We start from the raw sequence: 72,089 nt of genomic DNA, 5'->3' as shown, positions 1-72,089 counted from the left end.
AAAAAAGAAATAAATGAAAATGTTTCAATTACGAAGGAGATATGATACTAAATTCAAAGGGTTAATTACGCCAAAATTCATGAACTTTGGCCCGATTTCTAAACTTTCCATGAACTTTAATTTTTGCCTTCAATTTCCTGAATTGAAAGCGTTGTTCAATTTTTCCACACTTGTCATAAACCCCCAAATTGCAAGCTGACATGGCAATTTTTAAGTCACCTGATAAATGACATGGCAATGAGGGACGACAAACAAAACAACATCGTTAGTTGTGGGATAAAATGACGTCGTTTTATCCTAAACCCCTCTCTCTCTCAAATACACACTCCGCTCTCACAGACTCCGGCGGCTTCGCCGACTCCGACGACTCGATTTCAGCTGCATATTTTGCAAACACTCAAGAGTGCCCTCAATCAACCTCTCCAATCATCATCTCCACGTCGATATCTCCAAACTCATCAAATTTCTCCTCTCTTCAGAATCTCGAATCACTCCGTGCTAAAAAATGCTAACATCTTCGGCACTGATTCCGAAATTCTCGTGCACAATACTGAAAATGCTATTTCAGGGTCTGTTTTTGATGTTTCAGTCGTCGGTCGTTCAATTTTACATACGATAGGGATCTGAGGGAGATAGGATAGAGGCGTGGGGGATGGGGACATGTAGATTCAATTTTACAATGAACACAATGATGTTGATTTGTGGGAGGCTTTAGAAAGGGGATTTGCGGAATTCTATGGGCCTTCATACTGAGGTTGATAAATATTCTCTGCCTCTATTTTTTTTATTTTTTTTACAATCTGAATTCTTGATCCAAGTAGATTCTGTATTTGTGCGACGGCACCATCATGAAATTAAGCTATTAGATTGAGTTTCAAGATTTCCCCATAAAAGGGCTTTTGATGCTTGTTTATTTAGCTTCATTCTTGAACTTTTATTTTGCTCACTTCTGATGCGTGTCTCAAGGTCTTTGAAGCGAAAATGGCGGCGGAGAGGAGGATCCCCGCGAAGATGGTGGCGGATAGGAGCGACATTGAGAGGGGGGAGGGGGCGGCGGTGGCGGGAGAGGAGCAGGGCAGCGACGAGCGGTAGTAGGTGAGGAGGGGTGACGAGAATGGCAGTTTGGGGAAGATGGATGATTTTTTTTTACTGTTATTATATTTTTTTTTCCAAGTGTTAATTTTTCAGTCCAAGTAGGCGCCATGTCATCTCGATAGTACCATGTAGGCGCTAAGTCAGCTCGGTACTCGTCGGAGCTCAAAATTATGGAAAAATTGAACAACGCTTTAAATTAAAGGAATTTGAAGGCAAAAATTGAAGTTCATGGAAAATTTTGATAACAGGCCAAAATTCATGTGATTTTGCGTAACCCCAAACTCAAAAGTGTATATATAAATTCAAAAATATATAAATACATTAATTAAAAAATACATTACTACATAAATATATATATATATATATATATATATATAGGGAGAGGTTCAAATAAGAACCACTAAATAAAATTAGAACGGAGAACCATTTTAAGCCATTCGATCATCAAGATCTACGGTGGATGCATCATCTTGGTGGATGAATGCAGATCCTGGGTTCGAATCCTGACGGGAGCAAAATTTTTATTATTTTCGGATGCATTAAATTTAATAGCGAATGCATTAATTTATATAGCAGATGCATTGATTTTAATGGTTCTTATGTTTCTCACGATAAGTGTGGTTCTCATTATAACCACACCATGTATATATATTACACAAGTATATACATAACAATATAGGTTATTGGTGCCTAAATACACCAACTTTGGGGGTAGTTTGGTTTTGCACATGAACTTTGAAAGGTGTAAAAAAAATACATGAACTTTAATGTTGTAGCAATTTTATCACAAATTCAAATATTAGATATTCAAACTCTATAAAAATCTTACGATTTACGAGTTTAGAGATGTCTTATACAATATCTTTTAGAAATGTCCTATACGATGTCATTTTTGAAAACGCCCGATGAATACACGTCGATATTTCGACTTGCCACATCATCTTTAATTTGAGAAAAAATTAAATTTGTGACATTGTACAAAACATCACTAAAATATATCGTATAAGACATCTCTAAACTCGTAAATCGTAAGATTTTTATGAAGTTCGAATATATTTGAATTTGTGATAAAATTACTATAACATTAAAGTTCATATATTTTTTACACCTTTTAAAGTTCATGTGCAAAACCAAACTACCCCCAAAGTTGGTGTATTAGGCGCCAATAACCCATATATATATATATATATATATATATATATATATATATATATAGGGTCAGCTTCAATGGAGACCACTTCCCTATATAGAGAAATAGATACCAAATCAGAGCCATTGATCTCACCAAAATCAATGAATCAGATTAATCAGAATTCTTCAAGTTTAGAAAATCCCGTAAATTCCTCATATTAATGTTCGTCGATATATTCATATAAAAATAAATGAACATACAAATAAACATATTTATATTCGTAAGAATTCGGATGAATCTGATTAATTGATTTTGGTGAGATCAATGGCTCTGATATGGTCTCCATTCTCTATATAGAGGAGTGGTCTCCATTGAACTCTTCCCTATATATATATATATATATATATATATATATATATATATATATATATATGTGTGTGTGTGTGTGTGTGTGTGTGTGTGTTAATAGGCAAAAATGTCCACTTCCTTAAGTTTTTTTGTAGAAATGCCCTAAGTTATCATACAAATCATTCTATGCTCTAATTATGTGAAGTACCTATTTTACCCTTTGATGTTGATGGGTATGCTTGATTTTTTGTGAAAGTCTTACATATTTGACCGATTTGACAGCAATCAGTCATAAAAGTCAACGATTTAACAGCTATCAGTCAAGAGTACATATGATCGGTGGGTGGCTTGATCATGTGTCCGCCCGGTGAAATTATCTAGCCACTCATCGTTCATATGTATTCTTGACTGATAGTTGTCAAATCGTTGACTTTTATGATTAATAGCTGTCAAATCGGTCAAATGTGTAAGACTTTCATAGAAAACCACGCAAACCCATCAAATCAAAGGGTATTTAAAGAATAAGGCATAGAATGCTTTGTATAATAAGAGATGACATTTTTACAAAAAAAGATAAGGAAGTGGGCATTTTAAATTTTTACTCTATATATATTATTAGCAGTTATTTTTCCAAATATTAGATACATGTGAAAAAACGTGGATTTCAGAGGCTCAGTTTTTCTTCCAAGATTTCAGCAACAATTCAGTTTTTTATCAAAATTTCAAGCAGATTTCAGAAAACAAGGATAACAGAAACAAGAATTCCAGTAATAATCCAGGAACCACAAAAACAAAATTAATTGAAAATCTTCATCAAAAGGGACTGACGATAATTTCGTAAGAAATTGAACAAATTGTTTTACACAAGAAATTTCTTAATTCAAAATCTTGAATGTGCTTTTTTTCTTTTTCTTCTTAATTAAAGAAAAGACGAAATTTTGAATAGTAAATAACTTCAATCTGCGTAAGCAATTGAACGAATTTACCTTCCATAAAAAACTTTTCTGTAATCATCTTCTTTTTCTCTTACTGAGAGAAAAGAACTTCAATAACTCCGGTGAAAGAAAAAGAGAAGAAGCAGAACCGGTACTACATCTCCGATGCTATTGTATTTTCAACGCATTCACTTCAACGGTTTGGGGCTTTTTTTTTTTATCAGAGAAAAGAGATTTCAATTAATAAAAATCAGAACGGATCACCAGGTACCAGAGGTACCAAGTGTACAGAACAGAGGTGAAAAAACATTGGGTTGGGTAAAAGAAAAAACCCCAACCAATACAACATCACCCCAACCACTACAACATCACAAAGGATCACCAAAAAACGGTCAGTCCAATCTCCAAACCAATCACCAGCCCACATCTGAATCGAAAGCAAAATACCGAAAGAAGGTCACAAACTGGATCAGCAGCTGAAACCCAAACTTTAGCAGTCAAATCCTCTAACAGCAAAAAACCATCTTCGAAACTTATGCTCCTGCGTTGGTTGATTCAAATCCGAGCGCCAAACCCACAATCTCGCCTTAATCTCTGCCATCACTCTTTCTTTGTTCCAACTTCCTTGATTGAAGATACAATTGTTTCGAATCTTCCAGATGCTCCAAATCACACACAACCAAACTCCAAGGAAGAAGTCCACATCCTTCTTGCTCCCCAAATTCACGAAAGCATTGAAATGTGCTTTGGATTTAAAATGGAAGACTGCTTGTTTACCTGTCCAACGTAAGATTTCTTTCCAGATTTCGTCAGTTTTATGGCAAAGGAATAAGAGATGCTCAATGGTTTCTTCTTTCAACTGGCAAAGGGGACATAAATCAGCCGCCGAGTGTGTCACCACTTGTCTCCTCCGATGGTTGTCCATCGTTGCGATTCTGCCTTTAAGAACCTTCCAAGCTGTGGCGATGACCTTGGCTGGAACTTGAGCTTTCCAGATCATAGCCAACTCCTTTTGGACTCCGCAAACATTCGACCATCTCCTGTTTTTGAAGAATGTCTCATAGGCTGTCTTGACGGAGAAAACACCGCTACCTGCTGCCTTCCATCTCCAAGCGTCCATTGTACCTGCATTCAGCCGAATCTTGCAAACACAAGACCTTAAAGCACGAAGTTGCTCTAGATCTCTTTCCCTCAAAGTCCTTTCCCATTCGAATTTCCACTCCCAAGATCCTTCAATCCATTCCCCCATGCTACTAACAACACCCTATTTATTGGAGTTGAGATGATATAATCTCGGGAACAAATCTGCCAGAGATTTCTCCCCCGCCCAGATGTGCGTCCAAAACCTCACTGAGTTCTCATCTCCAATCACTCGCTTCAAGATTATCTCTAACCCCTTTTCCCACCTCACCCCTACTCAGTCCCACCACTTTCCTCCACCAAGCCGACTTAATCAATTTATTTCCCTCAGCCCTAAAACCCTCTCCATCCCTCTCCAAGTCCCCATTGCAAGATTTAAACACCTTCACCCACAACAAATTTTTCTCTGTCAAAAAATGCCAGATCCATTTGGCCATAAGAGCCGAGTTAAAACCACCCACATCTTTAAAATTGAGCCCCCCAAAATCCAGACCAACACAAAGCTCCTCCCATTTAACCCAATGGATCTTCCTCTCTCCTAGACCCCCCCTCCCCCACAAAAATTTACTCAAACAAGACCGCATCTCTGCTAATACACCTTTTGGAACAAGAGAAAATGAAAGATGATATACCGGAATGGAAAAAAGAACAGATCGAATCAGGGTGATTCTTCCAGCAAACGAGAACTTCCGTTTTTCCCAGCCCTTGATTTTGCTCTTGATATTTTCCACCACGTATTGCCATTCCGTTTTCCGAGAGAGCCTTGTCCCAATCTTGATTCCCAAATATTTAGTGGGTAACCCACCCACTTTACATTTGAGAATGCCCGCCAAAACATCACTTCTGGGGGTTGGGATCCCCACTCCAATGAGGCAACTCTTGTCGAAATTCACTGTTAAACCCGAAAGTAGTTCAAAGAGCTTGAGAACATACTTTAAAGCTCTGACATTATCCACCTTATTTGTTAAGACGAACATTGTATCATCGGCATACTGTAGATGTGAAATTCGAATATCATCTTTCCCAATCTTAAAAGCTTCCATCAAATTCTTTTGAACTGCTCTTTCCACCAGAAGGTTCAAGCCTTCAGCCGCGATAAAGAAAAGGAAAGGTGATAACGGATCACCCTGTCTAAGCCCTCTACCAAGTTGAAATTCACCTGAGGGACTTCCGTTGACGAAGACATTTGAAGATGCCGAGGTGAGACATCCTTTAATCCATGACCTCCACCTATCACTGAAATTCATCTTCTGAAGCATATCATCAAGAAAGCCCCAATCAACAGTGTCATAAGCCTTTGCGAAATCTGCTTTGAATAAGACCAGGCCTTTTTTCTTCCTCTTGCTTTCATCAATAATTTCATTAAGGATAACAACGCCGTCCAAAATGTACCGCCCCTCGATAAAAGCACTCTGACAATCTGAAATAACACAATTCAGTACCTGTTTCATTCTGGCTGCCAAAACCTTCGCAATCACCTTGTAAAGGCAGTTGATAAGGGAGATCGGTCTGTAATCCTTGAGCTCTGTCGCCCCATCTTTCTTTGGAATAAGAACCACAAAAGAAGTATTGCATCCTCTTGCTAATTTCCCAGATTTGTAAAACTCTTTCATTAGTTTACACAGGTCATCTTTGATAATTCCCCAACACCTTTTCAAGAACAGGAAATTAAATCTGTCAGACTTTTATCGCCATCACATTGCCACACCGCCGATTTGATCTCCTCGTCTGAAAAAGGAGCATCAAGGCTATCTCTGATCTCAGTCCGGGAGCTTCTTTTGGCCAAATTCTTCTGAAATTGTCGGACTTCTTCTGTAAGTTTCCTGGAACTGAATTTGGAAATGATTTTTAATGGCTTGTTTCACCACCCTCGGATCGTCTGACCAGCTACCTTCCACCAAAAGCCTTGAGAAACCGTTGATGATTCTTCTAGATTTGATTGCTTTATGAAAGAATTTACTGTTGATATCTCCCACATTCGCCCATCTACTCTTCGCCTTTTGGGCCAACAAACTATCTCTATCTTTAAGATGAGTCATCATAGAAGCTTCAGCCTCACTTCTTTCAATGATTTCTTCCTCCTCAAGACCCAAAGCGTCATCAATGAAGTCCCATTGTTGGATTGTATCCCTCAGCGAAGAAATTTTCTCCTCAATTCTACCAAACGAGGTTTTATTCCAAATCTTCAAGTCCTCTTTCAACCTTTTCAGTTTTTCTTTAAACACAAAACAGCCCCAACCTGAAATACCTCCCTTATGCCATGAATTCTTGACTACCTTCTCGAAGTCGGGATGATTTAACCACGCGTTGACAAATTCGAAACGGTTTTGGACCCCAATCAACTGCCTTTCTCTCCAAGATAATCGGGCAATGATATGAAACTATTCTCGGCATCCCTCTCGCCATGGACTGACCCCAGTTTGACAACCACTTTTCATTGACTAAAAACCGATCCAATTTTGATTTACAGCTCCCTTGTGGTTGATACCACGTGAAGGATCTCCCCTGTAGCCGAATCTCTTCCGAACAATTATCATAAATGAATTTGTCGAACACCTGTAAATCTCTAGCTGAAAAATGAGTCCCTCTGCCACACCTTTCTGAGCTAATTCTAATAGAATTAAAATCACCCGCCACACAGATACAAACATCTCTATTCTGATCAATCACCAGACTCACTTGATCCCACAGAATTTCTCTATCATTAAGGCTCTGCGGTGCATAAATATTTATAAAACAACATCTCAAATTACCTGGAGTCCAGAACCCATTAACGATCAGAGCTCCCGGGAGATCCCATTAGCTTAAAGATGTGAAATTCCTTTTGTTCCAGCTCGTAAGAATTCCCCCTAGATCTCCCAACTGCTTGGCATTGTGCAAAATCAAAATCGTCTCCACCCCACATCGATTTCAAATCCAGCTCCCTAATACTCTCCATTTTTGTCTCCTAAATAAGGCAAAAATCAACCTCAAAATTTCGAATCAACTCCCTCACTTCTCGTTTCTAAACTGAACTCCCTAGACCACGGACGTTGAAGGAGAGCACTTTCATTGTAAACAATTTTCCTGAATCTCCTCATTTCCTGTCTTCCGAGATTTCCCGATGATCTGTTCCACCATTTCCACATCATTGAGATCGCTCGAAAGACCAAGTTCCTTCCCAAAGTTCCAGATTTTGATTCCCTCTTCGAATTCGTTGACATCTTCAGCTCTCTGCTCTTTCTCAGGCTAGGTCATCTGCCTTTGTAACATCTCCTTCCTCGAGGGTTTTACTAATCACAACAGTGCCCCCCGAAAATTCTGAATTCTTTCGGCTCTGTGACCCAGCGCCTCTTTTTGAATTAAAAGAAAGGAATCTGTTCTGCCCAAATTTTATTGAGAGTTCACCCCCAAATCTCTTTTTGTGATGTAAGTATTTTTCGTTCCTTTTCCTCTGTGCGATCAAAACAGATGAATCTTCTGAATTTTCTTTCTCCCGAGAAGAGGTGGGGTGGACAATTAAAACTTCCTTATTGGGTCTCTCTAGACGTGGGCCAATGACTAGATTCGCAAGAATTGAGTCAAGCCCAACTTGATGGAGCACAAACCACTTCCTGAGTTCTCAGAACTGGGCTTCGATAATGGGCCCCTAATATCTGGGCTAAGTTGTTGGGGCCAGTGAAGGTTGGACGAACACGCCCTAATTGGTTCTTCACTAATACTCTGGCTGAGACAAGGACGCGGGCCCTCTCTTGATGAATTCTCGGTTTTGTCACCTTCTTTAACAATTTCAAATGATTGAGAATGGCACACATGCCCAGTATCATCCTCGGGCGTCAGGAATTCGGCTACCCCATGAACAGAAACCGAAGAGTTTGCATGCGCCGACTCTTCACATAATTCCCCTTCCTCGAGACTCTGGATCTGCCCACCATCGACAATCAACGCCTTCGTCGGAGACACAGAAATTTCTGGTAAACCTTCCTCTTCTGAATCTGGAAACTCCTCGTCGGAATCCATCTCATCTCCGATTAGGTTTGAGTCGTCCGGGCACCAAGGTTCCTGTATTTCTTCGATTTTGATCTTGAAAAAGGCCCCGTCAATTCTGCAATCTATGAACTTGTTTAAGGAACCCAAACCAGTAGAAATTTGGATCATGGCAGAATCCTAACCGAGTTTTGTCCTTCGTGGCCTCATGGATTTTCAAAATCATTCCCAACCGAGCACTTGCTGTATGAAAAAAATGAGAATTCCATGCCTGCAGCGGGTGTTGGATTTGTATACTGAAAGCAAGAACATTTTATGCTTGTATACAATGATTCCTGTTTTCACTATTTAATCTCCTATCTGATTGGGTTCATGATTGCATATGTATGTTCTTTATCTCTATATAAGTAGATTATATGGTGTGTTGTAGATCACAGAAGACCATATAATTGGATTAACCTTAAGAGATATAATATGATCACAACCGAAATAACTCTAGGACAAGTTATTGGTTTAGGTTGCGGTATAGATGGAAGTAGTTTGTCTTGACTACTTATCTATACTGGTACGTAATACGTATTGATAGGACCACAGTGAGATATATTCTTCTATCTGACTTAAGTGAAGAATTAGAGATCTCGGTGACTTATAAGATCTTAATACTAATAAGATGTCAGATATATATATTGATTCGTCTATCACTTTGACTTACTATGAGAAAGAGTTATATAGTAACTTGAGTACTCTGTATCTTGGGTGATAGCGGTTAATATATGACATCTGATTATCTGTATTGGTACTCGTATCCGTATAGGATAATGACATCCCCTTAAGGAGCTCAATAATGTTTATTGCGCTAAACCCTGCAGGTTGATTTAGTTCAGGCGCAATAATAAGGTTTGAGTGGTACTGCTTAAGGATTACAAAGAGATTAATTAATTTAGGCTGTCAGAGCTCTAATTAATTAATGGATGTCGGATATTTTAAATACGAGGATTTAATAAGTCTAAATACAAGCCCCGACTCATCACCGGCAATAAAGGGGAAAGTCAATATTGGTTCTCTAGTGGAATGAACTAATAGTTATAAATTAATTATGGTCTGGGCTGACCATAGATAATTAATTTATTTGAGGCCCATCTTTATTCATTGTATCTGGTCCCTGGACTGGCCCAAAGTCTCCCAGCCCAGATAGAGCCAGAAAACGCCCCACACCCTAAAAGTGGCGCCTCCCCCCTTCTGTATTATTTAATACAGCTGTCAGCTCTCAGGAAATACACACTGATAATTATTAGGGTTTGAGAACTGAGAGGAAGCGCAGGAAACACGTGGGAGCTTTCTGTCTTGGGATTTCTCACAGTTCGTTGTCCATCCAACGGTGAGACTTGAGTGGGATACAGTTCAGAAGATCAGAACTGGAGCTATTCGATACGATCATCAATCATCTGTGCATCCGATTCACAAGTAAGTAAATCCTAACACATGTGTGCAGCTGTTAATTCATAGGAGTATGTTAGGATTAATCGTTGTATGATGAATTAATAATAATCCAAGAAACGATCATCGGGCAAACGGAACGTTAATTCAATTTAATATTCCTTCAGCGGGATACCACTCCATTTCGTCCAGACAAATCTCTGTGTGAAAACATCAACATAGGACCACGGCCTAGTCCATTCAAACCAGAAATTCGACCACTCATTTAATTCTTTCAAAAGCTCTTGAACCGGTCTATGATCAATGCTTTGTATGAGCACGAGGTTCCCTCCCAACGGCGCCACCTTCAGCAATGAGGAACATTCGCTGTTGATTTCTTCACCATACTCCTCCAACAAAAATTCTGATTTAACAAATCATGTATAAGATTTTTTCAGCCATTCTGTTTCGTCCTTTGTTGATTGAAACGCAATGATCTCATTTGCCGGGAAATCTCCGGTATTCTTCTTTCCGTCTAACGCTTCTGCGAAAGAGACTCCCGCCTTCCTCCAGCTTGTCAAAGCACTCTTCGTTTGTTTATTCTCCTTGAACTCTGTCTTCTTCGTCGTCTCTCCCTCCGAGTGTCTCACTGTAATTTCCTGTTCCTTCAAACTTGTTCTCTCGAACTTTGGAACTTGAGCCCTAAGTTTGAAACTTCCCAGCCAAATGTTATTAAGATCCTCCAGAATCTTATCAGAATCTGAGTCATTCGCAAATCTAACGAAGCCAAACGGCTTGCTATCGACACATTCAACTTTACATAATTCTGAAAATTGCAGTTTTACCACTATTGTTTATGAGAATTAAGAACAAGATGATGAAATTATTTTGCCAAAGAAGAAAGAAGAAGAAGATTACGCTGCAAAAAGAAGATGAAGAAAAAGAAAAGGACGACGTTGTCGAAAAAAGAAAGAAGAAAGCGCAAGGAAGAAGAAGACTCCGGATGCACGCTGCATCGAAAATGATGGAATAGATGGAGTAGGGTTACCTTATTTTTTTTCATTGTATTTGTATTTGTATTTGTTTTTTAATTAATTTTGGAATATTTGAAGATGGGCTTTTAATACTTCATTAGTTGATTCTTTGAGCCCAATAGTTAAATCGAATCTTTAAATTCCCAAAATTATTATATTAGGTGTGTGTTATTAATTTTGTTTAATTTACTTAATGATCTAAAACTATTAGTTATATTAAGTGTGGGATATTGATTAAAATTATAAAAATTTAAATATGGTTTATAATTATTATTTTTATATGTATTTGTGTATGAAAATAGTTATTTATTTTTTATATAATGCATAATATTGTATAATTATAATGTGTGGTGTTAATTATAATTAGTAATAATTTAGATATTCATATAATTTTAATATAACTTTTATATTTTAAATCATATTCCCAAACCAATTATTTTATTTTTAGATTATTAACTTAATTTTTTTTTATATTGATGAGTTAGTATTATTTGTTCAAAAATGATATTGATTTAAATTATTTACTTTACAATCTATAAATTTAATTATTACTTTACAATCTATAAATTTAATTATTACTATACGATACTCATTAAATTTAATATTATATTCATTCACTTGATAATAGTTTATTATACACTACTCCAAATTAAATAATATCTATATTAACGAAAATTATATTGTTGTTACTAAATAATCTAACTTGTAAATAAAGATATTTTGATATTTTCATTTAATTGATTTTTTAAAAAGATTGTAAGTATATTGTGGGCGGATGAGTTTTACAGATCATATCCTAGGTTGACTATGCAAAGTTAGCCTAAAAGATTTAATTTTACAATAAAATTTTTGTTTCCAAAACAAGAAAAGTAGTAAAAGAAAAGGACAAACAACGAGTCAATGGTTTCTCATTCAGTCCCCACGGTATGGGCCCCGCTTTGGTTTAGTTGATATATGGGGAGATTAATCATACTCTCTATCACTAAATTAAAATAACAAGATTTGTGGTTACAAAGTCATTGTGTTGCTTAGCCGCTACATCAACAATTTATAAGTGAGAAGGAATTTGTCTAAGCTTTGTTTTACCAATTTATAAGTGTTCTTCAAAAAATCAAAATGAATATCTACTACTGTGTAATCCGTCGAATTTCGACGGGTATCATTTAGTGCTATAATTTATATATAAAAAATGTAAAAATTATTTCTTAATATATTTATAAATTATGGAGATTATTCACTAAAAAAAACTTGCTAATATAATATAGGTCTATATTACACATCAAACTAAAATGAAAAAATAAATTAAACAGAGCTTTCATCCTTAACATGACTTAGCAAAACATATATTCGAAAAAATTATTTGTCACCCACTACTATTTGCCACCCATACCGTCAGATACCATCACCCGTTTGGTATCCGCCACCCGCTAGCCGTTAGATACCGGCACTCATTACCCGTCGGATGCCCACTGTGACTTGCGAGGTAGGGGAGTTGCTGTTTCTCGACGTCGACATCCTGCAATCAACCACCCAACAAATGCAATAAATCACCCAACAAATAAATCATCACGAAATTGCAGCAAATTACAGAGAAAATTTCAACTTCTTGTACAATACTATATGCCACCCATACCCGCGACCCACGGATACTCGTTGCTCGTTGGGTATCCACCAATCCGCTACCCAATGATATCTACCACCCACTACTCGTCGGATACCCACCAAGACTTGAGAGGTAGGGGCGTTAACAAATGTAATAAACCACCAAACAAATAAATTACCACAAAACTGCAGCAAATTTTAAATAAAATTTCAAATTCTTGTACACCAGTGGGAATCTTCACTGATTGAACAAATAACGATTTCATTGTTAAAAGAATGCTTAAATAATGTACTCAAAATAGCATCCATTAATTTGATAAACATAGTAGTTTTCGGGATTTATTCATTTAGCAAATACGTCACCCGTTTTACATGTATTTCAATTGTATAAACCGCAGCTTCACATGCGATACATACCAAAATCGGAGAGGACATATAGCAGTAAAATAAGAGGAAAACCATATATTAATTTAAAATCAATCGATATTTTTCTGATGGATTTATATACACAAAAATCAACCGACAGTTCAAATTTGGCAAGTAATTACATCATAGGTCACGAACAATCAGGTCATTCACTTTACTTGAGCTTCAAGCTCTCTCAGAGGAAAGCAGAGAGCAAATCTGATCTCAATCAGCTAATAGCAACAATACAGAAAATCAAAATTATAGTAGTCTAATCCAAATGACACAACTAACAGAAATTTCAAGCGACAAAACACCACAAGAAGCTGAGATCTCCACAAAACCAAAGCAAATGAGGAGCAGAAGATCACCTTCACCTTCAGATCATGCATTTTCTATAACAGCTCATAAACTTAATTACCTAACTAAAAATAACAAAACACAACTTCTAGCAGTAGCAACAACAACTCAAATTTCCACAGATCATTAAAGTAAAATATACAAAGTCCTTTGAAATCTTTAAACCTATAATAATAATAATAATAATAATAATAATAATAATAATAATAATAATACTCTTATGTCGCATCATTGCATAAATAAATAATAACATGAATAAAAAAATTATGTTTTGCAATCATCTATTATATAATACGATTATTATTTGCAACCAGTGTATATATAACTTTTATTAGTTTATAAAATCCTTCTGCTCAAAACTGTGCCCACCATCAGCACATATTCGTGACTTTTCCATATCCACTATCCAAAGCATGACTTTAATTCTTCCTAAGTGGATTCATTCTATCTCTAAGATAATAAAACTTGGCCCTCCTCACTCTTTTCTTGTCCAACACTGTTATCTCCTTTATGTTTGGAGAATACCTGTCATTTTCCAACTCAATTAGTAACAAACATTTTTTCATGTGGCAAGAAGGAATATATAAGGTAGCAATCACATATGCTTGAGTTAGAAAGTCTGTTATATGCATTTGAGATGTTTCTGAGCATTGATGCATCGAATTTTCTAACATTAAATGAATTTCAAATAAAACTGTAAAGTCATATAAGGAAAAGAAGGAGCAGGCAACAATGTGAAGGTGGTGCAAACAGAGATCAGAGGTAGTTAGCTTATTTGAAATTCATAGGCATTTAATTTACCTCTAATGCAGTGTAAAATGGCTCCACAACGCAAGCTGCAAAACAACCAAGATTAAAGATCAAATGATAATACGACAGAAAAGGGGCAACCAAAGATCCAAAACTGCAGTAGTTCATATGCAGTCAAATGTTAAAATGGAGAACATATAGTATAAAGGTCAAGAATTTCATTTAGGGACTCAAAACTTTATAAACATAGACCTCTATTGCAAAATACTATATCACAATATAACAATCTAACAACATCAAGAGCAACAAAATCTCTTTGAACTCCGTGATATCCTATATTAATAACTACTTGCATAAGAAACTATAGCAGTTTACAAATCTGATTTTGAACTTATACAACCACAAGATTTCTATCAACATGTATATATCTCATAATTACTTTAAACCATTACTACATATAAATTTTTTTTATCACGAACCATTTTCTTCCAACCTAACACATTATAGATCATTGTTTTTCTCCTCCCAACAGATCAAAATGCATCAGATATGAATTAAATGACACTGAAGCAATTATCTACAAACTAAAAATTCCATTCAACGCAACAGCAAACGGAAAACAGAGCAATCAAAACCGAAATTCGTAAAGAATGTAGTAAAGCAATCGCTTACTCCCTCATAGAGTTAGTTGGAGTGAGAATAAGAGTGGGCGACTGCAACACAGCGGCTGGCGAGCGGCGATTCTGGACCAGGCACCTAGAACCAAAAATCTGGAAAAAAGAAGAAAAATAAGAAGATATTGCCGCGTTAATGCAAAAGAAAAGAAAGACAATAAAAGAAGAAGAAGGTTACCTTGCGTCTGCTGCATCGTTAATAATTCAAACTAATGAATTTATAGATGAAAATTTAGGGTTTAAGCTTCCTTTGATAAAATTCTTTCCAAAAAAAATTCTTTCTAACAGCAACTGAAAATTAATTAACATAAAAATCTAGGGTTTAAGTTTCCATTATTAAAAATCTTTCCACAATTTGTTCTTTCTAAAATAATAATCATTCTATATTTAAAATAGTCAAACATTTAATACTTACCATATGGAGGAAGGGAGGTGGCAGATCGATTTCTAGGTTTTCTGGTGGTGGGAGGGGCAGATCGACGGCCATGGCTGCCGTGTGATCACTATTTTTATAGCAACAAATAACTGCAACTAAACAGTGTAATTGTAGTACGAAAACAGCAAGCAGAGTATCGTATCCACAGAGACTGTAAAACGAAATTACTATATATATCTCCTACACAGACTCTCACAGTATGCAAGTGAAACGAAATTGAAGGTGAATTACGAACTAAATTTAAGCAAATCAAAACTAAAGAGCATATAAATAACGATTACTTAACTCAAATGTAAGGAAAACTCTGACCCTAGGGATGTACATTCACTAATCAACTACATGCATTTAACCTATTAATTCAATTACCAATTTTAATCCAACCCTGATGAAAGATCACTATATTATTCACAAGCGTCTCTAACGACCACCTATGAACGTAGATTAATAAATCCCTTTTCGCATTCAAGACTCCAAGGAATAAATTAACTCCAAATAGCACATAAAGAATAGCTTCCTATAGCTTCACCTATCGCATTCAAGACTTAAGGCTAACACTATATCATGCATTCCTGAATCGGCTGAACAATTATCGCATTCAAGACTCAAACTGAACAGCTAGACATGTAAATCATTGATCAGATAATTCACAAGAGAACAGGCACCAGGAATCATGAATCACAAGTTGGAGGGCAAATTGATATCAATAAATCAAAAACACATAATCAATCAGCTATATACAAACCCTAAGTTCAGATTAAAAAAACTAGCCAGACATAATAAAATCAAACATAAACATAATTAAATTGAACGCAATTGTAAAAAAAAATTGTATAAAAACCGAATTAAAACAATTGTAGCGGCTTGAATCTTCAATCTTAATCCAAGCCTTGAAAACTGGAAAGCTAAAAAGTTCTAAAGCTATAAAACTGAAATATGAATGTTGGGAACTGAAAAACTAAAGCTGGGAACCCTAGATAGGTCAAAAGAAGACCTATTTATAGTACCAGGGTAAAATACAGAGTTTGAGCTCGAAAATAACTTGGAAAAACGTAAAAACGCGGAAGATATAAAAACACGCGTCAAAAACGGCGAACCCGTTCGGCGTTCGCCGAACAGGTCGCCGAATTTGGCCTGAAAACAGCTGAAATTCGGCGATCGCCGAATTTTCTCCTCAAAGCCAATTTCAATCCAGGGATTTCGGCGACCTACTCGGCGATCGCCGAGTTGGTCGCCGATTTTGCTCATAAAATCGCCCAAATTCGGCGGTCGCCGTTTAGGTCGCCGAATGTTGACTGATGCAGCGCGACGTTTTTGTTTCGGTCATAACTTTCTCGTCCGAACTCCGATTTATGATCCATTTACGCTCACGAACTCGTATCGAGATGATCTACAACTTATATTTCAGGACATTGTTCCAAATTCGAACTCAATAAATCTGCAAATTCCTTCAAAGTTCGAGTAAGAATCATGTTTCACAAGATAAAGTAAATTAAGCACAAAACAATCATCCAACACTCAATTTCCTATAAAATTAACATCATAATAACATTAAAAACCATGGAAACATGAGTGTTATCAACTCCCCCAAACTTAATCCATTGTTCGTCCTCGAATAATGAGAAGAACACAAACAATAACACGAATGGGTAAGAACTCCAGCTCATAGATGCCTCCGAAAAATAAAGAATAATGGAATTCTCAAATCTTCAATAATCAAGCACAAAATTCACCAATAAACACAACCTATAGCAAAATCAACCTTGACATTCCAAACAATTGAATCTCACAAGGTATGTGTATCACTCAACTCTCAATTTGATGGAATATATAGGACGTGTATGCTCTCATCGAATTCAATGCAATGCAGATCTCTTACCATAGGCTTGCCAGTCGTCTACAATCTTCATCGCTAAAAGTGTGCCAGGACTAAGATCAAAAAGGTCTTTTTCTTCGGGTTATAATGTAGGGACATTGGTTAAGGTAGGGAAATATAGGCTAAGTGACTCAAATAAATCAAGAACACCAACCTTATGACTTCACTAATCAAGCATGGAATAAATTCCATCTTCCACCCAACTATATCACCATAAACAACACAACTCAAGGGATTTAATCATCACAATACAGAACTAAACACTCTTTTATGCTCTCAATTTATTTCCAACACACAAAGTCGATTTTCTAACAAATATCTCAATATACACTCGACTTTATACTTTTTTCTCTTTCTTTTTTTTTCTTTTTTTTTTTCTTTCCATAACTTTTCTAGAGCTCATAAGAGTAAATAGTAACACAAAATCATCTCTTCTTCTTCACAACCCACTATGAATATTCACCACATAAAGATTCCCATATACTTCATCACCCCCTATCATCCAGCTAAAGAATAAAAGCTAAATAGGCTCAAAGTGGATAACAAAGGATAATTTTTTCAAGGACAGTGTTTGGGATAATAATGTGGCTAGCAAAAGATGGCCTAAAATCATCTCCTAATCCTGGGCACAACAGCAACCTCGACACAGAAACCATGGCAAGTTCTAGAAGATCACCACATGCAATGACAAAACTCACAACAAAGAATAAATTGTGTATGATAAACAGATATAGCTCAAAATCTCACAGGTTTATTCAATGTCTAAAAGTCAAGGTCAAAATCACTCTAGAATTATGCAAATTAGTTTCAATATGCTCAAATCATCAAAGAAAATCAAATTCCAATTTTTTTTTTTCACAGAAATCATCATTGGCATCTCACCAGAAATCTAAAGGATCAATAATCATCTCAAAAACAATCACACACCACCAACCAAGCAGGATAAAACAATAAAGCTAACAAAAAGATAAAAGTGATACACATATCTACTCTCACCCCCCTCCCCCAAACTTATTACAGAACATAAGTTCGAAAATAAGTTTGGAGGGATGATGATATGTGTGTCACTACTCACAGAAAAAGCATGCTCCATGGTGGTGGTATGAACCAAGCGCGAGTTCCCGCATCTTCCAAGCTCAACGCTGCACTAAAAACCCCAATACAAAGAAAACAAAGAAAACAAAGAAAACAAATAAACAAAAAGAAACTAAACGAAAGGAAAAAAAAACAAAGAAAACGGTTGGGTTACCTCCCAACAAGTGCTTAATTTAACGTCTAGAGCTTGACGATACCTCAAAAACTCATGGAGGTCGAAAACAGCACTCTAACCATTGGAAAGCTTTTCTACTCTTGGGTGCCCTCTCCACAAAAACACTTCTCTTGGCTCGGACATCCTCCACAAGCATTGCCCCCTTCTCATTCTTGTTCCGAAAAATCCGAAATCTCACTTTTTTCTTCTTGGGGGTATGGGTTTTCAAAGACCCCCCATCATGCTCCAAAAACAAACACATCTCAAAAGTCAGAACTTCTTTTGGCTTTGGAGTTTTTTTCTTGGCTTCATACTTGGGCAGCTCATTCTTCTCAACCTCTTCATCCTCCAAATTTGCTAGAAAACTGTCAGCCAAGTTAATCACTTCATTCTGGGGAACTTCCTTTGGTGGAGGTTTCTTGAAAATCACAGTTTCCCCATAGGCTCCCAATGTCATCGTCCCCCTTTGCATATCTAGCTTTGCTCCACAAGTGGCAAGGAAAGGTCTCCCTAACAGCAAAGGCATCTTTGGATCCTCCGGAATATCCAACACTACAAAGTCGACTGGGAAGAAAAAATCACTCACCTTCATAAGCACATCTTCCGCAACTCCTAGAAGTTTAGAGCAAGACTTATCAATAAGTTGAATTGTCTTGTTGGTTGGCTTCAAATTCTCCAGCTGCAACTTCCTATAAACTTTGAGAGGCATGACATTCATGCTTGCTCCGGTGTCACACATCACTTTCTCAAACAATGACTTTCCAATCTTCACAGAAATATTGAAGCTGCCCGGATCTTCTCTCTTTGGAGGCAATTGATACTCCTTCACTGCGAGCACCTCCTCAAATTCATTGAATGCACTCTTCTTTTCCATCACAGCCTTCACAATTTGCACCTCATTTGGCTTGTTTCTCAAGATCTCCACGGAATGAATATTCACAGCCAGCTTCTTAAATGTCTCCAAAAATTTGGAGCTTTGCTCATCTAATCTTGGCCTCGGGAATGGAAGAGGAGGAGAAACAGAAATACCTTCATCCTCAACTAAATTATCAACCACCCGGATGGAATGACATTGCTGATTTTGCTGAGGCTGTTGATGTTGGATCTTCGGATTGAACTGAGTGTTGCTAGGAAATTGGCCTGGCTTGTGCTGTGCAGCTGCTTGGTTGGCCATCTGACCAACTTGAGTCTCCAAAATCTGCACTTGCTTGGATAGTGCTGAAAAATTATTCCAAATATTTACCACCTGAGACTCCAAATTAGTCATCCTTGAACTAACAGTTGTCTCCATCCCAGTCATCTTCATTAACATCTGCTGCATCATATCCTCCATTGATACCTTCTTCGGCTCATTTATAACTCCTCCGCTAGACACAGAAAATCTAGGTGGAGGCTGCAAAGCATTGTTTGGATTACCGTAAGAAAGGTTAGGATGCGGGCGCGCTCCTGGCTGAAACTGCTGCTGACCCTGCTGAAATTGTTGATTTCTGCCATACATTCCTGGCTGTCCTCGCTGGAAATTCCCATAATTTCTGCCATTCACATAATTGACATCTTCCATAACTGACGGATCTATCACAGCTTGCTCAGGACGTCCAACATTCAACTCACCAAGTTTTGTAGTCAACTCTGCCAGCTGTGTAGCCATTGCTGTCTGCTGCATAGCCATCGCTGCTTGTTGAGTAACCATTGCTGCAATAGGATCAGAACTGGAAGCAGCTGCAACCTTCTTCAATTGTATTCGCTCAGATGGCCATTGGTAGCTTGTAGAAGCCATACTATCAATAATGTTCCATGCATCAGAACTGCCCTTCTGAAGTAGAGAGCCACCTGCAGCTGTATCCATGTGCATCCTTGTACGCTCCCCGCAGGCATTGTAGAACATTATCACTAGCGTGCCTTCATCAAATCCATGGCTTGGGCACTTTCTGAGCTTCTCCTGATATCGTTCCCAAGTCTCCGCTAGCTTTTCTCCATCGTACTGCTGAAACTGCACGATGTCCATCTTCAACTTCAATGTAAGGCCAGGCGGATGGAACTTGCGTAGGAATGCATGAGCCAAATCCTCCCACACGATATTATCTCCCAGCTGCAGCGTATGATACCACGACTTCGCCTTATCTCGCAGTGAAAAGGGAAAAAGACGAAGACGGATAATGTCATCAGGGACACCATTCATCTTCACCGTGCTACACAGCTCCAGGAAATGCGTCAGGTGTGCATTAGGGTCTTCAATCGCTTGTCCACCATATTGGCTCTGTTGGACCATCGTGATCAAACCCGTTTTCAGCTCAAAGTTGTTAACGTTCACTCTTGGGGGCTCCTGGTACACATACTGTGGTATGAACGCTTCATTGATGGCTGGTTGTTTCTGAGCCTCTCTCGTCTCCTGTGCATCAAGCAGCTTCTTCAACTGCTCTTGCAGAGCTCGAATTTGGATTTGCTCTGGAGTAGCCATCGTTTCTGTCTCAACTTGATCGTTCTGCTTCATTAGATTGCGCAAGGTCTTGTTGATTTCAGGGTCAAACTCAAAGAGAGGATTCCCGTGAGATCTTGTGTTCATATGCAACCTACAGAAACACAACTTATAAAAGTTAGAAAAGAAAAATAAAAACAAAAAAAACTTGCAGTACTATAAAGTCCTATTGGAAATATTAAAGCAAAATCTAAACAGTCCCCGGCAACGGCGCCAAAAAGTTGATCACTATTTTTATAGCAACAAATAACTGCAACTAAACAGTGTAATTGTAGTACGAAAACAGCAAGCAGGGTATCGTATCCACAGAGACTGTAAAACGAAATTACTATATCTATCTCCTACACATACTCTCACAGTATGCAAGTGAAACGAAATTGAAGGTGAATTACGAACTGAATTTAAGCAAATCAAAACTAAAGAGCATATAAATAACGATTACTTAACTCAAATGTAAGGAAAACTCTGAACCCTAGGGATGTACTTTCACTAATCAACTACATGCATTTAACCTATTGATTCAATTACCAATTTTAATCCAACCCTGATGAAAGATCACTATATTATTCACAAGCGTCATCTAACGACCACCTATGAACGTAGATTAATAAATCCCTTTTCACATTCAAGACTCTAAGGAATAAATTAACTCCAAATAGCACATAAAGAATAGCTTCCTATAGCTTCACCTATCGCATTCAAGACTCAAGGCTAACACTATATCATGCATTCCTGAATCGGCTGAACAATTATCGCATTCAAGACTCAAACTGAACAGCTAGACATGTAAATCATTGATCAGATAATTCACAAGAGAACAGGCACCAGGAATCATGAATCACAAGTTGGAGGGCAAATTGATATCAATAAATCAAAAACACATAATCAATCAGCTATATACAAACCCTAGGTTCAGATTAAAAAAACTAGCCAGACATAATAAAATCAAACATAAACATAATTAAATTGAATGCAATTGTAAAAACAAATTGTATAAAAACCGAATTAAAACAATTGTAGCGGCTTGAATCTTCAATCTTGATCCAAGCCTTGAAAACTGGAAAGCTAAAAAGTTCTAAAGCTATAAAACTGAAATATGAATGTTGGGAACTGAAAAACTAAAGCTGGGAACCCTAGATAGGTCAAAAGAAGACCTATTTATAGTACCAGGGTAAAATACAGAGTTTGAGCTCGAAAATAACTTGGAAAAATGTAAAAACGCGGAAGATATAAAAACACGCGTCAAAAACGGCGACCCGTTCGGCGTTCGCCGAACGGGTCGCCGAATTTGGCCTGAAAACAGCTGAAATTCGGCGATCGCCGAATTTTCTCCTCAAAGCCAATTTCAATCCAGGGATTTCGGCGACCTACTCGGCGATCGCCGAGTTGGTCGCCGATTTTGCTCATAAAATCGCCCAAATTCGGCGGTCGCCGTTTAGGTCGCCGAATTTTGACTGCTGCGTGCGACGTTTGTATTTCGGCCATAACTTTCTCGTCCGAACTCCGATTTATGATCCATTTGCGCTCACGAACTCGTATCGAGATGATCTACAACTTATATTTCAGGACATTGTTCCAAATTCGAACTCAATAAATCTGCAAATTTCCTTCAAAGTTCGAGTAAGAATCATGTTTCACAAGATAAAGTAAATTAAGCACAAAACAATCATCCAACACTCAATTTCCTATAAAATTAACATCATAATAACATTAAAAACCATGGAAACATGAGTGTTATCACCGTGGTCGCCGGAAATCGCAAAGAGGCGGTGAGGATTTGGGGATCTAGGGGCGCGGCGATTCGCGGTGGGTGCCGGCGAGGCGAATCCATGGTTGAGAGCAAAGCAATAGTCATTAGTGTTGATAGCGTCGGAGTCGGATTGGCCATCGGAGTCGGAGTGCCGGCGCGGCGAAGATGGGGAGGCGGCGAGCGTGAGTACAAAAGAAAGAAGCGGCGATGGAGAGGTGGCATATCACTAATTTAATTGTTGAAACAGAGGAGGTGGCAGATCGGAGGGCTTGTCACGACGATGGCCGGCGCGGCGAAGGCGGCGGTGGCGGTGAACAGTGGTGGCGGCGAATTGCTGTAGCCAAGGGACAAAAGCCAAGGGAGTCCGACTGGTTTTGAAGAAATTTTGTGTATTATAATGATTAATTAATTAATGAGAATAAAACAAATAAAATAGCTGATGTGGATCTATATTGCCACGTGTCATGTATATTATAAAGCTAGAAGCTCTAGAATTGCAGGGATTTTGAATGGTGAATTCTTAGCTATGCCACGTAGGACCCCGGATTATGGAGAGGCCAAGATTCTCAAACCGTATTATATATTTAAGATAATGACAGTTTATTGCATCAAAATTCATTTTATTTGAGTTATCTTGCAAATTAAACATAAATTTTGAATCCATCCAACAATAATACAAATTTTCAATTAATGTGTTATTTCATACTCCATATTTTTTCGACGAATAGACGTAGAAATGAACTAAACAAGTTTTCTTACTTGCATAGACTGAGGTACCATCTATCTTCGTTTTAAATTGAAAATTGGGCATTTGAAACATCAACTTTTACATAATAGAAAAATTAAATTAGTTTTTTATTTAATTTTAAGTGATACATAATGGTAAAACTTACTAAATTTAAAGGTTTTGTAGTTGTAAAAAAACAAAGGGTGGTATTGCAACTACAATGTTTAAAGAGTCATAAAAATAAAAAATTAGAATAAATGATGGTATTTTGGACACCTAATATTTTAAAATACATTAAATGGATGCTTTCACAGTGGCATGTGATTAGAGCATACACAGTGATGCTTTTTCGCTATGGTGTCACGTAAACATATTGTTCAACTATAATTCTTTTAAAATTTCCTTCGTAATACTATTACCTCATAGTATTTAGTGGAAAAGGAAATGAAAATAACAAGCAAGTGGGTTTTAAAACAAATAAATAATTAAATGCAATAATTGTCATTTCCCCTTGTCCCATTCTCATAGTGTGCGGTTGTACAACACGCGTCAGGGTTGTGATTTTTTTTTTTTTTAGCTTTGTGTTGCGCGATTGAATTGAGTTCGATGGAGTTCACCCAATTCATAATTCTATTTTTTTTTTCAACTTTCTGTTTCTGTTGCACGTGCCATTGATTTGAGTGTCTATGGACTTCATTCGATTCAGAACTTCTTCAAGTGATATTTCTCTTTTTCTCTTCTTTTCTTCTTCCCTCTCTTCACTTCTTCTATAACGATACTTTCTCATCCACCAACTTCTACAAAGTTTTCATCATTACGGATAGGGCGGATCTATTAAGGGGCTGCATTCGGCTGGAGCCCAGTGCAACCCCAAAATTTTGTCCTATATATATTACATATATTTAACTTAATATCTACATAGTTCAATTTTAGCCCAGTTCAACTTTCAAAAAAAAATAAGAAAATTTTCAACATAAAAATGAAAATTAATTTATTCTTGTAGAAGATAGATTATTTTTTTAAAACAAATATATAGATGCAACTTTTTATATTCTTTCAACTATAATGGTACGATTTGCAGGGGTAGCTTTAGTATATATTATTGAATCAATCAAAAAGATAATAATTATTTATTATAGTCGGTGATCGTATTTTTAAAAGAGAATGTTTAATTTTCATCATTAATGAACCTAACATTGTCCAATCTCAAAGAAGATAAAAGAAACTACTCCATATGTTTTATTATTCACAGCATGTTTTCTTTTTTGGGTCTTCCCAATATTCATGGTTTGTTTCTCAATTGGTAATAATTAATATTTTATTAACAATTTATTAATCTATCTATATACCTATAATCCTCTCTCTCACACACACACATAACACACGTAGAACAACACACACGACACCAAACCCTTCTCTTTCTTCCTCACAAGGTCCGGCGTGACCCTGGTCTTGATCCGCCGCCGAGCTGCACCTTCGTTCTCCCTTCTAGCTTCTCTCATCCACCACCTCTCTCTCTTCCACCCTCGCCAGACTTCGCTTCCACCCTCGCCTGACTTCTTTTCCACCGTCTCTCCTCCACCGCCTCTATCTCGCTCCTCCAGACCTCTCATCCACCCTCCACCGCCTCTCCAAATTTAGATTTCAGATCTGTCAATTCACCATGTTTTCACCATAATTGCTCTTAGATTCCAGGTCCTATCCGATTCTGTGTTTCATTTTAAAGGTAATATTCTCTTCCCTTTCTCGATTCCATCGTGCTCGGAGGATTTGACTTCGATTCGCTTAATCTGCGCCGATGATTCTCTGAGAACTCGGAGTTGGAAATGTAGCAACTTTTGTGGTTAATTTTGATTTGTGGATGGATCCATCGTTGTTTGAAATGTTTGTAGATGGATTTGGGGGTGGAGGGAGACAATGAGGACAGACGAAGATGCCGCCGGCCTCGCCGGTGAGGAGAGCGCCGGCGGCAACAGCAGCATAATTCGGGAGGAAGAGATGTTCTTTTATTAACAATATTTAAAACTAATTAACCATAATATTAAAGATGTGGGCCATATAACTGATCTCCTAATATAACTCTCCTTAATACCTGTGCCAAAAAGAAACGGGCCATGAATACTGGGACGTACGTAGGGAGTATTTGTTAATAAAATTGTGATGTAATTTAATCGTTGACATGATTATATTATATCATTATTTATTTTTATTTAAAAAATTCTTATAAAATTATAATTAATTGGACCCTATTGACTAAGATGGTGTTTGGGTGAGCTTATAAAATCTTTAAAACAACTTATAAATTCTTTAGGAGTTTATAAGCTCCTTCAAAGTGTTTGACAAAATAAGGTCCTAAACAATTTATAAGCTCTGAAAATAAGCTTCAAGAACTTTTAAACTCCCCAAAAAATAAATTTCTCTATCCCAATTTATTTTTTCATAATCTTATACGCAACAATCATTTTACAAATATTATTCAACTGTAATTTGTTATTTTCATTATATGTCATTTCAATCTCTTTTCGATTTTTTTTTTTAACAAATTCTCTCTCTAGCGAAAGAAAAATAATTTTCTCCAACTTATAAATTTAATTATCCAAATATTTAAATAATTTATAAACTATCCAAACATCTTATATATTATTAATTAAAGCTTATAAAATACTTAAAATAAACATAGTCAAATATTCTCTAAAAAGTTTGGGTCGCCGCCGCTACCACCAATACTTTTAAATTGTCTTTGTATATATTAAAGATGAAACAATGTAGTCAAATGACCATAATGAAAATTGAAAATCAATTTTTGGCCCCTAATCTTAAAACATAAAAATATGACCATTAATTAGGTGGTATGCCTAATTTGTCCTTTTTACTCGGCCGCTGGGGTGATTGCTCGGCCGCTGGGATGATTGCGCGGCCGCTGGAAGCTTATGGGTGAGTTGCGCGCTCGCGGGGAAAAGCCAGCGCCCGCTGCTCGTATGGCACTTATGGCACTAATAGTTCCATAAGTGTCATACGCATCATTTTATTACTTGGTTTTATTTTGGATTTCCGTTGGCACTTATGACACTATTAGTACCATAAGTGCCATAAGGGCCAAAAGGATAATTTTAAACACTTCCCTGTAGAGTTTAGATGTTTCATTTAGGGTTTAAATATTCCATTTAGGGTTTAGATTATCCATTTAGGGTTTAGATGTTCGATTTAGGGTTTAGATTATCCATTTAGGGTTTAGATATCCATTTATGATTTTTTGATTCTATTATTGTTGTTTCTGTTGCACGTATGACACTTATAGCACTATTAGTGCCATAAGTGCCCAAATGACCATTTTACTTGGTTTTATTTTAGATTTCCGTTGACACTTTTGGCACTATTAGTGCCAAAAGTGTGGAAATTCAAAATAAAATCAAAGTAAAATCTTGGCACTTATGACACTAATAGTGCCATAAGTGTCTAACCCGACCCGGCACGCGATCCGCGTGCCTGATCCTACCCGGTCCGCCTCATTAAGGGTAAAAACGTCCAAATTAATGAAAATGTCCAAATTTTATATTTTTAATGTGTGGCCATAAATTATGTTTTATGCTTCATTTTGGCTACTTCAAATTTTACTCTATTAAGATTATATCAGTTCACTTTTTTATCCTGCCTAACTTAACTTGCTTTTATATAAGTGGTGGGATTGCGTGATTAGAGGTATATTCTTGCAAACTCATTTAATCAATAGACTAAACAATTATTGATCCACAAAGGTACATTTTAACTCGACCATCTTAAAGGTTTCCTCTTTAGCTTATTTTATCATTATTTATTCCTTTTGTTTTGGGTTTCTCATGTTGTGTCCGACGCATATAACCATTACACCCTTAAACTATTCAAAAGCACAATATTGCAATAATTTTATTAGTCTTGATTAATTTTATTAGGTTATAGTTGAACTTTCTTTTGGGGAAAATGAGCATAAGTTATATAAAGGTTTACTTTATTAGATAGCTTATCATGATAATCAAGTAACATTTAGTGGTTTTACGACACTCGTTGATCGCTTTATTAAAGTTCAGATATTTGGGGTGCGCTCCAGTGAGACTCCCTATTTTTCGTGTGACATGAATACAATGAATAAGACATATAATACTAATGAACGAAACGTATATCTAATGAACAAGATGTATATACTGATGAAAAATAAAATTTAAAAAATTCGTAATGAATAAGACATATATACTGATGAACAGGGCCGTATATTCTAATGAACAATGCAGTATATACTGATGAATAACAAAATTTAAAATATTATGCTCCCTCTAGGATTCGAACCCTGCAAAAAACAATTACCCTCCAGATACAATATCAGCCATATGATTGATAAAATAAACGCACCAGATCGTGCCCTAGATCTCACTAAAATTAGGGGGTCTCATTGGAGCGGCCCCCAGATATTTAATTTATGTATGTGAGATTGATGCTAGATATTTAATTAAGCATTTCATTATTACCAAATTTGCAGAAGTTTTATAAAACCAAACGTCAAAATTCATAAAATCCTAAAACATCCTCAATTTTGTTTTCTGAAACTTGTACTAACTTATAGATCAAGACAATAATACGCCAAGATCTCAAATTCATTAAAGCCTCGAACATCATATATAGGTGGTCACTTTGCTTAATATGGGTGTGTAGGATTCCATAAATAAGATATAGTAGCAAGCCCTCGTATGACCATTGAATGATGTAGGGTGTGACGAATCATTTCTTTTGGGGGTGAAAACTAAAATAATTCATAAATAAGGTGTGTTGTAAATATACATACCTACGTATATCTTTCCTAGTATGGATGATGACCAAACTCCGAAACCCTGACTTTGTATCTCTCTATAAATAGAGGTATTTAGTCATCACCATAATACGCTTTTACAGATTTATTCTCTCTACGTTATTCTCTTTTCTTCTTCTTTTCTCTCTAGTTTACAACACGTTATTAGCACGAGTCTCAAACCAATTGAATCAATATTGGAGGTATGCCTTAGAAATTCTGAGTCTCTAACCAATTGAATCAATATTGGAAGTATGTTCTAGAAAAGAATTGTGTCTTTTCGACAAAGTAATTCGTATTCGATTATAGGTGTGATATTCGAATTACTACTTTGAAAATTGATAAAAAAATTATTGCTTTATGAATTGATTTGCGTAATATTTTCAATCAAAGTTATTATTATTATTATTATTATTATTATTATTATTATTATTATTATTATTATTATTATTATTATTATTATTATTATTATTATTATTATTATTATTATTATTATTATTTTTGGTTTGATTGCTTCATTTTTTTTATTAAATCTGTAGTTTTACATCTATGATATAATTTTACAAGGCCTCAATTTTCCCACGCATTGTTGGTTTGGATTCCCTTCAAACGCCATTTATATTTTTAAGGGTAGATTGCCTACGTGAAACCATTGTGTCGCCCTCAATTGTAAATTTAATGATGTATTCAATCAATAAGTGCAATTGCTTTTATATATGAACTGCCCAATTGCTTTTCTATATGAAATGCTCAATTTCATGTTATTATTTTCGACAAGGGAGAAGTACTACGATTAGATATTTTTAATCAAAAGGAAAATTATTTTATGTTGCCTTAGATATATTTATTGCATGCGTTTGATAGATAAGTTTCACGTTTGATTTATTAGGCAATATATGAATTGGTCTTCTATTGCGATCATTAATCAATATATGAATAAACATTGTAATGATAATATTAGATTTTTTTTATTCATATGATTTATAATTTAATTAAGTGTTTAATTTTTTTATCCGTGATGAATAGTACAACCCGCACTCTAATTATTCATTTGGATGATTTTTTATCACCCCAAAATTAGATGAATTATTTAATCATTCTTCAATCATATCAATTTTATCCATCACATTATCAAATAAAGTGTTCCTAAAAGTCTAACAATCCAAGGATAAAGGGGGCAATAAACTATTTATCCACACTAAGGCGACGTTTACTTTTGATGATTAGCCTTGATAGATAAAACTGACAAGGTTAATCCATTATTTACTTAGATGGACTGGAACTTTGGGATATCCTAATACCCTTGATTATCTCAATCATTTGAGCTAGTTTTGCTTGATTTATATCTCATTGAAAGTGTGGGATTTGAGGAATCCTGATCTCGAGGATAAAAATTTTCAATCGTGTATCTTATTAATCATGCAAAGTATACATCCCCTAGCTAATTAAGATGATAATCTCCTATATGACATCATTATAATTTAGGTTCTTATTTTTTTGGGTTAGTGTGGTTTAAATAAGAACCTCGCGTATAAGAAATTGGTATCGATTTTGATACTCTGTGATGTGGAGTGAATCTGGGAGCTCAACGTTGTGTAGTACATAGGCTCAACTATGGGCTTTATAAACATATTTCTAGTAAGGACGAGGGCCCGTTTATATTATTATTGTAATTATTGTTCTATATACTTTGGCAACGTTGTCTGCCACAAGGCATGGTGATGAACCTAAAAGTCTGACTTGTGTGACTTAATTGGACAGAGTTGGTATCGACAATATAAATGCACAAGAAGGTTCGTCATTCGTGGGATAAGCTGCATGTGGCATCTGGCAGTTGAATCCTCTCTCTCTCTCTCTCTCCCCTCTTTTTATAAGGAGTATGTGGCCCTGGAGTTTTACAATTGGCAACATTTGATGCACGGAGAACATGTGGTCCGTAATTAACACCCTTGAAGCAGAAGTCAACGAAATAGTTAGTTATTAGTCAGATTAGCAAGATTCTCACTGTAAATGCAACTGAATCATGTTATGTACGTGAATATTGAGAAAGATAATTCTACCCTCATTGCTTATAGTAGTACATATAGGATATATTTGTAAATTGTAAAGCTACGTTCATTTGATAATATAGAAAAGCTTTCTATGCTATTCGTCATTCAATTTTCATAAATTTAATGTTCATACTAAGAATCTACTGTAAAAGATCGAGATAGGAGAAGAGGAGGACCTTCGTGCTGGACTGGGATTCGCTGCTTTGGGAAATTTAAGAGCTTATACCTCATTTGTTCGTGATTATCTCGTGTTTAAACATTAGGTTCCTAATATCTCTCTAAATTTCATGGGTTTTGGAATATTACGATTTATAGATTCACCACTCAATGGGCGTGCATTTCACGTGGTTCATGCAATGACTGATATTTGCATGTGTAGCACACACGTCCGTAGCGTACGTATCTTTTGGTGTGCCCGTGTGCATGGTGGGATTCCCCACACGAGGTCCTATATTTTATTTTTGGTGTCATACTTTCAATTTATTATACTCCTTTTGTCCATTCAAATGGGTACTCATATTTTCTTTTTGGTATGTCCATCAAATGAGTACCCATTTTCTTCTTTGGTAAGTATACCTCACATAACACAGCTTGTGATCAACTTGTTGATCTAAACCCAGCTGACTCATTATCAGCTGAGTTGTTCAAAACTTAACTACTCTGAGAAAACAAGCAAAAACATTAATTGGTGTATTATCCCTCCCTATACACTAGTACATACTTGCCTCGGAACCAACAATTGGCATCAGAGCTTTGGCTCAATAGAACTTTGTGTATTGATGTACAAGTTGAAAGCTTAATGAATAAGTTCTCGTCCATGGAACTTGCTGAGACATAGACAGAGACATACAATCTTATGATCAAACGTTTTGAGAAGATTGAATCAAAACTCAACAGACAAAGGAGTTTCCATCGAGAGAATCATAGTCAATCGTTAAAGATCAGCAAGACTACTAAAGAATTATCAAGCTCAGATGATGAAGGCAACAAAGCCAACAACAATCTAATCAGAAACTAAGACAACGGCTTCATTGATCTTGATCATTGGCTAAATGAGCCAGGGGTAACATTTAAACTTCAGTTTAAGTACACATCTAAAGCTAATGAGTCCAGTTCTCCTAAGATGAATCCCTTGCAATTATTGTTGGTAGTTCAAGGGGATGGAAAAGTTAATCACAAATTGATGTACGTGACATGTGTTGTGAATAGTCGACATGCTATGACCATGGTAGATAGTGGAGCCACCCATAACTTTATTTTTGACCAACTTGTTGAGAAATTTGAATTGCAATTATTGTCATATACAAGCTGAATCAAAGTTGTGTATTCAGAGGCAAAACCAATTCAAGGTGTGTGAGGTGTTGATTCACAAATTGACACTTGGAAGGGATCATGTTAATTGATGGCGGTGCCCTTAAATGATTTCAATGTGATCCTTGGGATGCAATTCTTAACTATGGTGAAGGTTTCTATGATGTCCCACGTGGGTGGTTTGATGATTCTTGATGACCGTTGCCATACATTTGTGAGAGGGGAGTACCGAGCTGGAAACAAGTTGTTTGGGTTGATCTCAGCCCTACAGTTGAAGAAAGGGTTAAAGCAGGGTGTGCCTATGTACCTTGTGTCTATGATCGAGATCAATCCTGAAGTGACCTACGAAGTCCTCCACCTGAACTACTTAAAGAGTTTTCACCGATGATGGTAACATACCACCAGATTGAGTTGTCGTCGCACGAGGCCGCCTGCACAAGCCCCATATCATACGTTGTCATCTGAGTTGGCGGAGTTGAGAAAGCAATTGGATGAGTTGTTGCAAGCGATTTGGTGGAGCTGTCTAAAGCACCGATGTTGTTCCAGTGGAAGAAGGATAGATCAGTTAAGATTTTGCATCGATTATAGGGCGTTGCATAAGGTGATTATATAAAATAAGTACCTTATTATGAATGCCCTTGATCTATTTGATAAGCATTCGAGGGCAAGTATATACACCAAGATTGATTTACGGTCTGGATAATGGCAAGTACATATTGTGCCGGGAGATGAGGCTAAAACAACATGTGTTACAAGGTATTGTTCATTGAATTCTTGGTGATCCCATTTGGCATAACTAATCCCCTGCTATATTTTGCAATTTGATAAACAATATGCTATATGAGCTTCTAATTTATTTTGTGTGGTATATTTGTATGACATTGTTATTTACTCGAAATCATTGTCTGGACATGTTGAGCATATGAGAGTTGTTTTCTTGAAATTGCGTGAGAACAAATTGTATGCGAAGAAAAAAAAATGTGATTTTTTTAGGGGACTCCATTACATTTCTTAGCCACCTGATTGGTTAAGGAAAGATTATGATGGACAAAAAGAAGGTGCAATTTGTGTTAGATTGACCCTTACCATCCAAAATTGCGAAATTGAGATTATTTCTAGTCTTGGCAACTTGTGCAAATTACTATGTTGGGTTTAATGGAGGGTACCAATCAACCAGGGATGTTATATCAGGATTTACCCTTGCATACCAAACAAATAAATCCATACACGTATCAGTGCCTCCATACTTGATACTAATCAAGATTTTAGCAATATTGCCCAAACCTATCAAGGTAGCCAAACACGCACTTACACTATTATACACTATTTTTGCAAAAGTGTGCAATTGTAAAAAGCAATATTACACACTTTTTGCATCAATTACAAGATTTTGTTAAATCGTGTAAATTAAAAAAAAGTATGTAACAATGTATTTTTACACTGTTACATGATACATTAACATTTTGATCGAAATGATTACTAGTTCTACAATTTTATCATATGAATAAAATTTCCTTTCACTATGTAGTTTGGCTATGTTGCCTCAAATTAATATCCAAGTAAAATTAATGTATCACTTATTGTGTATTTTTACACTGATTTGTAATTGAGCAAAAGAATGCAAACACCCTTTTTTTAACTAAAATCAAATAGCAGTAAAAATAAATTTTATTCTAAAATAGTGGAGACAATAGCTTTTGCAACCAAAATATCCTTGTATCGTATAATAACTTTTGCAATCCATTTTTTTTTATACAAATTTTTCAAAATCGTATAGTAGTCGCTAAAAGTGTGTAATCGTGTTTTACACGATTATACATTTTTTTTTTCATAATAACAATGTTTTTTGTAATTACACATTTTTTTATACTGGTACATATTTTTGTGAAAATCATTTAATTGTCTATTTTTACACTGTTACACACTATTTTTGCAAAAAAGTTTGTAATCGTTGTGATTTTCAATTTTTATTTTACCTTTTTTTTTAAAACTCATATTTATACATTTAGACCCAAAAAATTAATATTTCTAATTTTTTATCCTTTGGATATTAGTTTCTTTCACTATGTGAGAATGAATATACTGGCCCATTTATTAATTTTTTTTTGCCAAATTTCGTACTTTTATCACCAATAAGGCAAATAATAATCTCTACAATAAATACTCTCTCCGTCCCGCGAAGCGTGACCCACTTTTCTTTTTAGGTTGTCCCACGAAGTTTGACCTGTTTCTAAAAATAGTAAAAAATTTACCCTTTATTCACCTTTTCATTTTTTCACCTACCACACTTAACACACAAAATACCAATTTCTTAATTCTCGTGCCGAAAAGAAATAGATCACACTTCATGGGACGGAGGGAGTAATAAAGTTGACATGAGTTTACAAAGAAGGAACAAAGGAAGTCAATTGCTATTGGCTTTATTTGGAATGGCTAGCGAAGCCCACCAAGACTCAATAAATAGTTGACGAGTTTGATCTAAGTATGCAACTCTCGCAAAAACCCTCTCCCACTCTCGCACTCTTCTCTCTCCCTCTCTCGCACTCTTCCTTTTCTTAACTCTAATCATTCTCTCTCTTCGACGAATACCAGTTCGATGGTCAACGAGGTCTGAGCGTGACAAGCAATCCTCTTCCCAGAACTCTCCAGCGATCCAACAAAATTCAGGTATGTATTCTGTTTTTATAATTAACCTTCTTCATCTCATATACATTACCAAAAAAATGAATGGGAATAGATGATAAAAAAAATTCCGGTTTCGTGACATTAATGTGAAGAGTCAATTACATCATTTTCGTTGAAAAAAGATCCCCCACTGGCACACGTTTCTGCACTTTAAAAGTAAGAAAAATGTCCAAAAGTCAAATTTCTTACGGTTTGCTGTTTGTAAGTCAACGAAAGATCGCCTCGACGAATTAGCAGACACGCACAACCATTCCTCAAGATCAGATTTTGGAGTTTCTAATATTGAAAAAATATTCAGAGCCTTTTGAGGAAATATTTTATTAATTCTTTTTTATCGGAGATTATAATCGACTCCGTCACCTTCAGATTGATGCAAAATATTATAAATTCTGTATATTATGTTGCCGTCAATCAATAGGTTAAAAATTTTATATATTTATCTTCGTCGTGGTGTCCCAGTCAACACTTTCGTGAATAGCGATGGATCAATTATGTTTCTGAACATGAAGATCTAGGATATAATCAAAGAGACCTTAAACCACTAAACCCTTGACAACTTGCGCTGTAAAAATCATTCTACAGTAACTTATTGACTTTAATGACTCAAATCCGTTTATTTATTTATTTATTTTATAATATCTGACAATTTTATTTATTTGCACCTCTTTTTTGTAACATGTCGACCAAAATATCACTGTAAGGCAGCTTAATTCGGAAGCTTTTCGTAATTCTGTGACAATCTTTTAATCCGTATAGTGTTTTTAATTTTAGTTATTAATGTTTACTTTTCAGTGCACGTGATGTTGGATCTGGGTCCAAACCATTAATATTCTTACCATTATTCATTGTGTTTATAAGAAACTTGAGAGTTGCAACAAAATGATAGTCAATCCTTTTGGTTTTAGTATAAGTTGCTGACTTGCTGATGATCTAAATCTAAAGTGTGATGATTTCTTTAATTTTGATGCAGTAAAGAATCAGTTGTTCGTGACCTGAAAAAATGGCATCGAATGGAACAGTAAAATGTCCAGCACCGATGAAGGCGACTTCTAATGGAGTCTTCCAAGGAGACGATCCTCTCGACTTTGCGCTGCCTCTGCTGATACTGCAGATATGCCTCGTGGTCGTGCTCACCAGAGTGCTCGCCTATCTCCTCAGGCCGTTGAGACAACCACGTGTCATTGCGGAGATTATTGTCAGTGTTCTTGTCGTTGTTTGTTGCAACCATAGTAGGGATTACTAGTGTGTGTTTTAGCATTTTCTTTCTTACCTTTTAAGGAAAACATTTTATAGTGTCTTTTTCTCATATCTTTAGTTAACCACCGTTGCTTGTGTGTGTTTTAGTTTTAAGGAAAACATTCTTTAGTGCCTTTTCTCATATCTTTAGTTCTTCACCATTGCTTTTATGTTGTTGAGTGGTAGTGCTCAAGATTATTTATTGGACATCTATTTCTAGATTTGCACCATTGCTTTTGGGACCTTTTACTGACAAGTAGTTAAACGTGAACTTTTACTTGTGCCTTTTTGTCTAAGACTCTAACCATAGAAATTGGGATTCTTCCAAGAATAGTGCTCTTTGCATGGTGTGGAGACACATATCTTCATCTTTTACACTTTGATAACTTTGTTTCCTAAAACCATACTGTCTACTTCGTGTGCTAATATAATCAGATAAAAAAACAAGTTTGAATATTTGAACTATAATATCATCAAACAAGTTCAAAATCAATCAATCCATCAAAGTAAACTTGTAGATTAGCCTTATATCAATAGTCTATCACTAAAAGTAAGCGCCCATTTATTCGATATGATGTTATAATGATTCTGTATACGTGCTTCTCTATAATGATGTTATAATTGAAGTGCAAATAATTCACTCTGGAAACTGATCTTTTTCCAATTTAACTCACATATTTCTGCAAAACTTGATGGGGTGTTTTAGTTTTTTATCTGGAACTTGGATAAGTGATTAGAATCTATTGCCAGATATAGTATAATTAACTGGACTCTATTGCCCTTCCATTTATTTACTATTTTCATAAAAAGGAAGCAGAGAAATTACTTAGACATTGTTTTTGTTAATACACTGATCAAAATGGTAATGTTTGGTAAAAGAAATCTGAAGTAACAGCATTATACTGCAGAGGTAAACTAATACAATTGATATCTCATTTTGACAGGGTGGAATAATACTAGGTCCATCTGTTTTAGGCCGCAATGAGAAGTATCTCCACACCATTTTCCCAGCAAGGAGCCTCACAGTCTTGGACACCGTTGCTAATCTCGGCCTCCTCTTCTTCCTCTTCCTCGTTGGCCTCGAAATCGACCCAGCATCTCTCCGTAGGACCGGAAAGGCCGCCCTAAGCATTGCCCTCGCTGGAATCACCCTCCCATTCGCCTTAGGAATCGGGACCTCGTTCGTGTTCAGGGCCACTATCTCCACAGGCGTAAGCCAGGCCCCGTTTCTCGTATTCATGGGAGTTGCCCTCTCCATCACCGCCTTCCCGGTGCTGGCGCGCATCCTGGCCGAGCTGAAGCTGCTAACCACCGACGTTGGCCGTATGGCCATGTCCGCTGCTGCTGTCAACGACGTGGCTGCTTGGGTCCTGCTTGCTCTGGCTATCGCCTTATCCGGCACGGACCATTCTCCCCTTGTGGCGGTGTGGGTATTCCTCTGTGGCTCGGGTTTTATAATCCTTTGCATATTTGTTGGCCCACCTATTTTCAAATGGATGTCACACCGCTGCCCTGAGGGCCATCAAGTAGATGAAATATACATATGTGCCACATTAGCTGCTGTTTTGGCCGCCGGTTTTGTTACTGATGCTATAGGAATCCATGCGCTCTTCGGGGCTTTTGTCCTTGGAGTTCTCGTCCCTAAACACGGAGCCTTCACCGGTGCCCTGGTCGAGAAAGTTGAGGACCTCGTCTCTGGTCTGTTCCTTCCTCTGTATTTCGTCTCAAGTGGCCTCAAGACGAATGTGGCCACCATTCAGGGGGCTAATTCGTGGGGTCTTCTTGTGTTAGTCATAATCACGGCGTGTTCTGGGAAGATAGCTGGAACAGTTCTGGTCTCTCTTTTCTGTAAGATCCCTTTCAAAGAGGCTCTCACACTTGGTTTCCTAATGAACACAAAAGGTCTGGTGGAGCTCATCGTGCTCAACATAGGGAAAGACAGGGGAGTGTTGAACGATCAAACATTTGCTATTATGGTTTTGATGGCGTTGTTCACAACGTTCATGACGACGCCGATCGTTGTGAGGATATACAAGCCTGCTCGGTTGGCGGCGGCTGTGGTGGAGTACAAGCGGAGGAGCATACAGAAGAAGGAGGAGGCTTCGAATGCGGAGCTCCGCCTCCTCGTCTGCTTCCACAGCACCAGGAACATAGCGTCGCTGATCAACCTGATGGAGGCGTCACGTGGCATGGGGAACCGGCGCGGGCTCCGCGTCTACGCCATGCACATGATGGAGCTGTCGGAGAGATCCTCTGCGATAGTGATGGCGCACAAGGCAAGGAACAACGGCATGCCGTTCTGGAACCGGAAACGCAGCTCCGACCCCAATCACATTGTCGTCGCTTTCGAGGCCTTCGAGCATCTCAGCCAGGTCTCGGTCCGGCCGGCCACCGCGATCTCGGCCATGTCGAGCATGCACGTCGACATCTGCAACGGCGCCGCGAAGAAGAGGGCGGCGATGATCGTGCTGCCGTTCCACAAGCATCAGCGGCTCGACGGCCGGCTCGAGACGATCCGGTACGATTTTAGGCTGGTGAACCGGAGGGTCCTCGAGCACGCGCCCTGCTCCGTTGCTATCTTCGTCGACCGGGGCCTGGGCGGGACGGCGTATGTGGCCACGAGCAACGTGAACTACGCCGTCACGGCCTTCTTCTTCGGGGGCCCTGATGACCGTGAGGCTCTCTCCTACGGGGCCCTCATGGCGGAGCACCCCGGCATAGCCTTCAACGTCGTTCGTTTCCTTGTGGACCCCTCCCTCGCTGGTGAGGATATCCAGTTAGGCATTGATGATAATCAAAGTAGCACACCAGAAGATCGATCGAAGGATGAGGAGTTTCTTGCGGATTTGAAAGAGAAAGTGGCGAAGAATGGATCCATCAGATTGCAAGAGGTCGTGGTGAGCAATGCGGCGGAGGCAGTCGAAGCAATGCGTGCGCACGACCGTTGCAATCTGTTTGTGGTGGGAAGAATGTCGGAGGGGCAGTTAGCTGCGGCTCTTAAGAGCCATAGCGACTGCCCTGAGCTTGGACCGGTCGGAAACTTGCTGATTTCGTCGGAATTTTCGACGAAACCGTCGGTGTTGGTGGTGCAGCAGTATCGCGCGCAGCTGACTGGGGACTCGCTTAATTCGCTTAGGATAGAAGATGTAGCAGAGGAGTCGGATTCACAGTAATTTTGCTATGTGACTTATCTTTCTCTGGTATGCATAAATGTCGTCGAATTACTATTCTTGGTTTGGATGATCTACTACGATAATGGAGTTGCAACATGCATGAAGGGAATAAACTATGAGCTAGTTAGATTTTGCTCTGTTTTGATTTTCAAGATATGATAAGCTTGCAAATGATATTCATGTTGGATTACCATGTTTCCATTTGGTTCTAAGAGAAAAGAGAAGGAATAGATAGCGGTGAAATGGTGATTTGAATATAGGAATGTCAATCGGTCCAACTCATTCATTATTGTATCAGTTTTTTTTTTTTTTTTTTTTTTTTTGTGTTTTCGGACTATTTGTTTATCAACTTTTCAGGGTGAAATTTTTTCAAGCTAAAAATCTTCAAATCTAGCCTTATCAAGTTGTTCGATTCCAGAAAATTCACGAAGTTTGAGGCTGAATTTTGACGTAGATGTTCGTATCTTTAGGGTTGTAAACAAATCAAGTTGCTCGCAAGCAATTTGGAGTTCGGCTAAAAAAAAGCTTGTTTATTGAAATTTGATAGACAAATAAACCAAGCTTGAACTTGGTAGTTCGGCTCGTTAGCTCATGAATAAGCTTAGTGATTTAGCTTTAAAATATAAATTATTACTAGGTCCAACATATATTTTACTTCTATAGTTAGTAATAATTGCATTAAGTCTCTAATAATTGTATTCTTATAAGAATATAATTCATATATTATATGTAATTGTGAATGAAATAATTTTTTTCGAGAAGAAAATAAATAATATTTCGTCGGTCCTTGAAATATCTTCTTTTATTTCCATTTTCGTTCATTCTCGAAACATCTTCCTAATCTATTTTTAAAAACATTTTCACTAATTATTACCTTTACCAATTTTCATATATTTACATCAATTACGACAAATGGATTAGCCATTTTTCATTTTAATTGGTCTATTAGCAAAGTCGGCCCTTATGTATAGTTTGTGGGGCAATGGCCTAAATATATATATATAGAAACAATAGGGCCGAATGGCCCTATTCAACATACAACATCAAATTTTGTCCAACATTTGAAAAAAGATAAATTTTGGCCATTTTATGTATGTCATGACTATTCTACCATTTTCTCTCCTCTCTCTTTCTCATCTCTTCCTCTCTCTCTCTCTCCAGCGGCCGCCGCTCTCTCCTCTCTCTTTCTCATCTCCCTCTCTCTCTCTCCAGCGGCTGCGCGGCAGCGGCGCCGAGCACGTAGATCTCGCGGCTTGGGTAGAAGTCGTCGGAGTGGAGGATGAGGCGGTGGCGGTGGAGGAGATCCGGTCCTCTGAAATCGGCGGCGTGGAGGAGGGACTGGTCAGGTGGTGGCCATCTCCCTCTTCCTACCCTTCGTCTTCGGTCTAAACGCAGCGGTGGAGGATCCGGGATCCAGATCGTCATTGTGACGGGACGTTACGCTGCCTCCTCCGACTTCAGATCATCGTTGCGCCGCCTCCTCCATCGGCAGATCTGATCTACGCTGCAACACTAGCCGTCACTTCCTTCGATTTGAGCCATCGGCAGATCTGATCTGATCTGTATTTGTGCTGCACGTATGACACTAAAAAAGACCATTTTAAACACTTCCCCCTAGGGTTTAGATATTTCATTTAGAGTTTAAATTATCCATTTGGGGTTTAGATGTTCCATTTAAGGTTTAGATTATCCATTTAGGGTTTAGATGATGTTCCATTTAGGATTTAGATTATCCATTTAGGGTTTAAATGACCATTTTACTTAGTTTTATTTTTAATTTTCGTTGGCACTTGTGGCACTAAATAGTTCCATAAGTGCCAAAAAAGACCATTTTACTTTATTTTAATGTCATAAGTGCCAACGAAAATTCAATAAAACAAAGTAAAATCTTGGCACTATTAGTGCCATAAGTGCCTAACCTGACCCGACACGTGACCCGCGTGTCTAATCCTACCCGGTCCGCCTCATTAAGGGTAAAAACGTCCGAATTTGTAACACTACAAGAATCTGACCGATTACCGACGGAAAATTCCGTCGGTAAAGTCAAAAATTCCGTTGCTAAAAACTAATACCGACGGATTAACGACGGCGCGCGTACGTCGCTTAAAATATGGTCGGTAAAATTTTTACCGACGAAAATTAAATCCGTTGCTAAATTACCGACGGAAATAGCAACGGAATGCCCGTCGGCTGCGAGGGGACGACGACGGCGTCGTCTAGACTTAACGACGGAAATAGCAACGAAATTTTCCGTCGCGATTAGCAACGGAATCAAATTCCGTCGGTAAATTTCGTGCGGGTATTAGCAACGGAATCAAATTCCGTCGGTAATTTTCGTGCGGATATTAGCAACGGAATTAAATTCCGTCGGTATTTTTTAATACATTTTTTTTTTAATTTGCATTATACAATTTAACGACGTCCTGTTACACGCTTCTTTTCAATTATATAACCATCAATATCGAAAACACCAAATGAAATTTAAATTAGCATTCGAATAGTCATAACTTAACAAAATATTCAAGTGTTCACAAATATATAATAGAAATATTCAAGTATTCAAAATACAAAAACACAACATAATCAAGATGATGGTCCAGTGGGTGGAGTGGGTCCAGGTGGAAGCCTAGCCAATATCTCCTCGAACATACGCTGCTGAGCCTGAAATCGAGCATCGGTCTGCTCATCTTTCTGCCTCATCTCCTCCTTTTGACGTGCTATCTCCACGATACATGTTCACTGCCTTATTACAGAATAAATAAATAAATAAATAACAAAGAGTAGATCTTTGAACATATATGAGTCACAATCTCCTCAAACCATTCTTTTACACATGAATCAAGAATACACATTGCAAAACTGAGGCAGGATTCCAAATAAAACAGATGTAGACAAGGGACTGCAGCATAAGAATATGTACTTTCATCTCAAAAGAAAGTTCTGATTGATGAGAGATTCATTTGCTCATCGAGTACTTTTAACTGCTTTTAGAAGTTCCCAGAGTTCAGGAGATCATTGTTTGATCATCTAATCCCTCAAATACTCCATCAAATGTTTTCTCAATCTAATATATCAGACAAAGTAAGCATCCCCTATATTGAATGAAGATACCTTGTCCGAATACCCTTTGTGCTCTCAGCAGTCTCTCCCTCGCGCAGAGCAAGAGATGATGGTTTGAGCTTTCTCTTAGCCTGTTCAATTATATTTTGGCACTGTTCATCTGAGGCAAAATTAGGATAATAGATAGCCCGTGGTCTCCAACTCAGGATCTGCACTAGCATATGAATTTCATTTAGGAGAATATCCAAGTCCAGCATTTTGTCCATCTCACTAAAATCTCATCTTCCATAGAAAATTACCAAAAGTCCACTTCTCATTCTTTCACAATCACAGCCTTTAAACTAATTGCTCAAAGAAAATAACCAAACAGAAGTAATGGACTTTTTTCCCAAAGTAGTTCATATACCTTCTAACTAGAGACTCTCCACTTTCACCATGAACCATTGAATTCCCTTGTTCGTATCCAACATCTTGCAGCAATTTATGCCTGGATACACCCCTATTCACATCCTGCAAACAAAAATCGACGTCTACAAACACGAATACGCAGAAAGAATACCCACAAGCAAAATGCACCAAAACAAAAGGTTTCACCTGAGATATGATGATGGATCCAAATAGACCAGCAAGAAAGAAGCAGAAGCACAGAAAGAAAACAATCGGCAATGTTAGGTTTGACTCCAACCCCAAAACCCTTTTCCCTCTGTATTTTTCAATCTATATGTCACGACCAGATACATAAGAAAATATTTGAAATAATAGGATTTTTCAAATAATTAATGGAAATTAAAAAAAAATTACAAACCTATGGAGGAATCCGACGGACGCAGGCAGCGGAGGAAGAGGACCGGTGGCCGCGGAGGAGGAGGACCGGTGGCGGCGGAGGAATCGGGCGCTGGCAGCAGAGGACACGGCGCCAGGGAGGGGCGGGGCGAGCAGCAGCGCGGCGTGGGACGGGCAGCGGCGCAGGGCGGCAGCGGCGCGAGGCGGGGCGACCAGCGGCGAGGCGCGGGGCGGGCAGCAGCGCAGGGAGCGGCGCGGGGCGGAGCGAGGCGGAGCGAGCAGGGGCGCGGTGGAAACGGCGGCGTGGACGAGTCGCCGGAGGGGAGCACGCAGCGGGAGTCGCCGGAAATGGGGAATCGGAGGGGGAAATTTGGGAATTTTGAGAAATAGAAGTGAAAGTTGTGTTGAAAAAATGAAGGAGGAGGCGCGGTTCATTCACCTTTTTTTTAGGGCGCAGCAACGGAATAGCAACGGAAAATTCTGTTGCTATTTAGCAACGGACGTGAATTCCGTTGCTATTTAGCAACGGATTTGAATTCCGTTGTTATTTTTAAAATAAATATTTTCGGTTATTTGAATTAATTATTAGCAACGGACAATTCCGTTACTATTTAGCAACGGACGTGAATTCCGTTGCTATTTAGCAACGGACTTGAATTCCGTTGTTATTTTTAAAATAAATATTTTCGGTTATTTGAATTAATTATTAGCAACGGAATAGCAACGGAAAATTCCGTTTCTATTTAGCAACGGACGTGAATTCCGTTGTTATTTTTAAAATAAATATTTTCGGTTATTTAAAATAATTATTAGCAACGGAATATCGTCCGTCGGTAAATAGCAACGGAATGTTTCATCGCTATCTGCAATTTTTAAAATCGCGAAAATTAAAAAAAAAAGAAATAACAACGGAAAATTTCCGTCGGTAATTTTCCATCGGGGATCCGTCGGTAATTCCATCGGTAATTTAGCGGGAAAGATTCCCGCCAACACCCGTCGGTAAATCCGTCGGTATGTATGAAAGAGTATTTTCGTCGTTAATCCGTCGTTATTCGGTCGTTATTTTGTAACGGAATTAATTCCGTCGGTAATTCCGTCGGTGTCCGATAGCTTTTCTTGTAGTGTAAAATATGGCCAGAATTTAAGTTTTTTCAATAAGTGGGCCATAAATTGATTTCCATGATTCATTTTGGCTATCTCAAAATTTTTCTCATATATATATATATATATAGGTACATGGCTCTGCAAAAACTTTGATCTTATCACGAAGAACTTATTAATTTCTTCAACTAGAAGATATACTCCCTTAGTTTCATACAAATATAAATTTTTTGTAATTTTGGACCGTCTTACAAAAATATGAATAATTTTATTTTTGCACACCATCTTATGACAATTCCTTTACTTTTTGTCTCCATTTTTCATAAAGTGTGACTTATTTTTCACTGATAATACACTTTTAATTAATATACTATTTTTTAAAAATTCGTGTCAATTATAAATGTTCATGTTTTTGTGAGACGGAGGAAGTACATGAAAAATAAGATTGTATTAATTATTGAAAAAACAACAAGCTTGCTAGCTGCAGTGAAAGAAGACATAAATCAGATATACATTCTGTTGCTGTTGCTGCCGCCGCTGCTTCTGGTTATTCAGAATCTTATTTGTGCACATGATTTTCGTGATCATTCAGAATCATAGTCCTCCGTGTTCGTCTCCGTCGCGTCATCTTCTTTCAAAGACATCAACGAATGCCCCGTCAACTGGCTCCGGTACTGCTGCACCACCAGCACCGACGCCGTCGTCGAGAGCTCCGACGAGATGAGCAGATTCCCTATCGGCCCCACCTCGGGACACTCACTCTTCTTCTTGAGCGCCGCCGCCAGCTCACCCTCCGAAATCCTCCCCACCAAAAACAAGTTGCAGCTCTTGTGGGCCCGGACAACCTCCACCGCCTCCGCCGCGTCCTTCACCACCGTATCCTCAAACTTGATCGACCCGTCCTTGGACACTTTATCCTTGAAACACGATATAAATTCCTCATCGCTGGACCTCGCCTCGGCGCCGGGATCTCCCACGTCGACCTTCACGGCTCCCCCCGCGACCTTGGGGTCGACGTGGAAGCGCACGACGTTGAGCCTGATCCCGGGGTGCTCCGCCATGACCGCCCCGTAGGCCAGCGCCTCGCGGTCGTCGGGCCCACCGAAGAAGAAGGCGCTTATCGTGTAGTCCACGTTGCTGGCGGAGACGTGCGCGGCCCCGCCGAGGCCGCGGTCGATGAGGATAGCGACGGAGCACGGCGCGCACTCGAGGACTCGGCGGTTGACGTGGCGCATCTCAGCACGCGTGGTCTCCAAGTGGCCATCGATCCGCTGGTGCTTGTGGAAGGGCAAGACGATGACGGAGGCCCGCTTGCTCTCGGCGACGGAGCAGATGTCCTGGTGCATGCTCATCATGGGCGAGATGGCCGTGGTGGGGCGGATGGAGACGTGGCTGAGCTGCTGGAAGGCCTCGAACGCCACGACGATCTGCGTGGAGTCGGTGGCCCGGTCCTTGTTGAAGAAGGGGATGCCGTTGTTCCTGGCCTTGTGCACCATGAGAATCGCCGAGGATCTCTCGGAGAGCTCCATGAGATGCATGGCGTAGACGCGGAGGCCGCCTCGCTTCCCGGTGCCGCGGGAAACCTCCATGAGATTGATGAGGGTCGGGACGGTCCTGGTGCTCTGGAAGCAGGCCAGGATCCGAAGCTGAGTGCTACTTTCCTTCCTCTGTATGGTCCGGTGCTTGTACTCGGATGTGGCCATGCGGGCTGGCTTGTATATGGCTATAACGGTGGGCGTGGTTATGAAGGTGGTGAAGAGCGCCATGAGCACCATGATGGCGAAGGCTTGGTCGTTGAGAACGCCTCGATCTCTCCCAATGTTGAGCACGATGAGCTCCACGAGGCCTTTCGTGTTCATCAAGAAACCAAGCGTGAGCGCCTCTTTGAAAGAGATTTGACACAAAATGGAGGCCACCACAGTGCCGATGATCTTCCCCGTGCAGGCGGTAAAGATCACCAGCCCGAGGAGGCCCCACGACTGCGCCCCTTGGATAGTGGCTACGTCGGTCTTCAGCCCGCTCGACACGAAGTATAGAGGCAAAAACATGCCCGACACCAAATCCTCAACTTTCTCCACCAGAGCCCCAGCAAACGGCCCTTCCTTGGGCACAAGCACTCCAATCACAAACGCGCCGAATAAAGCATGAATCCCGATTGTATCGGTCACCAGAGAGGCGGCCAGCACGGCCGCCAGAGTGGCGCATATGTATATCTCATCGACCGGCTCGCCCTCGGGGCAGCGCCGCGCCATCCATTTGAAGATGGGAGGGGCGCCAAGTATGCATAGAAACACGAATCCGAAGCCGCAGAGGAACACCCATAAGGAGACCAGAGGGGAGCCGGTGCCGGATAAGGCGATGGCGAGAGCCAGTAAAACCCAAGCGGCCACGTCGTTGACGGCGGCGGCGGACATGGCCATTCGCCCGACGTCGGTGGTGAGCAGCTTGAGCTCGGCTAAGATGCGGGCCAGCACGGGGAAGGCGGTGATGGAGAGGGCCACGCCCATGAATACGAGAAAGGGGGCCTGCTTTGCGTCGGCGGAGATGGTGGCTCGGAACGCGAATGAGGTCCCGATTCCCAAGGCGAATGGGAGAGTGATTCCGGCGAGGGCGATGCTTAGTGCTTTCTTCCCGGTTCGTTTTAGAGAAGGTGGGTCCAGCTCCAGCCCCACCAGGAATAGGAAGAATAGGAGGCCTAGATTGGCGATGGTGTCCAGCACTGTGAGGCTCCTTGCTGGGAATATAGCTTCTAGATATTTCTGGTTGCGCCCTAAAGCTGATGGCCCTAGTAGAATTCCACCCTATAAAACATTCATCTCAATATTTCATCAATAAAAAATAGTGTTAATTAAGACATACGCAAATATCCTCGATCCAATTGGGGAAATTCTTGATTCAATTTAATTAAAATTGTCTAATTCACTAATCTCCAATTACATTTATTAATCTCTAATTTTCAATCACAATTGGGGAGTATTTGATTTGAAAAAGTGTGCATTGAATGCATCTAGAGTGAGCCTAAAAAAGATACCCATCTTTCAATTTTGTCACAGACGGAAAACAATTTATAAGATAGAGAGCCCACCATCAGCAGTTAACGTCTTTCGTTTACTTGAATAAAAAAATAAACTAAAGTTAGAAGCTGCAAATATATTTTAGAATATAAACATCATCGCAGTAAAGTCATGCGACGTATCTAACATCAATAGTCAAATTAATACTAAATGAATGTGGAAGGCCGCCAAAATGACCACAACAACACAAGCTATCGAGGAAGGAAATTACTAATAAGGGAATCAAACGATGTGCTCAAGAATCATTGAACAAATTAATCAATAAATAATCTGCGGCGATCATCATATATAAGTAAAGAAAATTAACGTACTATGATTTCGGCGATCACGCGCGGCTGGCGCAGCGGCCGGAGAAGATACGCGAGCCCTCGAGTGAGCAGCAGCACCAGACATATCTGTATGATGAGAAGGGGAAGTGCGTAATGCAGAGGATCGTCGCCTTGGAACAAGCCGTTCGAGGTCGCCTTCATAGGCGGCGGGCATTTCGTGGCGTTAGCTGCCATTTTTTCGTGCCAAATATGCTGCAACGACTTAGATTTGCTTGTTTGTATTGTATGGATATATAGTCTCAGTTAATCCTCGGCACCTGGTGATAACCAAGAAACTATCAAACTATATATTTTTGTGCTACTATATACATACATAATTTGGTGCCTGTCTAAATTTGTAACCACCAATTATTATTAGTCAAAATCAACTATGAGTAAATGGTCTGCCAGAAGATGTAAATAGTCTTCACACTCAAAACACAAAAAAAAACTATGTAAAAGGGAGGAGCTAACGTGGTAGGCCAGAAGATGTAAATAGTCTTCACACTCTTCACAAATAATGTACTTCTTCCATCCTATTCATAATGATTCATTATTTTTTATTGTCTGCGTCCTGTTGTGATAATGGTTTAGTGTTCAAAAATATTTATTTTATACTATAAATTTACTTTACATTTCATCCTTATAAATGATTTTTATTTATTTTATATTTGAAAATATTTTTTAAATTTTTATATTTAAATAAAATGAATCATTATCGATGAGAGGGAATAAGTATATAATTTAGGATTCTTAGAATATACTAGTACTCCACGTATCAAAAGCGGAGAAAGAGGCTTTAAGGTATCAGCTAATAGAAATTTAAGGTGACAAAGGCGAAAACGGTCTCAACCTTTTACTTTTAGCTTCACATCATCAGTTTATACACGTGCCAAATTGTCTAACATGCAAGGCCATATATAAAATATTTTAAACTCCATATTTTCTTATTACAATATAGGAATAGGATTACTTAGAAATTGGAGAAGTGATTGATAGCCACTGCCACAACCGACGTCTTTTTATTAAAGTCCATATTTTCTTATTACAGTATATATAGGTGAGGTTTCCAATAAGATCTGTATATATGATGACATATAAGATTGATTTGTAAATATTTATTTATTGTATTCTATGACTAATGTATATCTAATTAGGAAAAAAATTTACTTAGTTCAAATTTTGAAAAGAGCAAAAATTTTATAAATTTTTTTAATATCGTTATTCAACATTATATACTGTATTATTCAAAATTTTGAGGCGCTCACATAAATTAATTCCTTTTATTTTTGAAAACTTTCTATCATACGGGGAGTTTTATTCTCTACTCACAAAATATTATTAATTATCATTATTAATATTATTTTTAAATGAAACACTAATTATTTTTTACTAAAATATGTCGTCTTCCTTTTAGGACTATTTTTATGGACGATTGAAGTATAATATTACGAAAATTAAACTATAAATCCCTTTTTAATATATATATACACACACACACATATATATGATAAAAAATTATATTTTTCACACCGTATAAAATACGAATCATGACCATAAATTCATATAAAATAATGAATTTATCTTAAATCTTTATGATCTAAAAGTTAAAAATAATTCAAAATTTTCTGTAGCAATAAGTAGTTCATACCTCCACTAGTTCTAGCCTTAATTCATTAGAATTTTCAAAGGAAAAGTGTGGCACGACATGATCGATTATACTATAGTTAATTATTCATAGCTCCAGTAATTGTTTTCTATTGAAGAGGTTAAAGAAAATCGTACACATATATTTGGCCAAGTCAAGGGAGAAAGAGAGAAAAAGTTATGAGTAAAAATGTTTGTCAAGAAAGACTGCAGAAGAAGAAATTACAAATATTAACATGAAACAACGAAAGATTAGTAGTCTCTACTAAATGCTTCTGAAAATTATAACAAGTACCGCTATAAATTTTACAATAACACTATTTGGAAAAAATATATACGGACAAAAAATGGTTAAATATTTAAAAAATATATATATTTATTTAAAGTTTCTATTCAAAGTGAAAATGGATTTAGTTATTTTTATTGTTTTCTCCATATTGTAGCTTTTTTTTATAATTTTTATAATTTTTTTCATTTTTATTACTCCCCATCTCACAAAAACATGAACGTTTTTCCATTTTGAGGCGTCTCACAAAAACATGAGCATTACTATTTTTGGAAATTATCCCCTTATTTTTCATCCCTCTTTTTTACACTTATTTACAAAAAAACTATTATGGCCCACCACTATCTTTTCTTAATTAATTCATTACTCTTACAACACTTTTTAAAGTGGGATCCCTTTTCCACTCACTTTAACTCTCAACCAACATTTTCTTAAAACCCGTGTTATTTCTCTTTGTTCATGTTTCTGTGAGACGGATGAAGTATTTTTTAAGTACAAAAATTACAAAAAAAAAATAGTAATAAAAATTAAAATACTAATTATTAAAAAAACTAACAAAATATAACTATTATTTGGAAAAAAAATAATAATACTAACTACATCTTTTTTAAATTCGGAACAAATTTTGTCCAAATAACATAATGAGTGATGCTACTTGGCCATAATATGAGTGACCATAATAGCTTTAAACTCAATGTATTTAAATAGTTTGTTCAAAATAAAAATATATTGCTAGTTTTATTATTTTGTACATACTGTAATTTTTTTAATTTGTTTTTGCAATTTTTTTTTAAAAAAAATTAAAAAAATAAAAAAATGCTATAATATGTAAAATATAAAACTAACTAAATCTTATTTTAATTTTAAACATAAAAATTAAATACATAAATTTTTTACATATTATAGCATTTTGGCCAATTTACCGATAATCTTTTACAATAATGGCAACCAGATATTCATACACATGTGGATTTCCCGTTTCCGTTTTACAATTTTTGTTTTTTGTCAGTTATATGTCGTGTCTTTTCTGCTTAATAAATGTGAATCGCAATTCAATGTCACACATACCAATACAAATTTATATCCCTGTACTCTAGTATACATTATATTCATTCCTTCTCATAAAAAAGAATATTCGTAAGTAACACAAATTTTAAAAAACACTTCCTCCTTCCCACTTCAATAACTCTCCTCTTTTGAACACGAAGATTAAAAAAATTTATTTTTTAGTAGGAAAGAGGTAGTAATGTGGTGTGATCCACACCAATTAAGTACTACATCAGTCCGCTAAGATTATATAAAATTGTTTGGGCACAAGATTTAATAAAATTTATGATGATTTTGTTGTAATTGAGAAAAGGTCCCACTATTTTATGAGATGTGTGGTTGAAATTGAATTTGAGGTGGATTTTTTTGTAAATAAAGAGTGTTAGTAAGGATAAAATATTAAAGAGGATGTTGGGACCATTGCCTTAAAAGAAAAGTGACATAATCTTGGCGGACGTCGGATATAGTAATTTTTACATAATTTTGACGAACGGAGGGAGTACAATTTTTTTATCAAAAAAGAAAATGAGCCTATTAAAATGAGACGGAGGGAGTACTACATAAAAATATATTACTAAGTCAAACAGAGTTAGTAAGTTATAGATATAGAAATGGCCTAATCATTAATATAGTACTATGTTTTCAAAATAATTGTACAATTAAAAAGTGTTTCTCCGTAAAATAAATAAAGAGTCTGGATAAAAAAAATAAAATATTCATCTGATCGAATGCATGAGAATCTTCTTCATGCTGCACATGGAAAATTCCTCATGAAACTCGAAATGTTCCATAAAATGCTCTTCCAATACACACACACACACGCAATGATGTATGTATAGATGTAGAGAGAGAAATAAACCAGAATCATATCGTGGAAACGCGTTGGAGAAAGATTGCAACAAGACTCGCCCCTTTGCTGAAGCTCTCTCTATACATACATACAGATGAAACGAAACGCGTGTGTGTGTGTGTTGTTTGATGCTTTGAATAATGTAGAATTTGTGTAGAAGAGAGAGAAGGCACAAAACAGAGTTCCAAAGATAGTGGAAGAAATGGTATTAAAATTATGCACAAGTGAAGAGGTAGTCTAGAGAGAGAAAGGGGAGTAGAGTAGCTTATCATCACACAAGCTTGCGTACTTATAGAGCGGGAAGAAGTGGTCTTGCCAATCAGGCACTAAACAATTAGCATGACTTTTGCAATTTTCAGAGGCTCTGTTTGGATAAAGCTTAAAGTCAATCCTATTTTTAGTAATTACTAAGTACGTATAACATACGATTAATTAATTTTCCAATTGTGTTGAAAATATATTATTTTCTCTATTATGTATATTTTATATTATCCTGACAATAATTTGATGGCGGTTGCAAGAAAAAAGATTTAGCATTTTAAATCAGAACTGGCCACGTACTCCTTTTAAACCATAGGACATGATACCATTCCTAGTCATACAAATTATCACATTTACAACTTGAATCAAACATATATATAATGGAATCATCTTCCAACACGCATGCATACTTAAATATAAATATATGTACAAAGAAGGAATATTCACATATTATCCAAACTTCAAATACTATGCAGTAATCCCTCCCCCTATGATCAATGTTCTTCACCTTTTCTCGTGCAAATTTTTAAAAAAGTTAAAAGGAGTGTCCAATGACGTAGCCAGACTTTTCAGTCGGTGGGCAAAATACTCTCTTGGTTCCAACTAACTTCATAAATATTCTTTTTTTTACCGTCTCAATTAAGATGATCAATTTTCTTATATGGAATAAATATATATAAGCAAAAAAAAATTAATCACTTATTTCACTTTATTACCAAAGACACTTAAAATACTAAGTTCTTAAATTTTCTGTCGAAAATAAGTTGATCAACTTAACTGAGACGAAGAAAGTAATAATCATAATATTATAAAAGACTCCTAATATTAGCAATTTCAATAAAATCATAATGCTACATTAGTTGCACCATAATATTACACAAATAAAAATAAATATTCTACCATCATAAAATTTATCTTTTATTTAATTTTCATGTTTTGAAATCGCTACATAATCGTTTCATTAGTACATATTTACAAATTCATCATTTCTGATGTAAGATATTAGACAATCATTCGATAATGTATCTCATATACGATAGTAGAGAGAAATTGGAATTATTAATAAAAATAATACTAATATTTATGTATTTATTTAATATTAAATATAAAATTACTAAAATACCCTTAATATTTTTAAAATATTCAGTGGGGCCCAGTGCCCCCACTGCCCCCCTCTAGCTATGTCACTGGGAGTGTGCTATGCGTGGAATTTAAATCTCACATTCAAAGTGTTATTATGAAGTGATATTTAAAAATGTGTGACGGAATGATCACTATTTTAATAACAACGAAAATACCGCAACTAACACGGTATAATCGTAGTATAAATAGTAAACAGAGTATCGTATTCACAGACACTGATAAACGAAAATACTCTAAGTAATTCTAATAAATTCTATAGCAATATCCAGGCAAGCAAACTAATATGGTGTAGAATAAAGACACTGACCATAAGGAATATACTATCGTTAATCAAACACATGAATTCAACCTATTGATTCAATTACCAATTACAATACAGCCCTGATGAAATATCACAATCATATTTATAATCTTCTCTAACGAACAACTATGAAAGTGGATTAATAAATTCCCTATCACATTCAAGTCTCAAGAGAATAAATTAACTCATAAATGCACATAAAGAATAAATTCCTATAGTCCACCTATCACATTTGAGTCTCAAGGTAAAACTATATCACGCATTCCTGATTCGGCTGAACAATTATCACATTCAAGTCTCAGATTGAACAACTAAACATGCAAATTATTGATAAGGTAATTCACAAGAAAACAAGACCGGGAATCATGAATCACAAGTTGGAGAGCAAATTGATATCAACAAATCAAAAATACATTCAATCAACTATGTACAAACCCTAAAATCATAAATGAAACTAGCCAGACATAAATAAATAAATAAATAAATAAAAGACATAATACGAAAGAATGCAACTGAAATAAATAAAATAGATAAAACCCAGAAATAATTCAGGATGAACAACTGGAATCTTCAATCTTGTTGGAAAATAAATCTAATCTGTGAAAGCTATAAATTCTACATGTAAAACTTAAAAATATGAAAAGAGAAAGAAGAAAGGTGAATAGAGATGTCTAATAGGTCAATAAAATGACCTTTATATAAGCACAGGGAATAAATATAGTACAAAACTTGAAAAAATACTGATAATCCGAAAATTAGAAAATTCCCTAAAATTCCATCGGGCTCTATTCACTACTACGCGCGACTTTCTTGTTTCAGCCATATCTCCCTCCGTCCCTCGTCTAAACTCATATTTTCCATCCATTTGCGCTCACGAACTTGAATCGAGATGATCGACAACTTTCATTAAGATTAATTGTCCAAATTCAAACTCAAAATTTCTGTAAAATTCATCAAAGTATGAGCAAATATCATATTTCACAAGATAAAGCAATTTAAGCACAAAACGACCATCAAGCACTCAATTCCCATAAAATTGACATCATAAGAACATTAAAAATCATGTAAAAGTGAGTGTTATCATGGAGGAATGAAGTTTGAATCCCACATTAGTAAACTGTGTTGTGAGTGGAGTTTGAGTCCCACATTAAAGGTGTTATTGTGGAGTAGTATTTAAAAATGTGTGGTGGGAGAGTGAGTTTGGGTCTAATTTTTTGTTGTAAAACCTGTTTTACCCGGTATGAGTTCAATGTTTAGGCATTGTCCTCCGGTGTGATTAGGGGTTGCTCTGGATCTTTGCAGTGTTCATTTACCTCATCCATTTCCTCTTTCGACCCTGAAGTTGTTCCTATTCTTTGTTTCTTGAGGGGCAATTTCCTCTGCAAAGGACTCATTCCTATTTGTGTATTGGCTTACGACCCTGACATAGCATTCCTTGGCAGTGACTTGGTTGTCGTATACTTCTCATATTCCTTCTTCGATAGGCAATTTTAGGGGTGGAAAATCGGGTACCCGCGGGTACCCTACCCGCAAAATGCGGGTACCCGCGGGACGAAAACCGCCGAAAACGGCACCCTCACCCGACCCTCTTCCCCGATGCGGGTACCCGAATACCCGCAGCGGATACCCGCTGCGGGTATGAGGGTACCCTCACAGTCCCGCGATTTTGTTTTTAATTGTAATTTTGCGGGTTTTTGGTCCCGCTGGAGGGTATTTCGTCCCGCGAGAGGGTATTTCGTCCCGCGATAGGGTATTTTGTCCCGCATTTCACAAAAAAAATTGAAAATATCCTTTCTATTTCATCGATTATCTATAAAATTAGACGAAAAATTAGGGCTAGGAGGAGTTTTGGGGGTTAATTCCTAAAATCCTAAATAAAATTATTAATTTTAATTTTATAATGTTAAATCTGCGGGTAATGCGGGTATCCGCGGGTATACCCGAGGGTACCCTCTACCCGCAATTTTTGAGGATGTGATACCCGCACCCGACCCTCCACCCGAATTTTGCGGGTATCGGGTACCCGATACCCGCGCGGGTATCGGAACGGGTGAGGGTATACCCGATACCCGATACCCGCAACCCGATTTTCCACCCCTAGGCAATTTCATCTTGAGGTAGTACATAGACACAACAACTCTGAAAACATCCAATGTTGGTCGTCCCAGAATTATGCTGTATGTGGGCCTTTTTTGATCGATCACGATAAACTCCACTATCTTGGTTCGTCTTGCTCCTAGGCTTTTTCCCAATGTGAGAGGTAATTCAGTGCGTTCTTAAGGTATTACTAGCTCTCCAGCAAAATCGTAAAGCAGATCCATAGATAATTTGAGTTTTGCTTCTATGTTCACGGGCTGCAGGTATTCCTATATATAATATATTCACATAGCTTCATATTTCGAGAAAGACTCGGTGTACCAAGCAGCTTGCCAGCTCCATCGTGCATACCAATACATCATATTCCATATTGATTGGCTTATAATGGCTGGGTAGGATGTCTGCCAAGATTTCTTCTGTGAACGGGCTAGATTGAAGGTATGGAATGTAAGCACGCCCTCCGTCGTTTGCCGATATTTCGGTCATTCTCCATAGGGTGCTCGAGAAGCGTGTGCTCTGCTCTTCCCGGAGTAGGAGGAATGGATCCACTCTTCCTCATTCTCTTGACCGTTCCCCTCATCATGTTCTCGTCACTGCTCATCGTTAAAATGTAGTTTTTTCCTGGATATGGTGATTCGACTCTTCCCTTTATCCCGTATCCCTCCGGTGGTCTCTGCTCGAGGTGTTTTCCCCTCTATCACTGCCTCCAACTCTCGGATATGTTTTTTCATGAGGGAAACCCTTTCCCTTAACAGCTCTGGATCCTCAACTGGATTGTTGGTCTGATGCTCCGCTCCTTTAGAAGTTTTATTGGAAGTATCCTCTATGTCTTTGATGTTATCCATATCTCCCGGGTACAAGGGCAGCAGTTTGTCCTTGTCGTTTCGGAATGTCAGATCTGTTCAAGTTGTGTCCCTCCAGAACTGGTTGTGGTGTAGTTTCTAGACTTCTTGTAAACGGAGCTGGCAGTCCCGATGCTGGCATAACTCCCGGGGCTAAGGGGGTGAATGGGAATCCATCATCTGCCTCACGCACGAATAGTTCAGTAATGATAGCAATTGCTCTGGTATAGTAATATTTATCAGTCCCTGTCCTGGTGAAAAAGGCCCTGTCAACGACAGCCCTGTATTGAACTGCACAGGGGTGGAATGTATTGGCTCGGCTACTCCCGGCGGTGTTAACCCAACAGAATAGGCTTATTTATCATTCCCAAATAGAAGAGGATTGGCGTCAGTGGTTTCCTTCTGGAAATTCCCATCAAGGTTCCGGGGAATGGTGATGTCCTCTATTTCTTGAATTTATGTAAGACTGTGAGTACAATTATTATGATAGCCTTGCGATTTCGCGAACATCGCACGAAAAAACATATAACTGGCTTTTACAAAGCACGAACTGAGATTTCAGTCAGAATTCCACCATGCGCATACGTCAAATCAGTTTTGAAAAACATAACCAATATTTTGTGTAGGGAAGTGCTCGATCAGCATTTCGTACTGGGAAAGAGCAAACAACAGTCATAAGCACATGAAGCACACATATTCTAATTTGCTCTAGACCCTCAGATCCACATATAAACACGAAAGGCGTGGCGTTGTATCATTCCAGACCTAGATCGCAGAGTGATCCTTTGGCACGAGGAAGGTTTTCCAGCCTATATACCGTTTCAACACATTAACAACCCTTCGATTGACAGACTCATTCCCCAAAAAATGATGATAACCTCCAAATTAAATGCACGTATTTCATTAGTACGAAAAACACAAATATGCCATAACCACTTCAGCGAAAACACATAATCGTTAGAGTGAAATGAAATTTAAACGTAACGTCAGCGATTTTCCACCCCATATTCAGCTCAACTCTCCACTTATTATATGAATCACTCGATATTATGTGCCTTCAAACTTGAAATACCCACACGAAGATAGAGAACTTCAATAGATACTCCAGAAAGGCAGGATCGCACAGCATTTCCTCACGTCTTAGACTCGACTTCCCACAGACGGCGCCAGTTGATGAGTATAGAATTAAGCTAAGCATTTGGACGTAGAGATTTCTTTTGGGTTCACCTGAATTTATGTACGCGAGAGAGAGACTTGTGAGTATTCTTGAATGTGGTGAATATCGTGTGTATTACATGATGAGAATGAGCTATTTATAGAGTTTATAAGAAGGGTATTACAGTAACTTCATACTAGAACACGTGCTCCACGTACTAACTACCTAGGCTTAAGTAGATACGCCCTGAAAAAGGTCTTAAATTCTCTGTCGGGTCCTTGTCTTTGAAGCCAACTCTGGAACCGCCTCTCTAACTTGACCTAGAGCCGCTTCTCTGATGGTCACTTCTCTGGCCAGGTCTGGGTCTGCTTTACTGGTCCGGTCTTCTCTGGTCTAGTCTCCTCTGGTCTGGCTTTCTCTGGTCTGGTCTTCTCTAATATTCTGATTTGTTTATATGGATCACGTGGCATGATCTTGGGTCGACAAATATTTCACCCCTCATCATTAGGGAATTGGATGATTTTACCTGCTCCATGTGGTTCGATCCTGCTTATCATTATACTCACTTAATTCTGGATAGTATTGCAGGAATTATTTGGTGGTATACGACGTCCACCACTTCATCATCCGCTTCTTGAAGTCGTTGAGCATATTGTTCACCGATGATATCGGCAGCCTCACAGCATGTTGATGAAGCCCTTCTCCTTAATGATGATGGATGAGGATGATAGGTTGTACTAGTGATACCAACAACATCTTCCTCGGAGTCGAGGTTGATAGACTTGCCACTGTTACCATGAGATGAAGACATGATGATGATAAGTGGATAACAAATTAACAAGTAAAGAATGTAGAGATAATAGAGTAGTGAAATTTAAATAAATTGTAATAGATAGTATTAGATAATAGATAGTAATACTAACCTTATAGTAGTTGGTGAATCGTGAATGAACGGGTGGTGATTTAATCGGTAAATTATGGTTGGATTATGAATTTTACCTAGTGTTTGAGCGTAAAAGTTGAGAGAAAAAGTTGAATTGCCGAGAGAGAATAAGCTTGCTATTGTATTAGTGAAGAGCACATAGTTTACATAGGAGGAATGCATGGGGTATTTATAGAGTACAATTGAAGGGTAAAATAGTAACTTCGCCTTTGGAGTCATGCACCCCGCATGGTCGAGGGTATATATAGTGGTAATTTTGCCCGTAGACGGGCGATTCCTCTGCTCTGGCGCTTCCCGGGTAAAACGATCACTCCTACCGCTGACTATCTCGCGTGATAAATCATTCCTCTGTCTTTGGTGATTTCTCTGACTGAGCCGCATTCCTCTGGCAGAGTCCATTCCTCTGACCCTGGTGATTCCTCTGTCCGAGTTCATTCCTCTGCTCCGCATATATTACTCATCATCAGTAGTATATTATGCAAGAGCATAACAAGAACAATAGAGTATATAAGAGCAATTTAACAATAACAAGAGCAATATTAACACATAAAGAATGAATGAGAAGTAGAAGAGAAGAGAGTATAAAATTATTAACACAATGAGATAGTTTTGAAGGTGGAAGAAGGGGGTGTTTATAGATAAAACTGGGGGGGCGAGGAGGGGGGGTATTTCCGAATTTGAATTAAAAAAAAAATCTTCAAAATTGGCAAAACCATCGGTTTTGTCGTTGGAACCCGCGCACGCACCTAAGCCTACCCCCTACAACCTCGTCTGTCGTGCTGAACCGACGGTAAACCGATAGCCCAACCCGGCAGTCAATTGTCGATTTTTGATTTAGAAAATTTGGGCCCATGATCGGACCGAGGGCTGTGGCGTTTTTGGTTCCAGCCTATGGTCAACGGGCCGAGCCAGAACAGTTCAGCCGGTTCCAGTTCGAATTGGCATCACTAGCTGAGTTAGGTTGAAGTGCATGCTGAGCTGAGTTGGGCTGAAGCGCGAGGGTTGAGGTGAAGTGCTAGGGCTAAAGCCAAATTGAAGCGTTAGGGCTTAAGTTGAAGCATTAGGATTGAGCTGAGCTAAAGCATTAGGGTTGAACCGTTTAGGGAAGTCCACAAAAATTAGTCTCTTTTATGGACAATACCCCACCACACGGTGGACCATTTTCTCTGCTCACAATATAATTAATTTTCATTATTAACAATACCTTTTAGTTCGAAATTCCAAATTATATATATATATATATAGGGGTAGGCTACCATGAAAACACTCTTAAGTGTATAAAATATAAAATATAAACAAAATCCATTTGTCCATCTATCAAAAATCAGCGCTCCAGATTTAAAATAAATCAAATTTACGGTTCGTAATATGTGCACTGATGATTTGTAACTAACACTTTCGAAAGGGTAGAAAGGTAATAGAGTGCAGTTGACTTTTCCACAAATTCTCTCTCTGCTCCGATTCTGATGCTATGAGATATGGAAAGATTTTTTATTCCATTTCATAAATGTTTATTTGTTATGAATTATAAGTTCTTACGAATTATGTGATTAATTTTTGCAGTCACTGCCCGTAAAAGGAAATCCAAAGAACATATTTGTAACATATTTGTTTTGTTACGAATTCCATATTATTGTGTCACGAATTTTAAATTCCTAAAAAACAAATGCGTAACATTATTTAAAAAAAATCGTCTGGAATTTATCAAATCTTAATTCGTAACAAAAATAATAGAATTACCAAACCAAAAAATTGGTTTGATAAATTTTAAGAATTGAAAATATAGTTGTTACGAATCTGAAATTTTATTAAGTTTAAGAATTAAATTTTTTGTGGTTTACTACATAATAAAGTCACTGTTACGAATTTGAAATTTTATTAGTGAGATTTGGTATGATAAATTTTAAGAATTAAAATTATAGTTGTTAATTGTGAGAACTTATGGCAATTATTCATTCACCAAAAATACAATGAGTATATTATAAAGATTTGTATGGATTAGGCGTGAATATGTATTAAATTAAGTAATTACATGTTTATCCTTTTATAAATTAGGCGTAAATATGAATGGATTAGATTAGGCAAATCTTAAGCCATTAGATCAAATAAGATTTAATGGACAAGATTTATTTATATTTTATACACTTAAAAGTGTTTTTATTATAGCTCTCCCCTATATATATATATATATATATATATATATATATATATATATATTGGGAGGGGGGACTGGGGGATTTAGGAAGAAGAGATAGAGAGATTAGCAAAAGCAGATCTCAAGACTGCAGATCGTGGTCGATCCTAAGAATTTCCATTTTCTTGGATACCGTGCCCCAGAAAAAACGGCAGAGGACAAACAGATATTGTATTATTTTTTTCTGAAGAATAATTGAGAAAGAACATCAAAACAGAATCTGGAAATTGGGAAGAACATCGAAAATCAAATATGGAAATTTGGATAATCGGGAAGAACGTAAGATTGAAACTCACGCCTTAGCTCGATTTCCCACAGACGACGCCAATTGCTGAGTTGGGTTTTGATCTCAACAGCAGAAAACGATAAAATGATAAAAGAGACAAAGATTTACGTGGTTCGATCATTAAGATCTACATCCACGGGTGGTTATAAGGTGTTTTCACTATACTCGGAGTGTTTACATTTACATGGCGTAGAAAATAATGAAAGAAGCTCTCCTAACTCATAACCTAAAGTCCTATTTATAAGCATAAACTTTGCCCTAAAGCACACTTGGGCTCATTTAACCCTAAAGCCCATTAATATAAGTTCATTGGCCAAAACCCATTATTCTGTCACGTGTCTTCGATATTTCTTTAATTTTGGCTTGCATCTTTAGATCTGGCTTCTCTCCCTAGACTTAATGCAGCTCTAAAATATAATACTCGACTCGGACGGACTCGACTTTATAATTGCTCCAGATCTGTAACAATATCAAAATAATACACATATAACAATTTAATTATAGTCACATATTGCTTATATTCGAGCCTTCGGTGGGCTTGAGGTATCTCATTTGGGCATTTCTTTATAAGGGTGGGAATTCCGAATTCCATCCTCATCATATATATATTTTAATTACTAAATATTCCCTTGATCTCATCTATCTCGAAACAAAATTTTTGGACATAAAATTTAATAAATTAGTAATATTTATTGTGTTAAGGATGCCTCAAATGGTTACAAATTTGAGATGCAAAAATAAGAAGCTACCACTGAAAAATTTGGGAACCACTTTCTATACGAAAATCGGAAAATTAGGTGCAACTTTGCACCTAGTTCCCAAACAACTTTACATGGGCTCCACATATTACTATTAATATTTTTTTGTTTTTCTTTCTTCTTTTTTTTTTTCGAAAATCTGATACAATGCCTTTTTTTATTCACTCTGTCCCACCTATCTTGAGACACTTTTTTTTTAACGTTCCACCTATCTTGAAACATTTTCTTATTTAGCAAAAGTATTGCCCTTTATTTATCTTTTCACTTTTTCACCTACACATAAAACACTACTTTCTTAATTATCGTGCCAAAAAAAAAAGGTTTCAAGATAATTGGAATAAAAGAAGTAATATTTTTTATGTATTATGGTGGGACCATTTAAAAATTAGAAACTGATTTATTATCGGAGTAATTGTTAGATAAAAAAATAGGTGAGTTTATAAAAGTGACGTGGCATTTTAGAAGTTAGAATTCTAGTTCTTTGTTAGAGGCATACTAAGTGTAGTAGGCGAGAATGTGAAAATATGAATAAAGAGTAAAACTTTTGTTATGAAAATGTCTCAAGATAGCTGAAACTGCTCATAAAGAAAAATATCACAAATGAAAAAACATATATACTCTTAATTTTATTTTTCTTTGTAAATCTGTATGGGGCCTAATGCCCCCACCATCCCCTCTAAGTCCGCCATTGGATACTCTTAGAATGGGTGTGAAGAAGAATAACCACCTTCTGCATTAAAAATAGGGACACCATGTATCCATGTATAAATACTATGTCGACCCAACGTAACGGGGGGCCCTCCCTTTCTACTCTTTTTTTCCAAATGATACATGGGATTGAACTCGCGTACACAACAAAATTGATAAAACTGAATCCAAATTCTACTAGTATATATTTAATCAAACAGTATAAAGGTTTGAATCCAAATTCATGTAACACGTCGCGTTCGGACATAGGAGTATTGAATGTCGGGGGGGACGATAAAAAAAACAAAAAACTTATTACAGAAGACAAATTTCTCTACGGCAGCAGTGATTGAGCAAGAAGAGAGCAGCAGCGAGGTAAACTAGATGGGCAAGCCAAGTTAGTGGGAAAGAGTATTTTTTTAAGGTGAGGGAGGAGAGAGAGAAGAGAGAGAGATGAAAAGTGGTGAAGAGACAGCCGAAAAAGGAGGAATTTTGGGGGAAAAGTTGAGGAGGGTGGGGAAAAGAGGGGGACAGACAACTCCAGTAGCATCATTTTGGAGATTTGAGCAATTAAAACTCTTGGAAGAAGAAGCAGCTCCTCCCACTAAACAATTGCAAGATTGTGGCAGAGGAAACCCTTGTCAAATTCCTTGTGTTTCTGCAAGAAAACTTGCTGCCACCCTTTGGGAACTGCATCACCACAAGCAACAGCTTGATCAAATGCACCACGGCGGCGGCGGCGCCCCTCTTCCGCGGCTGCGCCGCCTCAATCAGGAGCAGCTTTACAAGGACAAGAGTGGCCTTGAACCCCTTGATCCTTCCCCTGGATCACCTGACCTGGTAATTAATTGCTTAAAAACTCTTCCTCTTTTTTCTTTTGTTTGCTAACCTGATTTCTCTTTCTTGGGTTTTTGATATTGTGGTTGGAAATTTTGTGTTTATCTTAATTTGTATGGCTATGTTGATCAAGTTCTTTATTTTATTTTTTTGGTTATTTTATATTGAGAGTTCATGTATGTACAGCATGTAAGTTTAGATGGTTTCCATGTAGAGTTCTGGTGAAATTCTTGGTGCTTGTTTGATTTAGAGGGTGTTTGGTTAAGCTTATTTTAGAGAGCTTATAAGATGTTTCAAGATGCAATTTCTCAAGAGATTCTAAGTTGTGTAGGATAATTGAGTTTATAAACTAGAGAGAGAATTATGATTATTGGAGCTTAAGAGCTTATCTTTCAAACACTTCTCAACAGCCTGTTTTAAGCTTTTGGGAAGCAATGATGGTTTTCAGTTTTTGTTTTGTTAATATTCTAAAGCCCCTTGCAGAGCTAGAACTCAGTAATTTATAAATTATTAGCATCTGCGCTTAGTGAATATATTTATCAAAAGAATATAATTTCATTAAGGTCTTGAATTTCTCTAACCTCAATAATGGCTGATATTGTCTTCATTCGGATCAGTATGATTGAGATGAGTGTAACGTGGAAATATATTGTCCTAATAACTCTCAACTGTTGTTGTTTAGAATTTGTTTCCTTATTCAGTTGTCCCATGTTTAGAGGCTTGTCTTGTTGTTGCCTCTGCTCGAAATTCTCCCATGGTTTTCTAAGTGTGGGGAGAAATCATAGAGCCTTTTTAAGTCGCATTGAGAAATCTCCAGACAAACTCTGATTCTGCAGTAGGATGTAATGTTTCAAATATTTTTCTAGTACAATTGAGAGGATTGAGAAGATGTTTTAGGATCATATTTTGGTTCGTCTATGTTTCCATCAGACTCCTCAATGTGAGCTTGCCAAGTTCGACATTTTCTCTTTGCTGATGAGGTTCATTGATTTAATACCAGCCAGGGAGTTCTAGCAGTTTGAGGAGGCATGTCGCTGCAACATTAATGCAACACCATCGGTCAACTGAGAGGAATAACCGTGCTCTGCAACCTGTATCACCTGCAAGTTATGGCAGCTCCATGGAGGTACCTTGCTCTTGCAATTTCCCTTGCCTCCTCTTAATCACGGTTTCTTGCTTTAAATGAGGTCATGCACTCTTATTCTCTTAATCATCCAAGATTGCTTCGCTTTTTTACTTTCAACGTTGGGATGGTGTTATATTGCTATTGAAATAGACCTCTAGAACATTTATGTACTCGTTTGAGAAATATCTGAGAAATTAATGGCTCTCACTTCCCTTCGACTTCTTCACTTTGAGCACAATTTTTTGAACTGAAAGCGTGCAATTTTCTTCAGAGACTGTTATGGCATTTTCAACTGTCTCGGAATGAAGAATTAATTCGAATTTAGGGAAACCACATACACAGTCATGTTACTGCATACCAGTAGACTGTTATAAATAATAAGCTCACTCAATTTTTGATTTACTTTTTGTGGATAAATGATGTTATCTTATAAGAGTAGTCATTGTGTGTTATGTATGTTCTGTTGTTACAACACGCTGCTTAAATCTCAAGTTGATATACTGCAGATTGCGCCCTATAACCCGGCGGTTACACCTACCAGCTCCATCGAATTCAAAGGTAGAGCTGGTGAGACGAGTTACAGCTTAAGAACGTCAACGGAGCTACTCAAAGTGTTAAACCGTATCTGGAGCCTGGAAGAGCAGCATGTGTCCAACATGTCTCTCGTGAAAGCATTAAAAAAGGAGTTAGATCACGCCCGCTCTCAGATCAAGGCGTTGGTGAGGGAGCAACAAGCTGATCGGCGTGAAATGGACGAGCTGATGGAGCAGATTGCAGAAGATAAAGTAGCTAGGAAGAACAAGGAGCAAGATAGAATGAGTGCAGCTATTCAGTCCATGAGGGGCGAATTGGAGGACGAGAGGAAGTTGAGGAAGCGGTCCGAGAGCTTGCACAGAAAGTTAGCCAGGGAGCTGTATGATGTGAAGACGACTCTCGCCAAACTCTATAAAGAGCTGGAGTGCGAGAGGAGGTCACGTGATCTCGTGGAAGACCTCTGTGATGAGTTTGCCCTAGGAATAAGAGGATACGAGAAAGAATTGCACGCTCTCAGGAAAACATCCGATAAAGATTGGACTGAGAGAGCCGATCACGACCAGTTGATTCTTCACTTATCTGAGACATGGCTCGACGAGAGGATGCAGATGAAGCTAAAAAGTGGACAAGGCGTTGGACAGACGAAGTCTGTCGTGGACAAGCTGAGCTCCGAGATTGAAGCTTTCATACAGGCTAAAACAGTTAGCAACACCAACATAAATGCCAACCATGTGGTGAAGGATCTTACTCTCCGAAGAAGTTCTCTAGAGTCGATCCCACTGAATACAGCTGTTAGTGCTCCTCAAGACGAGGAGGACTCGGCAGGTAGTGATTCCAATTGTTTTGAGCTAGAAAGAATGAAAGTGTCCACCCTAAAGTACCAAGAAAACGAGTACCAAAGAAATCACGAAGATGAAACCACGAAGGCAAAGCTAGCCAAGAAAAGGAACGTGTCAAGTCCATCCGCTTTGCAGGTGAAGTATGAAGAACAGATGGCTCAAGGCGTAGCAGAGGGCGAAAACTCAAACCAGGTCGAAGATGATGCAGCAGAGCACGTCGTGAACGGATATGTCAAGCCGGGAGAAACTAGCAGCAAACCTGAAAACTGTGAAGTAGCAAAAGAGAGTTGTGGTGATAACAAGTATGAATGTGAAGGAATAAGTGGGATGAATTCAAATCAGATGATTGAAAATTTGATCAGGAATCACTATATGCTGTCAGAAAACGGGATCAAGCAGCCAAATAGTCAAGATTACGGGGCTGCTGCTGCTGTGTGGAGGAGTCAACCAAGCCCCGTTCGCCACTGGACTGAGAAGCTACCATCCCCTAAGTCTGATCATCATCATGCTTCTGAGTCATCTGCCAAACTGCATCCAGACTTGAAAGAGAACACTTTGAAGGCAAAGCTGTTCGAAGCAAGAACACGGGGCCAGCGCTCGCGTTTAAAAGCTTCGATTTTCCCTTCAAGAAAGGAGTGATTCTTGTTTTGTGAATATTTAGGCTGAGATGTGTATGGCGCTTTTGTTACTTCGTTTGCTTTTTCCTTTCTGGCAATATCATCTGAATGTGATCGAGCATTGCATAGGTCTTTGATGTACGAATTTATTTCTTTTTGTATTATTGTTCAATATATATATATATATATATATATATATATATATAGATTCTTATTTCATAGTTCTTTCAGTCTGCGACTCTTTACTCAAAGGCTACAACCAGCAAGAGGGAATTCTTCCGGAAGTACGAGAACTTGAAATTGCTTTCTTCGTTCTTGAGTTAGAGTCCTTCTTTCTGTTCCTTCTGGTCTTGTCGGGGTTGGTGCACTAGGCTGATCCGAGACTCGACTTTTCGAATCTGAAATCTACTTTCTAGATTTCATTATAAATGAGTTAAAAAAGTGTTTCACTTTCTCGAACGCATAGAGTGAGAAGAAAGGAAAGAGAATACTTATTAAAGAAAGGTGGAAATTACACTGCACGCAGACGAGATTTAACCCATGACTCTCACAAATAAAATTTTTTGGGTGCTTCAACTTTGTCACTTGAGTTAGATTTCATCTATATCTATATACCTATTATAAAAGTGCCTTATTTTACAAAATTTGATTTGCCTATTATGTCCTTATTTTTTAATCTACTCTAAGGGCAATAATGTAACATCATATTACTAATATGATCCTAATCACAAACACACAAGAATTTCGTTCCAATCACACTTTTAAATAAGTTTGAACTCTTTGAAATTACTCACTATTTATGTATAAATGATAACTTTCAAAACAAATATATCCAAAAGAAAAGAAGAAAAGAAAAAAGAAGAAGAAAGAAACATGAACGCATTAAGAGAAATATACTATAAGCTTGGTAAGATAATTACCTGTTCATGGAAATAATATTAGTTAAATTAAATCACACACAGAAATTTCAATTACATTAATATATAAAAGTTGCACATCAGTATAAAGATAATTGTCGTTTAAAATGATTGATCTAATTAATTTGCAAATTTGACTAAATATTGATGAATTGTTGAGTTATTTTATATTGATTTTCTAGAGTTTAATTTAAGTTTTAATTCTTTTAATTTCTTACTAAATTTTATCTATCATCTATTAGATAGTATTATTTTAATGTTACATAGTAGTATAATTAAAAGTTTTAAATATAGGTCACATTAAATTAGTATATTGAAAGAAAAATTAATTTAACCATCAAAATATAGATTTGAATAAGTGTAAATACTTTAGGATACGATGAATTATAAATTAAAGGATAACACCTCTTCAGAATATACATTTAAAATTTATTACGAGAAATCGGGAATAATATAACACACAACTTTATACAATATTTCTAGTGTTAATAGGCAAAAATGCCCTTTTCTTATAAACACTTGTAAAAATGCCCTTTTTCATAAGTGAAAAAGGGCATTTTTACAAGTGTTTATAAGAAAAGGGCATTTTTGCAAATGCCTCATATTTCTATGGGTTAAGTATCAAATACGCCCTTAACATAGAGACCCTTATCACGTCCATCACCCTATGGTCGAGGTCGGTTCAACTAAACCCCCAAAGTCCTTAATTTCGTGCAATTAGCTGCTCTGACTTAACGGCCGTTTAACAATGTTAGGGCAGAGGGTTTAACTACACCAAATTAAGAACTTCGGGGGTTTAGTTGAACCCAAATCAAGTATAGGGTGCTCTACGGGATACGAGTATCTTCCCGTTGACTGCGGCGACGGAGAACTTCTTCCTCGGAAAGGTCATTCTAAGTATGACACTTAGTTAAGAGCTTTAGGGCACAACCAATGTAAGTGTAAAGATGAGTGTAGAATACAATAGGCAGAATCTAATGTTAAACAAGCACACAAATGTATTATCTCTAATTTGATCGGTTGTCTTACTACATTATTGATTATGTTGTTTGTTTACTTAAGAAAATACGTAGAGGTCTGTTAGGTCCGGAGGGTCTCGAATAGGTGTATGGGGAGGAATACACCTATAGGCTATTTTTAATAAAACAATCAATCAAGATCTCAATACAGAGATCAAGAGCGAAACTTCAAACACAAACTCAGACACCTGTTTATAGAAAAGAGTTTTGACCAAAACAGGGTTGACGACTGATACTGAAAGTCTCTTCAGTAAGGAGTTATCAGTTAAGTCACAAGTACTTAGCTGATGCACGTAAGGCTTCAGTCGAGTTTGATAAACAGAGATGTTATAAGTCTCGCTGACTATCAGAAGATAGATCAGTCTGACTGATAACACACGCATCGAAAATCTTTTGTTTCGCAATAGCCTTTTGGGTTGAGCACGTTGTTAGACTTAAGTTTCTCTTTGCTATTAATCAGTATTCAGTTTATGAAAGGAAGAGCACAAGTAACAAATGAAATACTGAAAGCTGTAAATAACACAGAGATTTTTATGTGGTTCGGAAAATACTTCCTACATCCACGGTCGGTTGATCAGACCAACAACTTCACTCTGGAAGTGCTTACGGGTGCACTGCAAACCGATGCTTGTGCTTACGGGTGCACAGCAAACCGAACCGTGTGCTTGCGGGCGCACACAACCGAAACAACTGAAGATCTAATCTTCAGTACCAACATACCTTGTTGGATTTCTCACTCCTAGCACGAACTGACACTAGGATCTCACGGAGTCAGAGTACCTTCTTGAACTCCATTGCAACTCAAACACTCGATTCTATCGGTCGAATGGAGGTTTGAAATCTTGCCAACTAAACTTCAAAGAACAAGTTCTTTGGAGTTAGTTTGACCTAGGCTTTGGATAATCAAGGTTTGCCTAAGGTCTAAGAGAATTTATGTAATCAGCAGTGACTGATTTTTGGCTTTGGGATTCTCTTCTTCGATTCAAGCTTTGGGGAATTTGAGCTTTGGCTGAGACACAATTTTGGCAGAGCTTCAGCTTATGTTGTTGAATCGGTGAAGATTGAAGTAATCCTCGAGCGCTACTTAGAGGAGAAGTCTTGAATAGATCCGTTGGCGGAGAAACCAGGGGGCTTAGCCCACTGGCCACCGGGTCCTCACTTAAGTGAAGTGACCCGGGTTCGATCCCTCTTGGGAGCGAATTGGAGATTGGAGATATAAGGTGGATTTGGTAAATGGAGAGATAAGGTGGTTCTTGGAGTGGATGGAGAACTAATTACTAACATCTAACATGACTTTGCCCGATCAAAAAAAAAAAAAAAAAAAATCCGTTGGCGGAGAAGGTCTTCAAGATTTCTTCTGTTAGAGAGTAATTTGAACTTGGGCTGAGGCTTCAATCTTCGAGGTTCCATGTTTGGTGAGAACGGCTATGTTGAAGAGCAGGAGATGCGACGTCTCTAATAAAGTAGTCACCAAATAGGAATGACCTCTGCAGAGAAAGGACGATCCTGAGATCTCTGCATTTAATGCGGCTGTACTTCTGGAGTATGTGGCTTCCTTTGAACGTTGGAAGTTTAGTCCGAGGAATAATGTTTAACTGATACTTGACTTTAGTATCAGTCCGCTGATTCCACGTGGCACGCATTAAGTAATCAGTTCAAGACTGATTCTTCGACTGATACTTCAGTCGGCAACTTCAGTCTTTAGTCCTTCGTTCTTCAGTCTTCAGTTTTCAGAACATCAACTAAACTAGAAAAGAACTCTAACACTTGAGTTCGAACAGTTTCTAGTCTATTACAAACAAAGCCTATGGATTTTGGTATCATCAAAACAAGGATTAGGATATTCCATTAAGTTCCCAACAAGGTCTATACTGCATTTGAGTGAAAAGTAATGAATAACAATCTACAAGAGTACACAATTTTTGGTAGTTTTAAGAAAATAGTTGGTAGATGTGTGTAAATACTTTTTATGAACGCCAAAATGAGTAATTATTGTATACTTTTGATGTACTGACATAGTATTCTTTAGAATAAGTAGATTGTGCTAAATAAGAAGTTATACGTGCAACGCACGTAATCTCTGCTAGTATATATAAACGCACAACCACTTTCAAAAATAGTAAGTCATATTTTTCCGCCAAAATTAAATTACTATTTTGTGGAAGTAATTTTTTTATTTCTATTTTTTTATTCATTTCGTCTACTCTAGATTATACAGATATTTTTTTTTATAATTTTTACTATTGATACAATTTATCACATTTTCATAGTTTTTACCGTGTAGTTCTTATTTAAATTGGAATTGTAGCTTAACACTATATTATATGACCAGTATTGTATGTTTATTTAATGAGATATGTAACGCATATTTTTGTCTAAAATGATCATAAAATGTTCAGTTAATGTATATACAATATTCAGTTATATGTATATTTAATGGAAACATGTAATCACATATTTTTCTCTAAAATAATCATAAAATATTTTCAAAACGTATATACAATATTCTATTACATGTTTATTCAATGATATATGTAATCACATATTTTTGTCTAAAATGATCATAAAGTTAATATATATACGATATTTAGTAAGCCTAAATAAAATTATTAAAATATTAACATTGATCAATATTTATGATTTTATACGAAATTTTAACAAAATTATTTATTTATTCTTTCTTTCATGAACATACAGTTAGCAAGTAATAAAAAAATGAACATTTAAAATTAATCAAGCCACTATAATTGTGTATCAATTATAACCACACCAAATTAATTATAATATAATCATGACACTATAATTTATAGTATTAATTATTTTTTATCTCTTAAATATGACTTATAATCGCACCATTTTTATTTTTATTTTTTTGACAAAATCACTTATAATTTCGGTTGGAAAGTTTAAATATTGTTGTTGGCCGAATTTGATCGAGTTAATTTATTCATTTAATGCATGAAAAATATTTAAAATACCATGATCCTTGATCATCTATTTTAGTATAATCGTTGCTAGGTTGTATTTGTTCTTATTTAATCAAAATAAAAATTTTAAAATTAAACTATATATTTCATTAGAAAATAAAAGGGTATGTAGATATAATATATTAACACACACACATACATATGTGTGTGTGTATACATATGTATATATCTTAGTATTGTATATATTTCAGTATAAATTTTGTATATGTTATTTTAATATAATGTGTATACATTATATCATCTTTAATTTTGTCATGTATGTTTTGATTTGGATGAAATTCAAATTCAGGGCAAATTTTGAAATGAGCTAAAGTTTAAAAAAAAAATCACAGTTGAAAAAATAATTCACTAATAGTTTGTGAATTTACAATCAATTAACGCCTCAAAAAAAAGTATGTTATGAAATGCAAATCAATAAGTAATAATTAAAAGTTCCAAAAACCCTTTCAAGACTAATAGAAAATTTGAATGGTTTTGATGGAAATTTTAAATAGATAATAATAATCATTGGATAAAAAGGATTTGTCAAAATCTTGATCATTCATTTGATACACCTTCAACTATAAGATAGTTTCATCTTCATTTTAACGCTACTATCTTTATTATAGCTATTTTATATAATTATTAAATTAAAACTTTATTAAAAAAGAAGAAAGAGAAACTAAAACCCTTGGAAGCACAAAAGAGCAAACTAAGGGTCGAGCCTCATTAAAACCTCAAGTAGAGGAAAAAGAGTACTCGTCTAGAACGGACGACGACGTAGGGAGCTGAGCTAGAATTATTTCAGGAGCTCCGGCCGAACCATTGCCCCTAAATAATTCTGGCTCCCAAACGTAAAACCAAAACCGAAGGAAAATATAAGCAAAAGCAGAATAAAAGACAAAATCTAAAGTGCACTCTAATTGTTCGATGGAAGGCGAAAGAGAAAAAATGCCACTATTTTTTCCCCAACCAAACAGCCGAGAGATCTGACGAGAAAAGTGAATCCCCGCAAGAATGCAGTCGACAACAACCGCCACATCAAGGAAGAGAGTCCCAGCTTTCCCGCTAAGCACCTTGCGAACGAGACGAAACATAGGACGACACCAGCTAGCCCAACAAAAAGGAGATAGCACTCCAAAAATCAGCTCATCAATGACGGAAGCAGCTGAATTCAAAACACAAACAAACAGCTTGAAAGCTGGGACTCAGCACCGAGCGCACACGGCCGCTAGAAGATGGTGCTACTGACGCCCCAATCCCTACCCAAGACCGCACCGCAAAACACCACAGACCACCGCAGCAAGCGCGAGAAACCAACTCTAAAACCCACGAAAAACACAAGTACAAAAGGGAGGCCACCAGCTGTTCGACGAAAGGTTAGAGAAGCAAACTAAGCCAACGAAAACCCACAGCACAAAACCGCGCCTAGTGCTGGCTGAGACCAGCCTGTTCCACGCCTAGCCAAACCAAAGACCCCACACGCCATGAAACTTACTTAACCATATAGCTATTTCATATAATAATATAAGTAACTTGTAGAATTTTATTTTTTAAATATGGTAAACTAAACTGATTTGAAACACAAGAAACAACAACAAAACAATCGACGCAAAGCAATTACGTGGTTCGGCCGTAGTCTACATCCACGGAGGGTGTTCCGAAGGCTAAAGGATTCTCTGTTATGTTGAACGTTCAGCCCTTTATATAGACTGCCCTTTCATCAAACCTTAATACCATCAAAAATGGCCCAGCCAAACCGGGCCTAAG

General features: G+C 37.4%; 5 protein-coding genes and 1 long non-coding RNA gene across 11 annotated transcripts; 2 read left to right on the top strand and 4 right to left on the bottom strand.

Moving 5' to 3' along the window:
- Positions 1-4,000: 4,000 nt before the first annotated feature.
- Positions 4,001-4,759, bottom strand: LOC131018490 (uncharacterized). Its single transcript, XM_057947208.1, has one exon. The coding sequence runs from the start codon at positions 4,757-4,759 to the stop codon at positions 4,001-4,003; it is 759 nt and encodes a 252-aa protein (XP_057803191.1).
- A 7,822-nt stretch (positions 4,760-12,581) lies between these two features.
- LOC131017973 (uncharacterized) lies at positions 12,582-14,954 on the bottom strand. The gene is made up of 3 exons (XR_009099951.1): positions 14,856-14,954; positions 14,235-14,269; positions 12,582-13,958 (listed from the first exon to the last, which is right to left on the bottom strand). It is a non-coding gene; the product is annotated as an uncharacterized LOC131017973 (long non-coding RNA).
- An 18,985-nt stretch (positions 14,955-33,939) lies between these two features.
- Positions 33,940-38,956, top strand: LOC131017972 (cation/H(+) antiporter 18-like). Of its 2 annotated transcripts, none has more exons than XM_057946738.1 (3): positions 33,940-34,213; positions 35,202-35,426; positions 36,412-38,956. In XM_057946738.1, exons 2-3 carry the CDS (start codon positions 35,232-35,234, stop codon positions 38,638-38,640), a joined length of 2,424 nt encoding a protein of 807 aa, XP_057802721.1. In that variant the 5' UTR covers positions 33,940-34,213; positions 35,202-35,231; the 3' UTR covers positions 38,641-38,956. The 2 variants fall into 2 exon arrangements, with proteins under 2 accessions (XP_057802721.1, XP_057802723.1); XM_057946740.1 differs by lacking the exon at positions 33,940-34,213 and adding an exon at positions 34,895-34,927.
- Positions 38,957-41,115: 2,159 nt separating this feature from the next.
- LOC131017971 (uncharacterized) lies at positions 41,116-42,933 on the bottom strand. Of its 5 annotated transcripts, none has more exons than XM_057946736.1 (5): positions 42,506-42,933; positions 42,295-42,403; positions 42,107-42,210; positions 41,752-41,909; positions 41,116-41,383 (listed from the first exon to the last, which is right to left on the bottom strand). In XM_057946736.1, the coding sequence occupies exons 1-4, from the start codon at positions 42,916-42,918 to the stop codon at positions 41,903-41,905; spliced, it is 633 nt and encodes a 210-aa protein (XP_057802719.1). In that variant the 5' UTR covers positions 42,919-42,933; the 3' UTR covers positions 41,116-41,383; positions 41,752-41,902. The 5 variants fall into 5 exon arrangements, 4 of the variants coding, with proteins under 4 accessions (XP_057802719.1, XP_057802720.1, XP_057802718.1 ...); XM_057946737.1 differs by having other exon boundaries at positions 41,116-41,379; XR_009099950.1 differs by lacking the exon at positions 41,752-41,909 and having other exon boundaries at positions 42,295-42,417; positions 42,506-42,907.
- Positions 42,934-44,013: 1,080 nt separating this feature from the next.
- LOC131017970 (cation/H(+) antiporter 18-like) lies at positions 44,014-51,067 on the bottom strand. Its single transcript, XM_057946732.1, has 3 exons — positions 50,806-51,067; positions 46,970-47,244; positions 44,014-46,385 (listed from the first exon to the last, which is right to left on the bottom strand). Exons 2-3 carry the CDS (start codon positions 47,159-47,161, stop codon positions 44,169-44,171), a joined length of 2,409 nt encoding a protein of 802 aa, XP_057802715.1. The 5' UTR covers positions 47,162-47,244; positions 50,806-51,067; the 3' UTR covers positions 44,014-44,168.
- Positions 51,068-61,644: 10,577 nt separating this feature from the next.
- LOC131017969 (uncharacterized protein At5g41620) lies at positions 61,645-65,636 on the top strand. Its single transcript, XM_057946731.1, has 3 exons — positions 61,645-62,304; positions 63,302-63,427; positions 63,934-65,636. The coding sequence occupies exons 1-3, from the start codon at positions 61,918-61,920 to the stop codon at positions 65,437-65,439; spliced, it is 2,019 nt and encodes a 672-aa protein (XP_057802714.1). The 5' UTR covers positions 61,645-61,917; the 3' UTR covers positions 65,440-65,636.
- Positions 65,637-72,089: the final 6,453 nt, after the last annotated feature.

The sequence above is a fragment of the Salvia miltiorrhiza genome, chromosome 3, assembly GCF_028751815.1.
Source record: "Salvia miltiorrhiza cultivar Shanhuang (shh) chromosome 3, IMPLAD_Smil_shh, whole genome shotgun sequence".
Classification (NCBI taxonomy): domain Eukaryota; kingdom Viridiplantae; phylum Streptophyta; class Magnoliopsida; order Lamiales; family Lamiaceae; genus Salvia; species Salvia miltiorrhiza.
Note: the sequence above shows the minus strand (reverse complement) of the source record. Positions and strands in the feature narration are given on the sequence as shown.

Excerpts from the sequence above, each read along its gene's own strand:
- LOC131017970 (XM_057946732.1), bottom strand. The coding sequence starts at position 47,161 with ATGGCAGCTAACGCCACGAAATGCCCGCCGCCTATGAAGGCGACCTCG. Across the intron at positions 46,386-46,969 it reads GCGTGATCGCCGAAATCATA|GGTGGAATTCTACTAGGGCC; the intron begins GTACGTTAATTT and ends AATGTTTTATAG.
- LOC131017969 (XM_057946731.1), top strand. The coding sequence starts at position 61,918 with ATGAAAAGTGGTGAAGAGACAGCCGAAAAAGGAGGAATTTTGGGGGAA. Across the intron at positions 62,305-63,301 it reads CCCCTGGATCACCTGACCTG|CCAGGGAGTTCTAGCAGTTT; the intron begins GTAATTAATTGC and ends ATTTAATACCAG. Across the intron at positions 63,428-63,933 it reads GTTATGGCAGCTCCATGGAG|ATTGCGCCCTATAACCCGGC; the intron begins GTACCTTGCTCT and ends GATATACTGCAG.
- LOC131018490 (XM_057947208.1), bottom strand. The coding sequence starts at position 4,759 with ATGGGGGAATGGATTGAAGGATCTTGGGAGTGGAAATTCGAATGGGAA.
- LOC131017972 (XM_057946738.1), top strand. The coding sequence starts at position 35,232 with ATGGCATCGAATGGAACAGTAAAATGTCCAGCACCGATGAAGGCGACT. Across the intron at positions 35,427-36,411 it reads GTGTCATTGCGGAGATTATT|GGTGGAATAATACTAGGTCC; the intron begins GTCAGTGTTCTT and ends TCATTTTGACAG.
- LOC131017971 (XM_057946733.1), bottom strand. The coding sequence starts at position 42,918 with ATGAACCGCGCCTCCTCCTTCATTTTTTCAACACAACTTTCACTTCTA. Across the intron at positions 42,404-42,505 it reads TCCGTCGGATTCCTCCATAG|AGGGAAAAGGGTTTTGGGGT; the intron begins GTTTGTAATTTT and ends TGAAAAATACAG. Across the intron at positions 42,211-42,294 it reads GATCCATCATCATATCTCAG|GATGTGAATAGGGGTGTATC; the intron begins GTGAAACCTTTT and ends TTTTGTTTGCAG.